This window comes from Aegilops tauschii, chromosome 3 (assembly GCF_002575655.3).
Source record: "Aegilops tauschii subsp. strangulata cultivar AL8/78 chromosome 3, Aet v6.0, whole genome shotgun sequence".
Lineage (NCBI taxonomy): Eukaryota > Viridiplantae > Streptophyta > Magnoliopsida > Poales > Poaceae > Aegilops > Aegilops tauschii.
The window spans coordinates 384001935-384074023 of NC_053037.3; the positions used below are offsets into that span (position 1 = coordinate 384001935).

At 46.5% G+C, this 72089-nt stretch overlaps 3 protein-coding genes across 3 annotated transcripts; 2 read left to right on the top strand and 1 right to left on the bottom strand.

Moving 5' to 3' along the window:
• The first annotated feature begins 1294 nt into the window (after positions 1-1294).
• Positions 1295-3286, top strand: LOC109745337 (protein SPEAR3). The gene is made up of 5 exons (XM_020304453.4): positions 1295-1667; positions 1806-1907; positions 2455-2513; positions 2652-2730; positions 2859-3286. Exons 1-5 carry the CDS (start codon positions 1428-1430, stop codon positions 2961-2963), a joined length of 585 nt encoding a protein of 194 aa, XP_020160042.1. The 5' UTR covers positions 1295-1427; the 3' UTR covers positions 2964-3286.
• Positions 3287-46686: 43400 nt separating this feature from the next.
• LOC109745340 (aldehyde oxidase GLOX-like) lies at positions 46687-50609 on the top strand. Its single transcript, XM_020304455.3, has 3 exons — positions 46687-48663; positions 48742-48902; positions 49085-50609. The coding sequence occupies exons 1-3, from the start codon at positions 48235-48237 to the stop codon at positions 50250-50252; spliced, it is 1758 nt and encodes a 585-aa protein (XP_020160044.2). The 5' UTR covers positions 46687-48234; the 3' UTR covers positions 50253-50609.
• Positions 50610-57458: 6849 nt separating this feature from the next.
• Positions 57459-58512, bottom strand: LOC109745341 (protein CHLORORESPIRATORY REDUCTION 41, chloroplastic). Its single transcript, XM_020304456.4, has one exon. The coding sequence runs from the start codon at positions 58376-58378 to the stop codon at positions 57677-57679; it is 702 nt and encodes a 233-aa protein (XP_020160045.1). The 5' UTR covers positions 58379-58512; the 3' UTR covers positions 57459-57676.
• Between the last annotated feature and the right edge of the window lie 13577 nt (positions 58513-72089).

Sequence of the window (72089 nt, forward strand, 5' to 3'; positions counted from 1 at the left end):
CCAAGTTTGATGTTATTGTATTCTCATAGTAGTGATGTATTTTATGCTAGCTCCTCGTTGCTTTTTTTCCTTTGCAGGGAAAACTTTCGGTATAGAGGAGCTCTCGCCAGTAGATTGTAATCCTATTACCTAAGGAATAAAACTTTCATTTTTTCCGCAGAAAAAAGATAGTACAAAGAAATATAGAAGTAAAAAATACATCCAGTTTCGTAGACCACCTAGCGACGGCTACAAGCATTGGAGTAAGCCGAATGCGCGCCGCCGTCATTGCCCCTCCCTCATCAGAGCCGAACAAACCTTATTATAGTAGACAGTCGAAAAGTCGTCGTGCTAAAGCCACATATAAGACCAGCGCAACAGAACAGCAATCGGCGCCGATGAAGAGAAGCTTAGATCGTAAGGATCAAACCTGTAGTTACACGAACACAGATGAACGAAGACAGGATCCACCGAAGACAAACGCCAATTGAATCCTGTGAGATCCATTGGAGACAAACCTCCACACGCCCTCCGAAGATGCTAGAATCACCACCGGGACGGGACTAAGAGGGAAGAATTTATTCCATCTTCAAAGAGCTGTCGTCGCCTCTACTAATTTTGTTGTTGATTCCAAATGATATCGAGAGAACGAAAAGTCAACAAAAAACTGCCTCTACTTGTGTTCACGCCAGAACACGTACGTAGCAAAATTTATGAAGAACCAATGCTTTATTTATCGGAAATCATAAAATTTTATGTTAGATTTTTAAGCACGACAAATCTGATGTTTTGGATGACAAATTATGTTGTCGCGTGCATAGCAATTTCCTTCAGCAAAGGTGGACAATCCCGACAAAAAACGAGTATGAAAAATTTACCATGCTTGCTAAAGAAAATTTTCATGCTTGCGAAAACATAATTTACCATCCAAAACATCAGATTTTCCATGCTTAAAAATCTGACATTTGTAGGGAATTATTTATTAGCAGATTTCCTGCTATATTTGTTGTGGTGGTATTGAATAGTGACTTAAAGAAGAGTATCTAAGTGCAAATTACTCTCCTAAGTAACCAAGGAGACAATTGATGGCAAAGATCCTAGGAGATCAGCACCTAACTAATTAAAATGCATTGCCCGCTTTTAAAATTCCTGGATTTTTATTTCAAGCGATAGGGTTTTGGGGCACATGGTGTTCACTATATTCAAAAGATGGCCATGCCACTAGAATACTAGATGAAATTTTAAAATTTGAGGCAAGAAAAGCTTGGGAGAGCAAGTCTCCCTTTTAATAAAGAGTAGGGATATATTGGCCTGCAAGAGATCTCTCCCTTTCATTTTAAAAGAGGTTGTGTGCATCATCCAATCAACCCTCTCTCTCTCTCCTCCTAGCTAGCTAGCTTGTTCATCTTGTTCTTCCAAGTCTTCCTGCTAGGTCTCTCTTCGGGGATATGAGTGGGAACAACTTTGGGGACAGCATGGGGTGGGGCAGATCGTCCGGCTCCAGGAAGGGCAAGAGAGGCGGCAGCAGCAGCGGCGGCAGTGGCGCCGACAAGCCGAAGCAGCCGCAGCGGGGGCTCGGCGTGGCGCAGCTCGAGAAGATTAGGTTACAGAGCGAAATGGCTGAGTACTTCCATCCTCTTGGTGGTCAGCCACCCAGCTTGATCCACAGAACGGCCAGCCTCAATTTGGTGAGTGAAGACACATCTTGCAAAGCTGAAGCGAACATATGTGTATATGCGTATTTTGTGTGTATGGATTTGCTTGCGATTTTCGTAAGATTGGGCGTTTCTGATTCCTTGCGTCTTTGGAATGGATCTATCGAGCAGGAGGATACGCGGGCGTCAACGTCCTCGCTCTCATCGTCCCCATCGTCCCCCTTCCATGCTACCGCCGTCTCGTCGGCCTTCCCGGTCCATCCGAATTTTGGGGTAGGCTGTCATCTTTTCCCCTTCATGTTGTTTTAGGAACAAATTAATTGGTATACGAAAAACTGGATATAGGTATATATATGTGGAAGCAGTAGAAACAACTGTTGATCTTCTTTTTTTTGCGAGTGAAAAAAAAACTATGGAAATGAGATTTTGAGCTTCTTTGTGATAAACAGTGAAGAAACTAGTTGTCTTTGAATTGTTTCAAAGAAAAACGAGCAATCATTCTTGAATTAATTTGAGATTTGTTTCCAGTTAGGTGTGCTAGCTCTACCCGTTCTCTTGCTTCTTCCCTCGTTATTAATTTGTACTTATTTTCTCCTTGATCATAGATATCGTCATTATCGCGTTATCTAAGCAGTTATTCTGACAAGGATCTCGTCCGTACTGTTTTCATGATACGAAAAATCTACATGAGATCAAACTTTCTCTGACATCATCTTATTATCATCAGCTTTCGTGCTGTATGTATCTTGTTTGTTCTTCCATATGCACGTGAGCTATATATCAAGATCTCTTACGATATCTCCGGCCTTATCATGTACAGATGGCATATGGGGAGAGAGGAGACGCTCGATATGGTGAATTCCAGACTCCCATCGTAAGGTACTGCACACAACTTCATTAATCCTTGAATTTACCCGGAATAACAAGCTACAACTCCATTACTCCTTGAATTTACCCGGAATAACAAGCTATAGCTCCAACTAACAACTGCAACATCTGCATATGCCTGCCAACCAGATCACCAAGCAGCAGCACTATCTACGGGCCACCACATTACGCACATCCTGGTGTCACATTGCCACTGTTTGCACCAGAGGTATGTCTCTCTACATGCAGATCATGGAGACAGATGGACGAGTGTTGAATGGCTGATCAAAAAGCATTATACACTGCGAAGTTATCTTTTTAACTCATGTGGTTCTTAACCATTTTTATTTTCTGTAGGAATCTACCCGTCTGAGAAGGCACCATGACCGGAGCCGGTCAGCTGATTCGACGAGTATGAATTCCGATGATCCAGAAGACGTGGATCTCGAGCTCAAGCTATGATCCTCAAGTGTTCTTCTCCTTACGTTCATCTCTCCTCTGATCTTATACGACAGTTCCTTTCTTTAGCCTGCATGGGGTTTTCCTTCCTTGTGGTGCAATAAGTTTCTGAATTGGTGCCACTAGCTAGAACCAAGGATTTGCCAGCTTGTGTAATGCGCAAAAGATAAAAAGAGAGGAATAGCAATTCACATTATTTTTTACGTCAAGACATGATGTTGTATGGGTATGGCCATATGGATGCAAGTCGTTTTGATTGTACTACTATACAAACATAGATGTGTTGACTCTTGCCCTGAAACTGCATGCTAGCATACACTGACACAGTTTCGTACATGATTGCTATTAATTTATGCTATGCAATTTTCATCACTGCTGAGCTCAGAGAGAATGTTCATATGCGCATGAGCACTTGCATCGCAGACCTTTTTTTATCCAGAGGCACAAGATGGAAATAGAATAATAACCCACTTTATCGATGCACTATCTCATGCACAGCTGTATTTTGTACTACTACATGTAATGCAGCCTGTGTAAGCTGTTCCATTATTAGTTGTTTGGTGTCCTTATAATCAACAGAAGATCTATGATCTCTCTGTGAGTGTGTATGTCAGTGTCTGGTGACTCTGGTCATGTGTCGATCTGGCTATGGATCTAGTGGATGATAATACATATGCATATCTATTAATTTTAATTAATTACAGGTAGTATTTTGTCGTGCTTTCAGTTATACCAGGTGGATATATCCATGAGATTTGATCCTTGGCGACGTCTCTGTATAGTGTACATTTAATCTGCTAAAGAGTTTTGAAACATATATATTACTACCTCTGTACCAAAATATAAGACGTTTTGGTAGGCCATTTTATAGCCTACCAAAGTGTCTTATATTTTTTATACGGAGGTAATACTTTGGAAAAAGCAAACTGATAAAGGGTCATGGTTTCAAACGGTTAATTAAGATATTGTTATATGTCTGGCATGTAACATAATTATAACAAATTCATGGATAATGTGTATGTGTTATAGACATCTTAGAAATGCAGATCCACACAATGCAGGTGGGAGTGTGCCTCGGTTAACTTTTCCAGGGGATATCAACAGACTAGAGCAAGCTAGCTCATCCATGGATCACAAATGATAACACATATAAACTTGCTTGCCTTTGAAATCTACTTTTCCATGTGTATGTATCAACTTAACTGCATCCACATATGCTATAGCACAATCTATAGATCATTCGCACAATGGGAAATAGATAACAACTTTTTTCGCCTTTGAAACCTACTTTGCCCTACCTGTTCATCAGCTTAACTGCATCCATAATGCACATCTAAATTTATGAATTATATATGTCTGAATCTATAACACCTATCGATGAAATGGTGAGACTATTAATTTCCCTTACTTTAAATACCATGTATATATGCAGATATTATTGTAGCTTTTGCATGCTGACCAAAAAACCATCCATAATATTAAAGCTCATCCACACAAAAAATGCCATGTACAACCTTGAAAAACTGTCAGTTTGGCAATTTAATCCTATAGAATTGGACAAAGTAGTACATAAAAAAGATTTGCATTTTTTATGGGTGCCGGGGCACCCACGGCACCCCCACTGGTTTGGTTATACAGCGTTTTCATCTTGATTCTACTTTCCTCAGTGCATATGCGTTAAACCTATTAGAAACTAATACTTCCTCTGTAAACTAATATAAGACGTCTACCATTTAATAGAAAAGGAGTTCTTCACTTTTTTTCACTTACACCTCTCTGAAAATGATTATGCGACTAGGTGATCCAACAGACAACCAACAAAAATTGTGGCTACCATTTTATAAAATAAAATAAAAAATAGTCATGCTCCTAAATATGTGATGCTCTTTTGCAGTTTGTCAGATTACTATCTAGCAGCAGTATGCTAGCTATTATAGTTTCCCGAGCAATTTTAACATGATCCCTCTTATCTCCTCTTTTAATGTAAGAGGTCAGAGTATATAATAGATCTGGGTCATTGATTTCATTTAGTGGATTTGTTTAACTCTTTTTTTGGAACGTAGACGCTGGGAGCGTCCGGCTTTAAATTAATAAAGCCACTAGGCAGGGTCCACACAGATAAAGTCTTACAAACCAAATAGAAACAGTCATCGAGCCCATGGCTCAGGATAAAGCTAAGAAGGTCGCAGCCACAAGTTCAATAGCGCAAAAGCGGAGCATCAAGGCAAAAGCTAGCTAAAAGTAGAGGTCTCGAGATCAAGCCGACACCCCTTGCCGCGCCTTCACCATGGTCGCCTTGATCAGCTCCATAGTCTCGTTCATGCGGTCGACGTCACGCTTCTTCCCCAGCGGTGCCCATACCTGAAGGAAAATATGACATTTGAAGATTATATCAGCGGGGTGTGCCGGGAACTTGTGTTCAATCATAATTTTGTTCCGAACCATCCAGAGGGACCAAAGTAGCGCCCCAACGCATCTCCAAACAATCCTAGCATTGGCCCCTCTTTGCGACGTTAAGATAGCAAGCACGTCGTGACTAGACTGTGGATTCCAATTTTGTTTGAAGGCGTCTCTAACCGCACTCCACGCAAATCTAGCGAGCACACAGCCAAAGAACACATGGTTCGCGTTTTCCCCGGTTCGCGTTTTCCCCTAAACCGCAGGTGGTGCACGTTCCGTCCGCCGGCCCATTGCGCTTGGCCACGTTATCCGACGTAGGTAAGCGGTTGCGAAACATTTGCCATAGGAAAATCTTGATTTTGAGAGGAATGCCAGCCTTCCATAGCCCCCTAGCTATATCCAGCGTAGTACCCTCGGAGAGCTTGTCGTATAGGGACTTGACCGTGAATCTATTGGAGGCGGTCAACTTCCACGTTATCGTATCCGCCCCATTACTACGAGTCAGCCCTCCCAAGTTAGCCGTCAAAGCGTCCCAGCTAGCGGCCTCCGTAGTCTCTAGAGTCCTAATGAAAGAAATGGCTGGAGGTTGGACTCGCATAGCATCGGCCACCATAATGTTGGTGTCCGTTGCCAATTGGTACAGTTCCGGGTGTGATTGCCACAACGGTTCCTGACCCCACCAATGGTCAAGCCAGAAGCGTGTGGACTTGCCATCGTTTACCCGGAACTGCGCACCCACTGTAAAAGCCGGTCGGACCGCTTGGACCCCGTTCCAAAAGGCCGAACCGTTGCTTTTAGCCTTGAACAAATTCCCGTCTGGGAAATATTTAGCCCGGAGGATGTCTGCCCAGAGTCCCGACTCGTTTTGGGCGAGACGCCACCACCACTTAGTAAGCATGGCCACGTTCATGAGTTTAGAGTTCGTAATACCTAGGCCGCCAAATTTTTTTGGCCTACACACCGCTGCCCATTTCACTAAGTGGTACTTGCGCTTGGTCCCAGCTCCTTCCCAAAAGAACCGGGAACGCGGAGTATCGAGTCTAGCGTGAACCCCATCCGCAAGTAGGAACATTCCCATTGTGAATATAGGAAGGGAAGATAAGCTCGAGTTGGTGAGGATAAGCCTCGCCGCCGAGGACATAAACCTGCCCCTCCAAGGGCTCACTCTGTTAGCGACTTTCCCATACAGCGGTTCCCATTCCGCTATGGTAAGTTTCTTGGTCGAGATCGGGAGGCCCAAGTATTTAATCGGGAAGCTCCCTAGCTTGCAATTAAGTAGATTCGCAATCCGAGTGCTTGCTAGATCATCCATCCCAATGGTGATCACTTCGCTCTTCAGAAAGTTGATCTTAAGCCCCGATAAAATCTCGAACGCAAGTAGTAGTAACTTGATGGTAGCAATGCTGTGGTCGTCGGGTTCGAATAAGAGCATCGTATCATCTGCGTATTGCAGATGCGTGACCCCACCAGGAATAAGGTGGGATACCAGCCCTTTAATGTGCCCCTCTGCCCGTGCTTTATTAATCATGGCCGCCAGGGCATCCGCAACAAAATTAAAAATGAGCGGCGAGCTTGGTCTCCCTGACGGAGACCTCGTTTGTTACGGAAGAACTTGCCCATTGTGCTATTGACATTGACCGCCGTGTGCCCACTACACACGAGGTGCATGATGCGATGCACGAATCCTGCCTCAAAACCCTTTTTGAGGAAGACCTCTCGCACGAACTCCCAGTTCACGCGATCGTACGCTTTCTCGAAGTCTAATTTAAGCAGCACTCCCTGTGCCTTGGTCCGTTTTAACTCGTGCACGATCTCTTGTAACGCAATTGGTCCCTCGAGGATGTTACGATGTTTGAGGAAACCCGTTTGACTAGAGCTAATAACTCGTTGAGCGACCGGAGCCAAGCGCGAGGCATAAGCTTTCGCACAGATTTTGAACGAGACGTTAATGAAGGTAATGGGTCTAAAAAGCTTAATGTTATCCGCCCCAATCACCTTAGGAATAAGGCTAATGGCACCATAGTTCAAACGGGATAGGTCCACCGTGCCTAAAGCGAAGCCGTTGACAATATCATAGAATAAGTGTTTAAGGCAGGGCCAAAACTTCTTAAAGAACTCGACAGGCCATCCGTCCGGCCCAGGCGCCGTGCTCGTTTTCATGCCGTGTAAGGCCTGGTCTATTTCCTCAGGAAGGAAAGCAAGGGCAAGCCTATCGTTCTCCTCCTGCGATACACGTTCCGCGGTATCCCACAGATCACTGCGCAAACGTAACGGTTTTTCGTCGGCCGTCCCCAAAAGACCTATGAAAAACTCGTAGATATGAGTCATAATTTGTTCCTGCGTCAACAGGATACCGTGATCTGTTTGGAGACGCAGAATGGAGCACTTCCTTTTCCGCCCGTTCGCGTAGGCATGGAAGTATCCAGTGTTTGTGTCTCCTTTCGTGACCCATTTGACTCCGCCCCTGCGTCGCCAATATTCCTCTTCCGCGCGCAAAATCGCCGTTACTTGATTTTCTAATGCGTACCTATGAGCCCACTCGGCCTCCGAGAAGGGGCGGCGATCTGCCTCAGCATCTAACAGCGCAATAGTCTCTACAATGCGCGCGCGCTCTTTCTTGGACTCGCTACCGTGGTTAGCGCCCCACCCACGAAGGAAGGCACGAAGCTTGCCGGCAGCCGCGTTCCAGCTCTCTGCTGGCCCGCGTTGAGGCCCCAGATGAGTGCAAATCTCGCCCCAACGCTCTACCACCAACTCGGCAAATCCCTCCGCTTCGAACCAAGCCGTTTCGAAGTAAAACCTAGGACTACGTCGGATGAGATCCTCCCCTGAGGAAAGAATCAGCGGAACATGGTCTGATCCAATGCGCGTCTCCGCCACGAGAGAGCACATGGGAAACAGCACCTCCCATTCAGGCGTAAAAAAGACCCTGTCCAGCACGCTACGGACCGGCTGCGTTTGTTTGTTAGTCCAGGTATATCTGGCACCAGTCCGTGCTGCTTCCCGCAATGCTGCTGCCGCAATGGCATTATTGAATAAGGACACCCTAGCCCAATCAATATTAGCATTATTCTTATCCGCCCCCGAGCGAATCAAGTTAAAATCACCCCCCACCAGTACTGGGAGGTTGATTGCCCTTTTGGCCCCAACTAGGTTGGTCAGTTCTAGTAGGAACGCCGGCGATCTGGCGTGGTCAGCAGGTCCGTATACACAGACGACCACCCACGACAAACCTGATACACGATGTTTAATAGTAGCGGATAAAAGGAAAACGCCAACATCCCACTGCAGAACATCACATACATCTTTATTACAACCCAACAAAATGCCACCAGAATGCCCAACAGAGGAAACCCAATGCCAATCAAAACGTTGTAGGGGGTCATAAGCAAGCAATTCTCTGAAGGTAAAATCAGTTTTAATCGTCTCTTGGAGCGCAACCACGTCAATACGTTCTTTGGCCATGTATTCTTTAAGTTGCGTGCGTCGACCACCGTGGCCACAGCCACGGGTATTCCAGAACATGTACCTCATCTAAATAACCCGGTTACGTAGGCGCACACCCTGAGAGGTCACCGCCTTCGCCACTCTCTTCCTAGTCGTCACTCGGCCATTAGAAGGAAGGACACCAGCTTCCCTAGCTTGTGTCACCTCGTCGGGCACTCTCTCGTCACCAGCCTCTACTGGCACAATAGCTAACTCGTTGTTGTTAGCGCAGCGCACGGCGGCGGCCGTCAGCGCAGCCTGCGCCTCTTCCCTAGCACGCACGAGCGATATAATATCGGACTCAGACCCTCGGGTCTCCACACCGCAATCGTGTAAAATGCTCGCCAGGTGCTCATCCGAGAAGGCATTTAGAATGCGGAAAGATGGCAAGGGGTTACCTGCGGCGTCCATGTTCTTGTCGGCGATGCGGAGTTTGGCGCTCTCCAAGGAAGAGAGATCACCGAGCTTGGCCTTGGCCCGAACGCTAGGAGCGCGCTGCACCACCGGGATCGCCTTGGTGCGCCTGGCCTTGTTGTTAGTACCCGTCACCCCCAGCGCCGCCCCCAACTCGCCACCAAGGTCAGAAGTCTCCACCTCCGCCACCATCATCGCCTGCTTGTTAGCCAGTTTCCTCCCCGCCGTTTTCTTTGGTTGCCTACCACCGCTGTTGGAGCCCCGACACGGAGCAGGCGTAAGGTCGCCACCCTCGATCACCACACAACCAGAGTCCGCCCCCACGGCCACTGGAGAGGATGAGGCAGGAAGAGAAATAGCCGAGGAGACCCCGCCCGCGCCACTCGTAGTCGCCGCCACCTGGATCGGAGCAGGGTTGGTCCCGAACTCGTTGAAGGAAAGCTCCAGCGACCGGGCTAGCGGAGGCACGCTCACCGCGGTGTCCTGGGTCGCCACCCCCATGGCACCAGTCTCAGCCGACAACGCACCCAACTTATCCCAAGTTTCCGTGTCAATGGATGTATCCTGTATGTTGTCATCTTGTTCCTCCCCCCTGTCTTGCATCTTGGCATCCTGGTTCGCCGCATCACTAGGGCCGCCCTCGCACCCATGCAGCTCATTGCCTAGTTCAGCCCTACCTTGTTTGTCATTGCCCAGCGGCCGTGCGCCTGGATTCGCGTCCTTGGTAGGAGGATTGGAGGGGCCAGATCCAAGCCCAGCCCGCTCACCACCCCTTTTGGGCAGGGTCTCACGCTCCACCTTGATTTGATATCCCTCGTGGTTGAACCACACCTCGACGACACCATTCAGCTTCTCCGGAGCTTTGCAAGCGAGCTTCATCCGAACAGGCCCCAACATGATCAGAGACAGTTCATCGACCACGATTGGCCGGCCCAGCATCCGGAACCCCTCCCTGATGCGGTCTTCACGTCTGTGCTTCTTTGGAATGCCATGGAGTCGCACCCAAGTCTCCGGCATCACCATGGGTTGGACCTCCTTGTGAAGCATGTCGCGCACATGCGCAGTAATGTCATTGATAGACAAAAACAACTTACCACTTGATTTCGCCATGTGTAACAGATCTGCAGAAGGAAAGACCACCACGAAATCGTCGTCGCCCACTTGTGTTACCTGCCAATCCCAATCTCCGGTCACCATGTGCTTCAGTTCTTGCTTGAGAATCCGAAGATTAAGCTTCCCCGGCTCCGCAGAGAGGATGGCAGCGTTCTTGATGCGAGCATCGATGGGGGCTTCGGTCTCGTCCGCATCCTCGAACTCTAGGCAGAAGAACCCTTCCCCAGATATGGCACTTCCCATGATTTGAAGGTGAAGCTGCCGGCCCCTCGTCGGACAGTGAGCGGACGCGTGCCCTTCTTCCTTGCAGAGCACACAGAGGGGCAAGAACTTGCACTTGGATTGGAAGTGACCGAGGCGCCCGCACTTGAAGCACTCCACGTCCGGTGCCTCCTCCACTGGGATGGGCTCCTCCGTCGTCCCCTTAGATGCAGAGGGCAGCGCCACCGCCAGTGGATCTGCAGGTGCACGCGGCTTCTTGGCCATTGGATCCCCGTGGGCCCCACCACAGTAGGGGTGAGTCTCATGCTTCCTCTCAAGCTCGCGCCGTCGCTGCTAAACCTTCTTTTTCTTCTTGCGCTCCTGCTGCTGGATCCACCACGGGGGAGGAGGACCCCAATCCCCCTCACGCCCGCCATGGTCATGAGATCCGCCACGTTCTTCTCTGGCCTCGCGGCCACCCGAATGCTCGCGCATCACACGCTTCGCCTTGTCGCGCAGCTCCCGCTCCCTGCGCCGCTCCGCCTCCGGATCTGACACCTCCATCGGTCTCTTGTCTGCACGCCGATCTCCCATCACCACCGCCGCGAAGGATTGGAGGAGGGGGGGAGGGGGTAGATCTTGATCGTGCGGGCGGAGTGAGCGAGGCGCCGCACCTCGCGAGTGGTAGCTGGAAACCCTAAAAGGGGATCCAGGCAACCCCTCCTCACCCATTTATAGCCAGTGGTCGAGCGAGTACCGGGCCAAGGCGCGTTGGGCCGCTGGGGCACTTGGGGCCGTGTGTCCGAGGCCATCTCCAGGCCCAGCCCCACTGGAGGGTCAGATAAGGGCCCAGACTGTCCCCCCAGCCCAGGCCCAGAACCCTCAGCCAGCCCCACACCCGACGTCAGCCCAGGAAGACCCCCCGCAGTCGGCCCATCCGGCCCAACCCTAGGGCACGGTGCCGAGTGCATCGTCTCCAGACCGCACGGCGCCCCCGCCGCCTCCGCCGCCGCCACCACAGGGGGTGCCGGCAGGCACGGCCAGTCCTCCCTGGACAACTCCGACTGCGCCACCATCAGGCTCGCCGCCGCCTTGGCTCTAATAAGCGTCGCCGCCCCCGACGAACCGCCAGCTCCCGGGCCCGAGCTGCACGACCTCGACGGCAGCCAGATGTGCGAGGCCATGGATCTGGAGCCACGGCCGCCCGGCGCGAAGCGCCTTCCACGCCCCGAGCCCGAGCCCACACCACTCTTCTGCGTCGCAAAGGCCACGAAATCTCCAATCGACGGCCCTGCAGGCACCGCGCACAGGCCCCGCTCCGACTCCAGCTCCCCGTCCTCGGCCTCCTCCTCCGAGTCCTCCGCCGCCAGCGCCCAGAAGCGGTTGTGTCGACCGTCGTCCACCGCTGCTGGTGAGCCGGCGCGGCCCTCCCCGCCGCTCACCTGGTGGCTGCTCGCGCTGCGCCGGACCACAGACCAGTCCGCCGTCACCGCCGTGGTTGGCTGCCCCACCGTAGCAGCCGCGTCGCCCGCGCTGTCGCCTAACCCCATTGTCTCACTCATCTCCACTTGCCTAGCTAGCTAGCCAGTTTCGTAGTAGTCTGCTAAGTAATCTCTTTGTTTAACTCTTACCTTTCTATCTCCCATGCGAAAAGAGGAGGTAAGAGGGATGCAATGTAGGAGGCCTGAATTTATATAGATATATGTATTATCCTCGATGATGAACATATATAGTTGTGTAGTATCTTTTGTGAACAAAGAGTTGACGCGTGAGGAACATGCTTTTACAATGGTTAAAAAATGCGCTGATACTTTTCGCTCCCCCAGTTGATACGGTCTGATCCTCTCTATAGAAAAGCCTGATTCGTTCTGATCACGAATTATTTGGTACCTGCAGACTAATGATGCACCCTTCGTGCTAGCTTTGCATTGAACCTGTCATACCCGAGCCATGGCTCCGGAGTACAGCTAGTGTATAAGTATTATATAATCAAACCAGATCATCCTCCCAATCTCCATCCAATTAAGCGCGTAGGTATCTTCACGGACAGATCCGACTCATGCTTGGCATGCATGATCGATGAGGCTTTGCTGTCCCCCCAGGGCCGGATCGGCTTTCATGGTCGGATCGACTCAAATTGCACAAATCCCAAATGGTACTTTTCAATCAAATCTTTTCGGTCATCATCGCATGCATGTGTTGCGCGCTGCATGCATGGATTATATAAAGAGAAAAAGAAAGCTCTACTAATTTGCAACTCGATCGATCCCTAACTAACATGATAGTTCCTCCTCATGTGAAAAGCACTATGTGCCTCTTCTCCCTCCCCCACCCCATATATATACGTACTACACAACTGACAGGAACAGGATGATATTTTATATACGTGCGTTTCACCCGCTGGGCGTGCATGCATGCACGTTACCTGCAGCAAGTTGCATGCCAATGGACTAGACCGCGTCCATCGCCTAGCAAAAGGGTTTAGGGCTTCTCCAATGCAAACCCCTAAAACGTACACGGTATCCGTCCACGGACATGTCCGCCAACAGTGATATGGGAGCCGGCCATTTAATCATATCCGCATACATTTTAAAACAAAGTTAAATAAAACAGACGGATTTTATTAAACATGATGAATTCACTAAAGTTCGGTCATAATTTACGCCGTCGTCTGTGTGTCGCCTTCGTCGCCGGAGTGGTCCCCCTAGCGGTGGAATGGCGTGGGGGCGCAGCAGCCCTACCCGGCCGCCTCCTGGCGCTTGTGCCGGAGCCGCTCCACTTCCTCTTGTGTCATGCAAAGGGCCGCCACAGCTAACACCGACAAAGGCCGAGGAGCCTTGCCCATGCCCATACCGGCGGCGGCGGCCGTCTCACCGGGAGACCACTGCTCGCCGGTCTTGGCGAGCTCGCCATGCGGCCGTCACGGCGGTGGTGAGCCACTCCTGCGCGCGCTGCCTGCCTCGCAGTCCTCTTATCTGCTTTGACGGTGCTCTTCGACGACGAAGATCCACCGCCACCACGGCCACCAACGTCGTGGAGGAGCCCACAAACCTTGCCGATCGCCGGCGGCACCTCCTCCTTCACGGCGTTGTCGTGCCAGTGCGGCGACGATGTCGGCTCCTCTGTCACACAGTGCCTGATTTGGACGCCTCGGTTGTGTGAGTGGGACGCCAGCTCAGCCTTCATGCGACAGAGAGGAGGAGAGGCCGGCTCATGCTTCACGCGGTAGCACAGTGGCGACGAGGGCTCCTATTTCACGGACCACGGTCATGGAGAGTCCCATGCGTTATGAGCTCGATCTGTCGCACAAACGCATCGTCCGTGATCGCGGCTTCCGAGAGGAGGCACGACTGCTGCAGCAGCTGCTCCTCCTCGTCACTGGAGGAGATTGTCATCTCCTCCTTCTTGAAGGAGCTGATATAGTGGAGGATGAGGGCCCCGGAAAGTGAGGGCGACGACTCTAAGATCTGGAGCCGCCACCGCCTGTCGACATGGAGATACGGTACTTGGCATGGTGGAGACGGTGGTCTGGTGCCGGAGGGGAGGGGAGAGGGTGGGTGCATAGAGGTGGGCGCAATGCGGACGATGTCGGAGTGGAACTTTATAAATAGGCCTGGTTAGGCAAAGTGACGCAAAAACGGCTTCAATGTGGCGCACCGGCCGGAGTAGGCTTCTTGTCCGCCATGTCAGTATTGAAGCGGAGCCGCCCGCTAGATCAGTCGCGTCGCTCTGACCAGAATCAATGTCGTGGAGTCGTGACCGCTCTAGAGTGTCGATGATTAGCATGAATGTGTGGCAACCGCTTCGTGCGGGAGAGGGTTTTGGGTGGAACCGGGGTGTTAGATGCGGGCATCACAGCATTCCAGACACCCGCAAAGGCCCCCGATTTGCAGGAAAATGGATGTCTGGACCTGTCCGTGGACCAATGGGTACCGCGTTGGATTGCAAAACCTGTCCAGACCGCTCGGTCCAGCCGAGAGCGTAGGGTGGTGCAGCCTTGGTCGAGGAAACTGTGCAAGGTACGCCATGGTCGAGGTTGAGTCCTGGGTGGCCGATGTTGAGGTAGTCATTGGGGAGCCGCGGGTGCAAGGAAGTGTCGTGTAGTCAGGAGTGCAGCGATGCGCCAGAAAGAAGACAGTGTTGACGAGGCACTGCATCGGGTTTGCTAAGACTGGACACATCGTGGACGAACACACGCGTCGGTATTCAGCACCGGACATCCGTAGATGAGGATAAGTAAATATTGGCGAGGGGTCGCACCGGATTTGCCAAGCCCGGGGACACGTCATGGAAGAAGGCACGTGTCGGTGTTGCCAGCACCGAGCATGCGTAGACAGGGACCAACATAAACTGTAGACCATGTTGGAGGGACCAGCAAAGGAAGACTCGACGATGGTTGTGGCGCAAATGCGGGGGGGGGGGGGGGGGGGGGGGGACAAGGTGTCAATGTTGCCACGGTTGCCAGAGTAGATGAAGTGGTCAAAAAGAAGATGACGGCGGCGCTGGTGATGAGCTGGTGCTAGACGAAGGCGAAGATATGGTCGGCGATGTGGTCGGCGGAACCAAAGGTAGCCCGTGATGGGCCACGTCGATCGCCTATAGAAGCGTGGCGGCGGTCCTCGAAGTAGGCGAGGAAGAACCCAACATATTTACGAAGACTGTGCACGGACTGCACCTAGGGAGGTGGCACCACACGCACCACGTAGACATCGACGCATGAGGACGGCGTACCACGACGCTACGGCCCAAAGGGGCGACACAGCAACAACGCATATGTCGGTGCAACGACGGGGAAGACCTCTGGGCGGTGGCGTGGACCCCATGCCATGGTGTTACGACCTGAAGGGGCGACCTAGCGGCAGCGCGCAGGGTCGGTGCATCCGCGGGGAGAATCACGGGGTAGCGGCGCGGCGGTCTGTTGCTCAATCGGTGTAGAGCCGCGCAAACTCGAGGAAGATCTCCACGGGAATCTGCGGAGACGTGCGCAAACGACTGATCAGGTCGGTCCCGCAGCGTCGATGGAGCAGATCGCGGGTGGGCGAGTGCTCAACCGATAGCTCCCGAGGTCGGAGTGTCCGCTGGATCAGATGAGGTGGCCGGTCCAAGCGTCGTGGATTGGTGGTTGGCGTGATCGGCCGACCATGGCTGCGCCAACTACCCTCGTGAGGGGCGTGTGAGTTGGCCCCGTGCAGACATAGAATGACCGACGATCAACGTCGACGGAGACGGGGTTGATGGAGGAGCCCTAAGCGGAGCAGGACGATGACGAGCGACGCAGAACGACGGGCGGACGGACGCGTTGACGATGGCCGTTACGGGCCGACGTTGTCGCGCGAGGCGCCGTGTCAAAGAAGAGGTTGGGTAGTCGTGCCGGTGTCAGAGTAGAGGCGCACGAGGGTCGACGGGCGGCGGACGATGCAAACTGATCTTAGATCGGAAAACCAAAAAGAACCGCCGATCAAAACGACCAGTGTGAGAGAAAAACCCGGATCAAATGATTGGAAAAAAGACTCTCCAAGGCAGTCGATCAACACGATCGTAGACGAACTCTAAGTACAGGCGACGCGGCCCTCGGTGAAGATCATGGAGATCGACTTCCTGGGGCGCACAGTGCGGAAGCGGCGACTGCTCGGGTTTAGGATCGGGGTTACGCTGATACCATATAAGAGCAATAGAGATGGATTGGTGGAATCGACGATGTATTGCTTGAGCCGCATGAATGTATATAAGAGTACATGATCTTTTTAGAGTACAAGACAAGTTAGAATAATTTCTAGTCTACTCCCTCCATCCCATAATATAAGAGCGTTTTTTAAATGGAATTAAAAGATTTGCCTCTTCAATTAAATAAGGGAAAGTAGAGTTTAGAGTTTTACGACGCACTCACAAATAAGCGGCATGACAATTACTCATACAATATGATGTTTCCTAGTTTTCTTACGTCGGCAGTAACCCAAAGTTTAACATCTCCTAAAATGTTGGTTAGGAGGACCGACGGGGGTGCGCTTTTCCAACGGAATACGCGGACGTTTCTCTCATTCTAAATGGTCCAAAAAACAAGCATAATGAGGAAAATCATTGTATGGAGGTGAGGGTTGCGGTCGTCGGTTCTCTTTTGCCACCACTCAGTGACAATTTCATCTAACTGTCATTGGAAGCTGTCCATGTGCGCGAGCCCAAGCTTCTCTATGATTGATCTTCAGAGCCTAAGAGCGTTTATGACATTAATAAGTGTCAAAAATAATTTTATATTATGAGATGGAGGGAGCATAATACTCAAGAATTTGCGCAAATTGCACTCCTTCTGTATTATTTATATACTACGTACCAACTTAAAAGTGCGTACTTTGAGTAGTTGGAGGCGCCGGCCATTTGGTCTTGCAACTGGGAGCTGTCAGTTGATTTCTATATTGCCCAAAGCAGGCCGCAGCGCCAGCCTTCTCGACTTTAGTTTCGTAGTTCGTACATCCATGTGTATGGCTGTGCAGGGCCGGTCCTGGGATTTCGGGGGCCTGGGGCGAAATTAGAACCAGGGGCCCCTTAATATAAACATTTAACCTCTCCTGCCACATTTACATACCTCACTACAATTCTTTGTTGATATGTGGCTATCTAAAAGATCTACATGTTTTACATAATAAAGCAAAAAAAGTCACTTTGAAAGCATACCTCGGCCATCAGCAACACATCGGCTGCCTCCTTGTACATGTTCTTTGATAAGAACTTTGCTTTTTCGTGAAATATTAGAACCTTCTGATAAGCTTTAGAGATAAGTTGGATAATTAGGTAAATGTCATATGCTATATTAGAAAATCATTGAACAGAAAATTGATCAATATATTACTTGATATGTCACATGCAAATCCAAGAACATTTTATCTCTACTTTGATCCTGGAGACCTAAGATGAAATCTTCTACACGGAAGGAGCCATTTGAATGCCTTTCAGATTATGCTTCTGCATCATCCCCAAAATTGACCGTCTGAGTTAAACAGATGAGTTCATAAAAAACTTGATGCAACTTAGTGGTTAATCCTGCTTCAAAGACATCGTCCCATACTTCTAATTTGTAATCGAACAATCACAGCATGGCTCTTAATTTTCGGATACGAAGCAAATAATGCTCGTGGTGACTTCTTTTTTACGGTGGAAAAAAGGAAGGGCAGAAATCTAAAAAATCTGTACTACTCCACAGGATTGGATCAAAAAGTAGCAGAGAGATCCTCACCGGAGTGTGACAAGAAGCCTACTTGCGCGCCCTTCCTCCGTTGCTGCTGCTGTAGAGGCGGCGGCGGCGAAGGCGGCGGCGGCGGCGATTGGGGAGGGTTTGGCGTGCGCGGTGGGCGTAGAAGACGGGGAAAACGCGACATGGGTGTTGAACGCTACTACATGGGGCCTTCCGTAGCGATCAACATGCCACCGGTGCGCTAGGTCATGCCTAGTATCTCCGTGTGGGAATTGTACGGGGCCTACGCTTGGAAACAGTACGTGGTGGGCTATCTACTTCGTGGCTGAGTGTCCGCGTTAGGCTTCCTGTGCATCCCTTGCCGTGGGCTATTTGCGTACCTGGAGGGGGGCCCTGGGATATTGGAGGCCTGGGGCGGTCGCCCCCCCTGCCCCTCCCCAGGGCCGGCCCTGGGCTGTGCTTAGTGGGTAAACTAATTTAACCTGATAAAAATTCATATTAAACGCTGTGTATGCTACAATGCGCACATTACTTGCTTCGTTTTCTTTCATAGCGGAATATTACCTGGTTCTCCTGATAGTTGTGATCGTCTAGGGCTACATCGACCATGTGTACGTTCATGATTAGCATATTCAGCTTCAGTAAGTGTTGGAATTCAGAAAGTTCAGGAATTCAGACTTTTGTTTCAGTGTTTTTTTCTGGAAGAAAGTTACAAAAGGAACCTCTCGACAGTTTCTACAGTTCTACGTGGAGCGTTTATCCTCTGTGATTTTTCATTTGACTTGTTGCAAGTTTAAGCTCTATCTTCCCTGTTTGTTCAGATGGGACGTGTTAGAAGTAATCTCGGTGCACTGAGAGTAGTCACGTAGATGTTATTTCTGTTTCTGAATATGCTGAATAATAGCCAGAAGTGCGCTTTGTTCGTGCTGCGGTTTAATAGCTTCAATTGTTAGTTTTCTTCTGTTATCTTCTCCTCTGTAATAGGAAGAGCGATGACCACGATCTGGCCGTGGGATGGCGCGGGTATAACGGATTGTGGGCTTCCAGTTTGTTACCATGGAATAAAAGGAAAGAAGAGAAAAGGACGCAGGGTTGAAGCGTCGCAAAACTGCTCCGTTGTAGAGTCTCCTCTTTTCTTTGTTCGTCTAAACTTTGCAAGGTTCAGGTGTGTATGTGTGTGTCCACCTTGCGTGTGTTGATCCAGGACTTGATCCAACAATTGGTATTCAGAGCGTTGGTTCACGGGAGGCGGTGCACGGCGGCGGAGTGAGGAGTTGCGGCGGCGGTGATCGGCAATGGGAGATACGTCACCGAAGAAGGATCAGATCAGCGGCGGCGTCAGCGGTGGCGAAAAGTACATGCCGCCAGCAAGAGGCCCGGAGATAACGGTGCCGTGGTCGTGCAGCGCGCGCCGACGAGGACCGGCGGCGTCTCGATCCAATATCCGATGCTCAACGACTCCAACTACGGTCTCTGGGCCGTGAAGATGAGAGTGTTGCTCCGCCCGTTCGGTGTTTGGTCGGCGTTGGAGGGCACTGCGGAGTTTGACCAGGGAAAGGATGATGAGGCGTTCGCCGCTCTCTCCCAGTCCGTCCCAGACGCGGTGATGATGGTGGTGGCCAACTACGAGACTGCTCACGACGCCTGGGAGGCCATCCGACGCATGCGCGTCAGCGAAGATCGCGTCCAGAAGGCGCGAGTGAAGCAGCTCAAGCGCCAGCTCGATCTTATGGAGATGGCGGACAGCGAGTCAGTAAGCGTGTTTGCACAGAAGCTCATGACGCTCGTCGGACAAATTCGTCGCTGGGCGAGATGGTGTCGGATGAGTCGATCATTGAGGTCCTCTTCAACGTCGTGCCGAGCCGGTTTGGGGATATCGTGAACACCATTGAGCAGTGGGGTGACCTTACTACCATGACCGTGTCGGAGGCAGTCGGTCGCCTCGCCGCGTTTGAAAAGAGCCAACTGATGCTGATGACGGCACCATGATGGGGCGGCACCGTCACTCTGGTGGGAAGGAGGACCAACTGATGCTGACGACGCAGGCCCTTGAGCAGTTGATGAAGGGCAAGAAAGGCGCCCCAGGTGCGAGCAGCAGTGGTGGTGGACGTGGCCGTGGTGGCGGCCGCGGGCATGGCCGTGGCCGTGGTGATCATGCCAACGGTGGGCAAGCTGGGCGCGGCAAGCAGAAAAAACACAGGAAATTCGACATAACCAAGGTGAGATGTTTCAACTGCAATGAAATGGGTCCTTTCAAGTCTGACTGCCCGGAGCCAAATAAGGAAAATGCAAATTTTGCTCAAGCAGAAGAAGATGATGACCCTGGTTTGCTCATGCTGGAGACATGTGAGCTCATGGTTTCAGAGACGGTGCCGACATAACAGGTGCTGCTCAATGAGGAAAAGGTTGTCCCAAAGCTGTCAGGTGACCGTGACATTGCCTGGTACTTGGATACAGGGGCAAGCAATCATATGACAGGAAACTCAGACAAGTTTGCTGAATTGGATCAAACAGTGAGAGGCAAAGTACGTTTCGGTGATGGCTCGGCTGTAGAAATCTGTGGACAGGGTTCGGTTTTGTTGCAGTGCCTCACCGGAGAACACAGGGTCCTATCTGATGTCTGCTATATACCGCGGTTCAAGAATAACATAATAAGCCTCGGGTAGCTGGTTGAAAATGGGTGCAAATATTCAAGCAAGAATGGAGTCATGACAGTGTGGGACAGGCGGCGGAATGTGCTGGCTCAGGTGCCTCGCACACGCAACCATATGTACATTCTGAACATACAACCGTCAGTGCCAGTGTGCTTGCTCACACACGCAAAGGAAGATGCATGGTTGTGGCATATGCGCTTTGGGCATGTCAACTTCAGATCTTGGCGAGCACTAGCAGCTGGTTGCATGGTCGATGGATTGCCATTGATAGACCAAGTTGAACAGATATGCGACGGCTGCATGATCGCGAAGCAGCGTCGTCTGCCTTTCCCTATGCAAGCTGCATATCGCGCAACTGAACATTTACAGCTAGTGCATGGTGACTTGTGTGGCCCAATCACACCAGAGACCCCCGGCGGTAAGAAGTATTTTTTGCTCCTTGTCGATGACTACTCCTGGTATATGTGGGTAGTCCTACTGCGCAGCAAGGATGAAGCGCTCGGGGCCTTGAAAAAGATTCAGAAAGCAGCCGAGACCGAACGGAATCTAAAAATGAAGGCACTAAGGACTGACACAGGTGGAGAGTTCATGTCAAAGGAATTTGTTGAACACTGTGATGAACACGACATCAAGCATTTTCTCACAACGCCATACACCCCGCAGCACAATGGTGTCATTGAGGGAAGAAATCAGACTGTAGTTAGGATGGCCAGGAGTCTTCTCAAGAGTTTGGGTGTGCCTGCAAAGTTTTGGGGAGAAGCTGTGTGCACTGCAGTGTATCTCCTCAACAGATACCCTACAAAAAGTGTGAAGAACATGACGCCATATGAAGCATGGCATGAGAAAAAACCAAAGGTGCAGCACTTGCGTACGTTTGGTTGCGTCGCTCATGTAAAATTAGTTGGACCTGGACAAAATAAACTCCCTGACAGAAGCAAGAAAATGGTGTTTATTGGATACGAACCTGGCTCAAAGGCATACCAGATGTATGATCCGGAAGGGAAGAAGTCGGTGGTGTCTAGAGATGTTGCGTTTGAAGAGGGTAGGTGTTGGGACTGGGACCCACAGTCAAGTTCAGGTGAAGAAGAACGAAGCACTTTCACTGTCGTGTTTTCAGATCAGGGCAGAGTCCAAGAGGAAGCAAGCTCAGCCGAAACGGCCACCGTGGCAGAGAAAAGTGCTGCTGGAGAAGGTGATTTCAGAACTCCTACCGTGGCAGCATAAATTTCCACGACAGTGAACTCCACGACCATGGAAGCACCACGGCTGGGTGTGAAGACGCGGCCTTTCGGTGTTGGGGTAGCAATTCCTTGCGACCTCGGCTCCTCACCCATGACTCCTGCACCTGCATCACCCTCACTGGAGTCACCATGGACAGAACCGTCACAGGGGCCGCAAGGTAAACATCCTCTTGAAGATATTTATTAGGAGACAGTGGAGATAAAGCAAGCTGATTCCGGCTTATGCCTGTTTGGTCTGGGAGAGCCAGCTAGTCATATTGATGCAAAGAAAGAAAAATGTTGGGAGAAAGCCATGAGAGAGGAGCTGACCTCGATTGAGTCTAATGGGACATGGGTATTGTGTGATCTCCCAAAAGGGCATAAACCCATAGGTCTGAAATGGGTGTGCAAGTTCAAGAAGGACCCGGATGGTGCCATAGTGAAACACAAGGCAAGACTAGTTGCGAAGGGGTATGTGCAACGTCAGTGGGTGGATTTTGATGAAGTGTTTGCACCAATGGCTCGTATGGAGCCAGTCAGATTGCTGGTGGCGTTGGCAGCTGAATTTCAATGGAAAATGCATCATATGGATGTTAAGTCGGCATTTTTAAATGGTGATTTGAACGAAGAGGTGTATGTTTGTCAGCCCCCAGGATTTGAGGTAATACGTGAAGATAGCAAAGTCTATCGATTGAAGAAAGCATTGTATGGCCTCAAACAAGGCGCCAAGGGCCTGGAATTCAAAACTAGATGCAACCTTGAGAAATCTTGGTTTTGAAAGATGCTCTTCTGAATCTGGACTCTACAAAAAACAAGTGGATCAATCAGGTCTGATTGTCGGTGTGTATGTAGATGATCTCATCATAACAGGAGGTAGTGATCGAGCCATAGAAGATTTCAAAAAGCAAATGAAGTCTAAGTTCAGTATGAGTGATTTGGGACTGTTGAGCTACTACTTGGGGACAGAAGTGAAGCAAACAGAGGATGCAATCACTCTATGTCAATCAGCATATGCAGCTCGAATCCTTGAGAGGATGGGAATGTCGAGATGTAATCCTATACATACACCGATGGAAGCCAGGCTGAAGATGAGCAAAACCGGCCAAGCAGAGGCTGTTGATGCAACCCAATACAGATGTGTAGTGGGAAGTTTGAGGTACCTGATTCATACTCGCCCCGATTTGAGTTACTCTGTTGGTTTTGTCAGTCGCTTCATGGAGAAACCTACAGCAGAACACATGAGTGTTGTGAAGCACATTCTAAGGTATCTGAAAGGAACATTGAATCTTGGATGCTGATACAGTAAAGGTGAGAGGAGCAAATTTCAGCTCATTGGGTATTGCGACAGTGATCTAGGTGGTGACATTGATGATCGCAAGAGCACTACAGGGGTGTTGTTCTACCTCGGAAAGAATCCAGTTACTTGGGCATCTCAAAAACCGAAAGTCGTGGCTATGTCATCATGTGAAGCTGAGTATGTGGCAGCTGCATGTGCAGCTTGTCAACGAATTTGGTTGGCCCGGCTCCTAGGTGAATTACTTGATCGTGAGCCGGAAAAATGGACACTAAAGATCGACAACCAATCAGCAATAGCCCTGTGCCAAAATCCTGTGTTTCATGAGAGAAGCAAGCACATCGACATACGTTATCATTTTGTGAGAGATTGTGTCAAAGAAGGAAAAGTTACAGTGGAGCATGTTAGGTCTGAAGAACAACATGCAGACATCCTGACTAAACCTCTCCCAAGGTCTCTATTTCAGGAAATGAAGAAGAAGATCGGCATGCAGGATTTGAAGCCAGTGCACCAAGTTTAACGGGGTGAAATGTTACAAGTAATCTCGGTGCACTGAGAGTAGTCACGTAGATGTTATTTCCGTTTCTGAATATGCTGAATAATAGCCAGAAGTGCGCTCTGTTCGTGTTGCGCTTTAATAGCTTCAGGTGCTAGTTTTCTTCAGTTATCTTCTCCTCTGTAATAGGTAGAGCGATGACCATGATCTGGCTGTGGGATGGCGCAGGTATAACGGATCGTGGGCTTCCAGTTTGTTACCATGGAATAAAAGGAAAGAAGCGAAAAGGACACAAGGTTGAGGCGTCGCAAAACTGTCCCGTTGTAGAGTCTCCTCTTCTCTCTATTAGTCTGAACTTTGCAAGGTTCAGGTGTGTATGTGTGTGTCCACCTCACGTGTGTTGGTCCAGGACTTGATCCAAGTCAGGATGCCTCTGAACAGTACCCCCAATTCTTGTTTTCAGTTTCAGCTTTGTTTGTTTAAAACAATTTTGGTTTCAGCTGTACATACTAGATATGGACACAAATCTCTACATACATTCATGGCCACCGAATTAAACTTATTAGGAAACTTGCTGGCCAAGAGTCAAGATGTTTCACTTGAGAAGTCACATGAAGCTAGCTCGGTAATAAACAGTTGATTAAATGACCTCACAGTCGATGCGCATTGTTATAACATAGACTAAACGAGTGACCGGGCGTGTCCGTTTTGAGCTCATATTTGTCTATCCGCACAGCCACAATCCTCATTTTCTTCCTTATATGTCCGGTCATTTGCACGTGATTGGTGAAGACGAAGAGAGAGAGAAGAGAATGAATAAAGAAAGAAAAATGTGGTCCGGTGTGGGACCGCGTCCTATGTGGCGGGCTGACCGAGCACGCCCAGACGAGTCCGTGAACCCTCATATCCTCCCTGCATTTGTGATGGATATGAGGGTTCGCCGACAACCCGGACGTATAGGGATGATATGAGGGGTCTGGTTGGATCTTTTTTTATCTTCTCTCTCCTGTCCGATCACTGACGGGGCGCGTCCACGGGTGTATGAGAAATGGTTTGAGGCGTTTGGTTGTAGATGCTCTTAGGGTCGATCTCCCTATGGCGACACGGGCGGCCACCGAAAACACTAGCCTCTTAATCCTTGCCATCATCCGGAGAAGCCCCACACATGGAGGGCGGAGGCGGGGTCCTTCCCGCCCCTTTTGCATCAGAGGATAATGGCAGGCTTGCACACGGTGGATTGACTGCTGGGCACCATCGCCAAGTGGCATGTATGGTGGCATACCCTGCCTTGTGTGTGCGGTCTAGCGGTGCTCACCGGGTGCGAGGGTCGCCAGAATGTCAAATCGGTGCACCGCACTCCAACTCGGCGGCGGTGGCCGATTGACAATGGTGTCGAGGCATACACCGCAACGATCCTTTTTGATGGAAAAGTTATAGTTGTGTGACTACATAGCTGCATCTCTTATCTACACCATCCATTTTGCACTAAAATTCGTGCATACGAATTTCTCTTTTTTTCCCAAATAATAAATTATTTGAACTTGAAACTTTGTAGCTCAACATCACACAAGTACTACCATGTACAGATTTTTTTTAGTTTATTTTGGCACAACAGAAATATATAAGATAATAAAATTCATTTTAAATTTATAGGTTGACAAATTTTTGTTGCATCAAGAAAATCGGAAACATTTTACTCCTAGAATAGTACTTGTATGGTGTTTACCTTTTTTGCGAAAAGGATCCATATCTATTATGAAAATTCAGCAGAAGTACAAAGGATCTCGAACATAATAAAAATTACGTTGAGACTCCAAGAACCCCAAACAATCACTACTGCCACCAAAATGAGCGGCCGATGCGCCGTTGTCGCCGCTCCCCTACCAGAGCCGCCTTAACCTTGTCGATGACAGTTGGGAAGTCTTCATGCACGTGCCCCTAAGGGCCAGCGCCCTGGAGCCGCAGTGGTCGCCGTTGAACCCTTGCATAGATCTGAAACTCCTGGCACCAAATCTCGCCACAAGACGAAAAACCCTAACCTCACCGCCCCAAAGAGACGGCAGAAATCTTGGCCGGAGCTCCGTCGATTCCGTCCAGATGGACTAACTCGAGGAGGATCAGAGTCCGGAAGACAAACTCAAAGAAGTAGCACTACCATCCACCCGAGCACCGCACCTGCAAGGACTAAAACCCCTAACCTAAATTACTAACTGGAGCGAAGGCACCAACATTCCCATCCCCGCCATCGGCCGCCAGAGCGGCAGGTAGAGGGGAGGCGAATCCATGGGCTCGCCCGCGAAGTTTGGAGGGGAGAGTTTGCCCTAGCCACTTAGGGTTAGGGAAGGAAAACAAAGAGAGATCCCAACAAAGCAAATTCTTGTATGGTGTTTACCTGCAAAACTTCAAGGTAAGATGTTCTCTTTTTTGGAAGAAATGAAAAAGATAAATTTATATATGAAGACATCACGGATCTTGATGCAAGTTGGATGGCCTAGATAGAAGGTGTAGCTACATGGTATGATACAAAATCCACCACTCCTTTTCTACCTCTCAGGCGCCCAGATTTTGTTAGGTAAGTCGGCCCATTGCGGGGCGGCGACGGATTGTGGCATTCTACAGTGGCAGTGTGGCGTGGCGGAGGTGGTGCTCGATAGCAGTGTCGGTGATGCTGGCCAGCACTGCGAATGGCTGGAACATGGATTTAGAAACTTGATACATCGAATCCCATGGCATGGTAGTTGTTCTTATGAAAACCCTAGTATCTATTATAAAGACTTGTCAAAAGTATAAAGGACCCCAAACATAATAAAAATTACATCAAGGTCCTTAGAGCTCCGAACGACCACTGTCGTCTCTAGAATGAGCCGCTGACGTGTCGCTGTCGCCGCTCTATTACCAGGGGATGGACTGACCTTGTCGGTGGCATACATGTAGTCTTCGCGCATGTGCCCCTAAGGATCAACAACATAGATCCATAGTCGTCGTTGTTGGACCCTCGAATCGAATTGAAGCACCTGACACCAAATCTCGCCATCGCGCATGCACAGAAAAAATCTAACCTTTCGGCCCAAGGAGATGACAAGAATCTATGCCAAAGCTCCCTCGATTCCGTCCAGATAGAAGAACTCGAGGAGGATCGAAGCTGGGAAGACCAACTCAAAGAAGGAGCCTGCCATCCACCCGAATGACACATCTGCAAGGACTAAATAAAACCCTAAGCTAAACCACTAGCCAGAGCCATGGCACCAGGATTCTTCTTCTCGCCACTGGCTGCCGAAGCAACAGACAGAGGGGACACATATCCACGAGCTCATCGGCTAAGCCTAGAGGGGATGAGTGTGCCCTAGCTGCCCAGGGGAATGGGAAGGAAACTCTTCACATATTCATATACCATGATATGTCGGTTCTTGTCTTTAAAGGAATTTCTAGGACTTGATCCTCAGGGCGAAAGCCCATGGTGTGGTTTTTTACTGGTCGGATGCGGCAACAACAGTGTTGGCGTGTCATTCCCTTCCTGGAAGCGTTGCTTTTGGATAACCATTATTGCGGTCTTGGTGCTGTCAAGGGTGGTCGGTCGGCTGCTTGGTGTGGATCATCGTTGCTTTTCTTCTTTCTGTTTTGTACTAATTTGGTTTTGTGTATCCTTAGTGTCTTTAATTGCTCTTGGTTTCATGTTTGCAGAGGCATAGCGTAATTGATATAGTGTTGATATTGATATACTCCCTTTACAAAAAAGTGCCTAAGACTCGGACTAGATTAAACATAAGCTCAATATCTTGTGAATACTAGAAGAGCAAGCCGTCAGAAATATAGGTAGAAACTATGTGGATAGAATTGTTAGCTATCATGCTATGTATGAAATTGTGATATCTTTTGGATAAAATTTAAACTTGCCCTTACAACATCAAATGATAATAATGCCTCAAAAACTAAGAAATGAACATTCAAATATCCTTTGAGTTGCATATATTATGTGTATAACACTAATTCTAATGACCAACTATAAAATTATGATCACTCGCCTACCGATGACTAGTTAGCAAACAAGGCCAATGGCAAACATCGGACAACCCTGAAATGCATGTCTTCCCCACAACAAATGCATGTGGTGAAGACATGACATATATTAGGACTTGACTTGGGGCTGAACTAACCAGCAAGTTGGCGTGCTTTTCGAATTTCTCAATAGAAATTAGCACTTATATTATCTTAGAAGATTTAGTTACCACTGGCACTAGATGCGCAATCCGTGAAAATGTATAATCAGGATTGCCTATATATGTTTAGGTTATAAACATATTAATAGAAAACATCAACAAACAAACTGTGAAATGCTATCCCTTCCTCACAATGCCTTCGTTGATTCAACAATGGCATCTAGTGAAGGGGTAAATTTGTTATGACATGGTGTTTCTCCTTGGTGTGGTATGGAACCCATCAATGTGTAAACAAGCTTTTGCTAGTCTTTTTTGTCATTTAGCTAGTTTTGCAACAAAATATTTGGCTAGAAATGACATTCTTTTTTTAGAAAAAGGAGGATGACCCCCGGCCTCTGCATCTGGGCGATGCATGCAACCATTTTATTAAATTTACAAAGACCTTACAAAGTAATACATCAGGTAGTCTGAAGCAATCATCTTGGCAACATTTGCCGCTACCACTATCCACTTGATGAAGGGGTGCCCATAGTCTGAGCCTAATACCAAACATACACCACACCAAAGCCTAACATCTAAACCGAGAGGCCCCAACCAAGCCGCGTTGCTAGGGCACACACCGGTCCGGCAGACTCACAGAGGTCGTCGCTGCCGTCTTCCACCGATCCATCTCCAGAACAGACACTGATGCATCACCCTTGCCAGGCCTGCCGTCGATGCCACCATGGCGCCAGACAACACCACCATCCTGCATGTATCCATCCATTCACACCCGTGGCCAAAACTCCGCAATGCCATGCCACCGAGATCCGCCATCAGCCTTGCGGTAGATGTAACACCGCTCCTCCTCTAGTCCCCTCCAACCAGTATTTGCTCCAAAACGATGCCCCCAGGAGGGAGAACACACCAAAGGCGCCGCCATCGTCCGATCTAGGAGACCCAGATCTAGGGTTTCCCCAGGAGCATCCCGAGCATGCTGACGCAAAGTGCAATGACGATGCCTCAACAAGGAAACGACATCGGAGAGGCCACCATCGTTTGCCATGATCATAGTCGGCGTGATTTTCATCGGCAGTCGCACCATCAGGCTGTGCGCCGCCGGCGCCACTGGTCCCTTCAACCGGAGCAAACTCCAGAAACGGTGCCCTCAAGAGGGACGGCGACGCCAAAGCACCGCCATCGCTCGATCCCAATGACATCTAGGGTTTCCCTCAGAGTTGCCAGCGGTGTCAAGCACCCAGACAAGGGTCAAATCCCGGCGTGATCAGAAGAACCCGTCAAGATCCGCCTAGTTGCCGACATGCCGCACCCGCCACCGCGCCGGCTGCAACCCGGTGCCAGCCGCCGGACATCATAGACACGTCCAACCACTAGCCACGGCCAGATCTGGCCGAGGCCAGCGACACCATCCTTGTCCTGGTCGCAAGCACCAAATCTCCCCGATCTGGCTGGAGAGCACCACCATGAGATGAACCTTGACCTCCACCGCCGACCACCGCTCGCTGAGTCCCACCGTTGTATGCCTAGATGTGCATCGGACTGGGATGCCACCGGCCGCCACCAGGTCATGTCTCCCACAGAGCAAGGGGAGGCTGTGAGAGATGTGCCACGCCGCCGCCATCAGCCACACGAGCTTCGCCCGACAGCGTCTTCTAGCGGTGGCAGGTGGGGAGAGAGGATTGGCAGCGGCGGTTGCTGGTGGGGAAGCCACCCTCGCGTCACCCTGGGTAGGGGCGATCGAAGGGTGCGGGTTCAGATCTGTTCCTACCAAAGTTTACATCCTAGAAAACTCAAGGAAAAAGCAGTAAGTACTCTTTCTCTTGTTGGATCATGTAATTACGAACTATGCCAACTTAGATAGTTAGTCATGCTAGCAAATCAGATAGGAGACATACACGCTTATGAACGAGGGGATTACATCATTGGTCTAAGCTATTCTTTAGAAAACCAAGTAAACTAAGAATCAAATATACTCCCTCCATTCCCTTATACAAGGCCACTTCATATTTTTATATCTATCTTTGACCATTAATTTCACCAACACAAAGTGAGTTATATGACAAAAAAATGTGTCACTATGTAACATGTGATTCATCAAGATTTTAGTAGTTCCAATTTCTTTAGCTTTAGCAAGTTGAGCATCCAAAACTCCAAGTGGAACAGATTCACTAAGCACAGTAGAAGCATCATCAAAAGTATTAGCAGAAGTAGAAGCAGTGACTACTTTATGTGACATAACAGTGTGTCGAGCATGTGATGGTGGGGGTCACAAGTTCACTCAAAATAGTAGGTGAATCAAGAGTAGAGCTAGTAGGCCAGTATGCACCTTGGCTTGTCTTAGAAGGCTTGATCTTGGTCTTAGTATCCTTGAATTTTCCCATAGTGAAATATAAATTTCAAAAAATAAATAAATCCCAAGTGAACTTAATAAATAGACCTATGCTTCCCGACAACGGCACCAGAAAATAGTCTTGAGGACCCACAATTGTAGGGGAATACAACAGTCTTCGAGGGAAGTACTTCAACCAAAATTTATTGAATCGACACAAGGGGAGCCAAAGAAGAATATTTAAAAGTCTTAGTGTTAGGGCATATTTCTCCCTTAGTGGTTTTGGTGCTTGATGACAATGCATTTGTTGACTAATCGTGTGCATTGAGCATTTTAGATATTAAAGACGATTCGAGCCCCTCAGAGTTATAGAGTGAAGTCTGTTTTTTCCTGCATTTCTTTTTCGATGCACTTGAGTCGTGCGAAATCATACTATCAAGATGGGGTCCGCATCGGAAAGGTTTGGGTGGAATCATCACATACACGTCTTCATTTGCACCCACTTCCATTCCCGCAACTTTGGAGTTCATCCCCTGTTTCTCAGTTGTCCTATCATGAGGCAGCGGTAGTACCGCTCTGGGCAGCGGTAGTTCCGCTCTGGGCAGCGAAAGTACCGCTTGTGCGTACTGTCGTCGTTCAGTGCCATGGCTACTACCATTTATATGATGCGCTCTGTTGCTCCTATGCACTCAGCGGCAGCTGAGCGAAGGTAGAGCAGTAGTACCGCTTGCGGTACTTCCGGCCCTACTATCGCCCCACTTCCCCCGGTCTCCCCATAGCTTCAGAACATAAGCGGAAGTGGCGCTGTAGTAAAGCGATAGTACCGCTTTCGTGCGGCACTACCGCCCTTTCACTACTGTTGTGACTACCGCTTATTCGAGGCCTCCTGGACTGGTTTGCATCAGTGTGGCAGTAGGGCGGTAGTACGACTGCCGTTGTACTCCACCTACTACCATGAGTTCCTATCTAATGCACCCTAAGCGGTAGTACCGCTCGGGCGAGCGGTAGTACCACTCCGGTGGCACTACCGCCTTCGGGCACTCTACCCATGCATTTGGCTTACGAACTACCGCCCTAGCAGTAGTACCCCTCATCTGAGCGGTAGTACCCCTCATCTGAGCGGTAGTACCGCTTGTGTTCTAGCTAAGTGCAAGAAAACGGTTGGCTTTCTTCCCACTATAAATAGGGGGTGTTCTTCCCCAAGAAGACTTACCTCTTTCTTCCTCAAACTTCATTGTTTCTCAAAGCTGCATTTTCACTCGATCTCTCTCCCTAGCCAACCAATCTTGTTCATTTTCTAGGGTTTGGTTGAGAGGGCCCCGGTCAACACTTCCACCAATAGATATTTGATGGCTCGTGTCCGCGCCAATATTTTCCCTGAAGAGGAAGGGATGATGTAGCACAGCTGCGGTAGGTATTTCCCTTAGTGATGAGACCAAGGTTATCGAACCAGTAGGAGAACCATGCAACACTATGTAAACAGTACCTGCACACAAAGAACAAATACTTGCAACCCCATGCGTAAGAGGGGTTGTCAATCCCTCCCGGGTAAAAGATAGATTGGTTTGTAGTAGAGTGGATAAGTAGATCTCGCGGAAACGCGAAATAAAACAAATGACAAAAAATGCAGCAAGGTATTTTTGTGTTTTTTGAATAATATATCTGAAAATAAAAGTGGCAAATAATAGATCGGAGAGCAAATATGATAGAGAAAAGACCCCGGGGCCGTAGATTTCACTAGTGGCTTCTCTCGAGAAAAATAGCATATGGTGGGTAAACAAATTACTGTTGTGCAATTGATAGAACTTCAAATAATTATGACGATATCCAGGGAATGATCATTATATAAGCATCACGTCCAAGATTAGTAGACCGACTCCTGCCTGTATCTACTACTGTTACTCCACACATCGACTGCTATCCAGCATGCATCTAATGTATTAAGTTCATGTAGAAACGGAGTAATGCAATAAGAACGATGACATGATGTAGACAAGATCTATTCATGTAGGAATAGACCCCATCTTGGTATCCTTAATAGCAACGATACATACGTGTCATGTCCCCTTCTTTCATGGGGATCAAGCACCGTAAGATCGAACCCATCACAAAGCACCTCTTCCCATGGCAAGAAAAATCGATCTAGTTGGCCTAACTAAACCAAAGATTCGAAGAAGAAATACGAGGCTATAAGCAATCATGCATATAAGAGATCAAAACTCAAATAACTTGCATGGATAAAATAGATCTGATCATAAACTCAAAGTTCATCGGATCCCAGCAAACACACTGCAAAAAGAGTTACATCAAATAGATCTCCAAGAGACCATTGTATTGAGAATCAAAAGAGAGAGAGAGGAAGCCATCTAGCTACTGCCTACAGACCCGTAGGTCTACAATGAACTACTCACGCATCATCGGAGATGCACCAATGAGGATGATGAACCCCTCTATGATGGTGTCTAGATTGGATCTGGTGGTTCTGGAACTTGCAGCGTCTGGAATTGTGTTTCGTCGACTCCCCTAGGGTTTTTGGATTTTCGGGGTATTTATAGAGCGGAGAGGTGGTGTGGGAGGTGGCCGAGGTGGGCACAACCCACCAGGGTGCGCCTGGGCCCTCAGGTGTGCCCAGGTGGGTTGTGCTCCCCTCGGAGCCCCCCTCTGGTACTTGTTTGGACCAATGGGTGTCTTTTGATCCAGAAAAATTCTCCAAAAATTTTCACTGCGTTTGGACTCCGTTTGGTACGGATTTCCTGCAAAGTAAAAAACAAGCAAAAACAGGAACTGGCACTGGGCACTATGTCAATAGGTTAGTCCCAAAAATGATATAAAGTTGCTATAAAATGATTGTAAAACATCCCATAATGATAATGTAACAGCATGGAACAAGCAAAAATTATAGATGCGTTGGAGACGTATCAATATTCGATTCACCCCACTAATCCCTTGAGGATCTTGTTACTCTTGGGTGTTTGAGCACTCTAGACGGAAGAGGTCACCCTGGAGCCAAATCCAATGTGGTGAAGTTTCGTGGTTGTGTTGGGAATGGGAGCCTCCAATTAAATTGTGGAGATTTCCCCAACCTTGTTTGTAAAGGTTCGGTTGCGGCCTTCAAGGGCACCATGAGTGGAACCACGACATCTTGCATTGTGTGATGGTGTGAGTAGAATACGGTAGCCCTAGTGGCTTCTTGGGGAGCATTGTTCCTTCGCACTATTCCAACGGAGATGTACTCCCCCCTTAAGGGAAGGAACTTCGGTAATACATCCTCGTCTTCATCGGCTCCACTTATGGTTATCTCTTACCTTTACTTTGTGCAAGCTCGTATTGTGTTGTATCCCTCGATTTTGCTTGTGTTGTTGTTGTTGTTGTTGTTGTTGTTGTTGTTGTTGCGAGAGATACAACACAATACGAGTTGTTGTTGTTGTTGTTAGCGTCATATAGGTTCACCTATCTGCATATCTAGACAACCTATTTGTTGCTAAACCTAATTTGTTAAGAAAAGCTAAAAATTGGTAGTTGCCTATTCACCACCCCTCCTCTAGTAAAGCATAATGATCCTTTCAATTGGTATCAGAGCCTCGTCTCTTTTTAAGAGCTTAACTGCCTAAAGAGTATGGTTGACGACGGGTCTAGTGGGGAAGGTCTTCCCACAGCTGATGCGGTGGCCACGGTCACTCAAGAAGACCTAAATGAGGCTATGGCCTCACTTAGGACTTCTATGACGACCGAGGTCAAATCCTTGTTTAAGGAATTACTTGAGGGTCTTAAACTTTCTACCGGTTCGTTGCAAGTGGTTAATCTTGATAACCCACAAGTATAGGGGATCGCAACAGTTTTTGAGGGTAGAGTATTCAACCCAAATTTATTGATTCGACACAAGGGGAGCCAAAGAATATTCTCAAGTATTAGTAGCTGAGTTATCAATTCAACGACACCTGAAAGACTTAATATCTGCAGCAAAGTATTTAGTAGCAAAGTAGTATGGAAGTAACGGTAATGGTGGCAAAAGTAACAGTAGCAGTTTTGTAGCAATCGTAACAGTGGCAACGGAAAAGTAACAAAGCAAAGATCAATATGAAACGAGCTCGTAGGCAATGGATCAATGATGGATAATTATGTCAGATGGCATTCATCTTGCAATAGTTATAACATAGGCTGACACAAAACTAGCTCCAATTCTTCAATATAATGTAGGCATGTATTCCGGATATAGTCATACGTGCTTATGGAAAAGAACTTGCATGACATCTTTTGTCCCACCCTCCCATGGCAGCGGGGTCCTATTGGAAACTAGGGATATTAAGGCCTCCTTTTAATAGAGTACCAGACCAAAGCATTAGCACTTAGTGAATACATTAACTCCTCAAACTACGGTCATCACCGGGAAGTGTCCCGACTATTGTCACTCTGGGGTTGCCGGATCATAACACGTAGTAGGTGACTATAACTTGCAAGATAGGATCAAGAACACAAATATATTCAAGAAAACATAATAGGTTCAGATCTGAAATCATGGCACTCGGGCCCTAGTGACAAGCATTAGGCATAGCAAAGTCATAGCAACATCAATCTTAGAACATAGTGGATACTAGGGATCAAACCCTAACAAAACTAACTTGATTACATGGTAAATATCATCCAACCCATCACCGTCCAGCAAACCTACGATGAGATTACTCACGCACGGCGGTGAGCATCATGAAATTGGTGATGGAGGATGGTTGATGATGACGATGGCGACGATTTCCCCTCTCCGGAGCCCAGAACGGACTCCAGATCTTCCCTTCCGAGGAAGAATAAGAGATGGCGGCGGCTCTGTATCGTAAAACGCGATGAATCCTTCTCTCTGGGTTTTTTCTCCCTGAACGTGAATATATGGAGTTGGAGTTGAGGTCGGTGGAGCCTCACGGAACCCACAAGGACAGAGGGCGTGCCCCAGGGGGTGGGTGCGCCCTCCACCCTTGTGGACAGGGTATGCGTCCCCTTTGGTTAATTCTTTCGCCAATATTTCTTATTTATTCCAAAAATGATCTCCGTGAAGTTTCAGGTCATTCCGAGAAAAAAAAATTCTGCACAAAAATAACACCATGGCAATTCTGCTGAAAACAGCGCCAGTCCGTGTTAGTTCCATTCAAATCATGCAAATTAGAGTCAACAAGGGCAAAAGAGTTTGGAAAAGTAGATACGATGGAGACGTATCAACTCCCCAAGCTTAACTCATTGTTTTTCCTCAAGAAATTCAGTTGACAAACTGAAACTGATAAAGAAAAACTTTTACAACTCTGTTTGATCTTGTTGTTGCAAATATGTAAAGCCAGCATGCAAGTTTTCAACAAAAATCATGAACTTACCATATTCACAATAACATTTAGGTCCCACATTTACTCATATCAATGGCATAATCAACTAGCGAGCAATAATAATAAATCTTGGATGACAACACTTTTTCAAAACAATCATGGTATGATATAACAAGATGGTATCTCGCTAGCCCTTTCTAAGGCTGAAAAACATAAATGCAGAGCACCCCTGAAGATCAAAGACTGACTAGACATTGTAAATCATGGTAAAAGAGATCCAGTCACAGTCATACTCAATATAAATTAATAAAAATTCATACAAATGACAGTGGTGCTCTCTAACTGCGGCTTTCTATAAGAAGATGATGACACAGCGATAAAAGTAAATAGATAGGCCCTTCGTAGAGGGAAGCAGGGATTTGCTGCGGTGCCAGAGCTCGAGTTTTTAAAGCAGAGATAAATAATATTTTGAGCGGCATGCTTTCATTGTCAACTTAACAACCAAGAGATCTTGGTATCTTCCATACTAGATACATTATAGGCGGTTCCCAAACAGAATGATAAAGTTTATACTCCCCCACCACCAACAAGCACACTCCACAGCTGGTCCAAAACAACGGGTACCGTCCAACTAACAACACTCCTGCGGGGGTTTTGTTTGCAATTATATTTTGATTTGATTTGAGCATGGGACTGGGCATCCCGGTTACTAGCCATTTTCTCGTGACTGATGAGCAGAGTCCACTCATCGTGAGAATAACCCACCTAGCATGGAAGATATTGACATCCCTAGTTGGTACATGAGCGATTCGAGCATACAAAACAGATTATCATTTGAAGGTTTAGAGTTTGGCACATGCAAATTTACTTGGAACGGCAGGTAAATACCGCATATAGGTAGGTATGGTGGACTCATATGGAACAACTTTGGGTTTATGGAAGTGGATGCACAAGCAGTATTCCCGCTTAGTACAAGTGAAGGCTAGAAAAAGACTGGGAAGCGACCAACTAGAGAGCGACAACAGTCATAAACATGCATTGATATTAACCAACATTGAGTGCAAGCATGAGTAGGATATAAATCACCATGAAAATAAATATCGTAGAGGCTATGTTGATGTTGTTTCAACTACATGCGTGAACATGTGCCAAGTGAAGCCACTCGAATCATTCAAAGGAGGATACCCTCCTATCATACTACATCACAACCATTTTAAAAGCATGTTGGCACGCAAGGTAAACCATTATAAACTCCTAGATAATTAAGCATGGCATGACTAACTATAATCTCTATTTGTCATTGCAAACATGTTTCATTCATAATAGGCTGAATCAGGAACGATGAACTAACCATATTTACAAAAACAAGATAGGTCGAGTTCATACTAGCTTTTCCTCATCTCAATCATTTCATCATATATCGTCATTATTTCCTTTCACTTGCACGACCGAACAGTGTGGATAGTAATAATAGTGCACGTGCATTGGACTAAGCTGGAATCTGCAAACATTTATTCAAAGGAGAAGACTAGGTAATATGGGCTCTTTGTTAGATCAACAATAATGCAAATGAGAGCCACTCAACATTTTCATCGTGGTCTTATCCTCTCGACCCCCAAAGGAAGGAAAATAATTTCAAAGAAACACACTGGGATGTTTTTGGAGTTTTTGTTTTTCTGAAGAAAGTAAAACAAGAACGAGACAAACTATTTACACGGGAAAGCTCCCAACAAGCAAAAGAAGAACGAGAAATCTTTTTGGGTTTTATTCTTAATACTACAACTAAGCATGCAAAGAATACTAAACTACAACTATTTTTTTGGTTTTTCTTAAAGTTTTTCAAACACACAAGAAGAAAGCGGGAAAAAGGAAAATAAAATAACATGGATAATACAATGAAAAAGTGTGAACACGGACAACTGAAATGAGTGTGTGAACATGAATGTAATGTCGGTGAGAAATACGTACTCCCCCAAGCTTAGGCTTTTGGCGTAAGTTGGTCTAGGGCCACCACTGGCCCGGATGATATCCGAAATCATAGTTGGGGTCGTATTGTGCTGCGGTAGCTACCGCTTGGCGAGCTGCCTCCTGGAGGTGAGCGGCCTCCGCTACTTTCTCATACTTGTTTGCCTCCTCTCTAGTTATAAATTATCTCCCATTTACCTGAAAGTTAAAGAAGGCAGGAGCAGGAAGGGTAATATGGACGACACACCATCTGTCAAAGATTAATCGGTACTGGAGGGACTGTTTGTTCCTCTCAAGAAACTGGTAGCGTACCATAGCATTATAATCTATAAAAGCGGGTGGCGACTCTTTGTCATTACCTCTAATGGGTACTCTAAGATAATTAGCTAAACGAGTTGCATAAATCCCACCAAATAAATCTCCCTCTTTAGCATTAAGATGTAACCTCCTCGCAATAATGGCCCCCAAGTTATATCGCTTGTCACCTAACACCGCACACTTGAGGATAATAAGATCTGGAACGCAAAGGTGGCAGTGATCATGTTTACCGTTAATGTATCTACCTAAAAAGAGAGCAGAATAATGTATGGAAGGAAAGTGAATGCTCCCTATGGTGGCTTGTGTGGTATTTCTAGTTCTCCCATGGTGATGCTAGCAAGGAAATCATTGTATTCAGATTTGTGAGGCTCACTAAGAATAGCCCACTTTGGAATTTTGCATGCATCACTAAAATCTTCTAAGTCCATGGTATAAGATTTATCTTAGAGATCAAACATGATAGTATGGGTATTGCGCTTAGATGAAAACTCAAACCTCCGCACAAAGGAATCGGTGAGGTAATAGTATTGTTGGCACTTGTCTGACACGAAGTCCTCAAGGTCGGCATTTTGTACGTATGCCTAAAACTCATCCTTGAAACCTGCATGAACCATGAATTCATCCGATGGCCATTCACAAGGCTGCACTTGAGCTTCCCTTGGTGGTTCTAGGTCCGGCTCACGTATCGCGAGCCTCGGTGCTTGCTTCCTCGAAGAACCACCTTGGTACATTTTCCTGGACATTTTTCTTCCTCTGAAAAAATTCTAAAAAATTTAGTGACTCAAAATAAAAGTGAACCAAACTCAACAAAATTGATAGCAACTACTCCTACAAGTGCCTAGAGGCTAAATCATGCATCAAAACTACTTTGGACCATTTAAATTTGACATGCAAGCTCGAGAACAAGGTCACCACAGCAGCAAAAATTTGCAATAAATAAAGCACTAGAACAAAAACTAATTGGACCATTGGAAGAGGCACAAACCGAAGAACAATCCCCGAAAGCAGTTTTGCGAAAGGAGCTTTGAGCAAGGAGATCGAAAATGGCAGCAAAATGAGCAAGAACACGAGTTTGAGCTACGGGATGATTTTTTCTAGAGGAAGACGAAGTGGATGGGTGCTGGAATAAGTGGAGGGGACCCACGTGGGACCCACAAGGTAGGGGCGCGCCCTAGGGGGTGGACGCGCCCTCCACCCTTGTGGCCCACTGGTGAGGCCCCCTGGTGTGTTCTCAGTACCAGAAATTCTCAAATATTTTATAAAAAATCATACTAGATTTTCAGGGCATTTGGAGAACTTTTATTTTCGAGACATTTTTTGTTGCATGGATAATCAAAAAACAGACAGAAAATACTATTTTTCCTTTATTTAATCTAAATAACAGAAAGTAAAAGATGGGTACAGAGATTTGTGCTTTCTAAATTCATCCATCTCATGCTGATCAAAAGGAATCCATTAACAAGGTTGATCAAGTCTTAATAACAAACTTCTTCCGAATGACATGAAACCGGAGAATTTTCAAATGACAGTAAGTTATCTCAACGGGGATATGCATGTCCAGAACAATAAGAATATCATATTTCTTTTTGACAGTAGGAAGAGGGAATTCAAAACCTCCAATAGTAATAGTTGAAATTTTTCCAATAGAATTGATACTATGAACTTGAGGTTGTTTCTTCGGAAAGTGTACCATATGATCATTACCATTAACATGAAAAGTGGCATTGCCTTTGTTGCAATCAATAACATCCCCTACAGTGTTCAAAAAGGGCCTGCCAAGGATGATGGACATACTGTCGTCCTCGAGGATATCAAGAATAACAAAGTCCGTTAAGATAGTAACGTTTGCAACCATAACAAGCACATCCTCACAAATACCGATGGGTATAGCAGTTGATTTATCAGCCATTTGCAAAGAAATTTCAATAGGTGTCAACTTATTCAATTCAAATCTACGATATAAACAGAAAGGCATAACACTAACACCGGCTCCAAGATCACATAAAGCAGTTTTAACATAGTTTCTTTTAATGGAGCATGGTATAGTTGGTACTCCTGGATCTCCAAGTTTCTTTGGTCTTCCAACCTTAAAAGTATAATTAGCAAGCACGTTGGAAATTTTAGCTTCTGGTATCTTTCTTTTATTTGTAAAAATATCTTTCATATACTTAGAATAAGGAGGCATTTTAAGCATATCAGTCAAACACATACGCAAAAAGATAGGTCTAATCATTTCAGCAAAGCGCTCAAAATCCTCATCATCCTTTTTCTTAGATGGTTTAGGAGGAAAGGGCATGGGTTTCTGAACCCATGGTTCTCTCTCTTTACCATGTTTTCTAGCAACGAAGTCTCTCTTATCATAACATTGATTCTTTGATTGTGGGTTATCAAGATCAACATCAGATTCAATCTCTACATCATTATCATTACTAGGTTGGCCATCAACATGAACATAATTATTAACATTATCACTAGGTTCATGTTCATCGCCAGATTGTGTCTCTGCATCAGAAATACAAATATCATTGGGATTCTCAGGTGTGTCTATAACAGGTTCACTAGAAGCATGCAAAGTCCTATCAGTTTTCTTTTTCTTTTTATTAGAACGACTAGGTGCATCAGTATTAGTTCTCTGAGAATCTTACCCAACTCTCTTAGGATGGCCCTCAGGATACAAAGGTTCCTGGGTCATTTTACCACCTCTAGTCATAACCCTAACAGCATTATCATTATTCTTACTATTTTACTCATTAAGAAATTCATCATGTGCCTTAAGTACTTCTTCTACTTGAGTTGTAACCATGGAAGCATGCTTACTAATAAGCTTAAGATCGTTAACTGCTCTACTCATATAATCACCCAAGTGGTCAAGCATTTGTGCATTATGTTTCAGTTGTCTACTGACATGAGCATTGAAATTTTCTTGTCTAACAATAAAATTATCAAACTCATCCAAGCATTGACTAGCAGACTTATTATGAGGAATATCACCTTCATCAAATCTATGGAGAGAGTTTACCTCTACTACCTGTGTCGGGTTATCAAGACCATGTATTTCTTCAATAGGTGGTAGATTCTTGACATATTCAGCTTTAATTCCTTTTTCTTTCATAGATTTCTTTGCCTCTTGCATACCTTCAGGACTGAGAAATAGAATACCCCTTTTCTTCGGAGTTGACTTAGGAGTTGGTTCAGGAAGTGTCCAATCATTATCATTACTCAATATATTATTCAATAGCAATTCAGCTTGCTCAACAGTTCTTTCCCTGAAAACACAACCAGCACAACTATCCAGGTGGTCTTTGGAAGCATCGGTTAGTCCATTATAAAAGATATCAAGTATTTCATTTTTCTTGAGAGGATGATCAGGCAAGCATTAAGTAATTGGAGAAGCCTCCCCAAGCTTGCGGGAGACTATCTTCTTTAATTTGTACAAAGTTAAATATTTCCCCTAAGGCAGCTTGTTTCTTATGAGCGGGGAAATATTTTGCAGAGAAGTGGTAAATCATATCCTGGGGACTACGCACACAACTAGGAGCAAGAGAATTAAACCATAACTTAGAAACACCCTTTAATGAGAAAGGAAACAACTTAAGAATATAGTAATAGCAAAAAATTTCCTCATGAGCAAATATGGTGGCTATATCATTTAATTTAGTAAGATGTGCCACAACAGTTTCAGATTCATAACCATAGAAAGGATCAGATTCAACCAAAGTAATTAACTCAGGATCGACAGAGAATTCATAATCCTTATCAGTAACAAAGATAGGTGAAGTAGCAAAAGTGGGATCATATTTCATTCTAGCATTCAAAGACTTTTCTTTCAGCTAAGCTAGCGGTTTTTTAAGATCGTCTCTATCATTGCAAGCAAACAAGTCTCTAGCAGTTTATTTATCTATAACATAACCCTCAGGTACAATAGGCAATTCATATCTAGGGGGAGAATCATAATCTTCAGTTTCAATAATATCCTCAGTTTCAGTAATTTCGTTCTCTCTAACCCTAGCAAGTTGTTCATCAAGAAATTCACCTAGTGGCACAGTATTATCGAGCAGAGAAGTAGTATCATCATAAGAATCATGCATAGCAGAAATGGAATCATCAATAACATGTGACATATCAGAATCAATAGCAGGTGTAAGTGTCGCAAGTTTACTCAAAACAGAAGGAGAATCAAGTGCAGAACTAGATGGCAGTTCCGTACCTCCCCTCGTAGTTGAGGGAAAAATCTTGGTTCTTTGATCTTTCAAACTCCTCATTGTGATCAAAAGATATAAATCCTAAGTGACTCGGAGAAAGGATCTATGCTCCCCGGCAATGGTGCCACAAAAAGGTCTTGATAACCCACAAGTATAGGGGATCGCAACAGTTTTCGAGGGTAGAGTATTCAACCCAAATTTATTGATTCGACACAAGGGGAGCCAAATAATATTCTCAAGTATTAGCAGCTGAGTTGTCAATTCAACCACACCTGAAAGACTTAATATCTGCAGCAAAGTATTTAGTAGCAAAGTAGTAGGGAAGTAACGGTAACGGTGGCAAAAGTAACACTATCAGTTTTATAGCAATCGTAACAGTGGTAACGGAAAAGTAACGAAGCAAAGATCAATATGAAACGAGCTCGTAGGCAATGGATCAATGATGGATAATTATGTCGGATGGCATTCATCTTGCAACAGTTATAACATAGGGTGACACAGAACTAGCTCCAATTCATCAATATAATGTAGGCATGTATTCCGGATATAGTCATACGTGCTTATGGAAAAGAACTTGCATGACATCTTTTGTCCTACCCTCCCGTGGCAGCGGGGTCCTATTGGAAACTAAGGTATATTAAGGCCTCCTTTTAATAGAGTGTCGGACCGAAGCATTAGCACTTAGTGAATACATGAACTCCTCAAACTACGGTCATCACCGGGAAGTGTCCCGACTATTGTCACTCCGGGGTTGCCGGATCATAACACGTAGTAGGTTACTATAACTTGCAAGATAGGATCAAGAACACAAATATATTCAAGAAAACATAATAGGTTCAGATCTGAAATCATGGCGGGCCCTAGTGACAAGCATTAGGCATAGCAAAGTCATAGCAACATCAATCTTAGAACATAGTGGATACTAGGGATCAAACGCTAACAAAACTAACTCGATTACATGGTAAATCTCATCCAACCCATCACCGTCCAGCAAGCCTACGATGAGATTACTCACGCACAGCGGTGAGCATCATGAAATTGGTGATGGAGGATGGTTGATGATGACAATGGCGACGATTTCCCCTCTCCGGAGCCCCGAACGGACTCCAGATCTGCCCTCCTGAGGAAGAAGAGGAGGTGGCGGTGGCTCCATATCGTAAAACCCAATGAATCCTTCTCTCTAGTTTTTTTCTCCCTGAACGTGAATATATGGAGTTGGAGTTGAGGTCGGTGGAGCCTCGTGGGACCCACAAGGACGGAGGGCGCGCCCTCCACCCTTGTGGACATGGTGTGGGTCCCCTTTGGTTAATTCTTTCGCCAATATTTTTATTTATTCCAAAAATGATCTCTGTGTAGTTTCAGGTCATTCCGAGAACTTTTATTTCTGCACAAAATTAACACCATGGCAATTCTACTGAAAACAACGTTAGTCCAGGTTAGTTCCATTCAAATCATGCAAATTAGAGTCCAAAACAAGGGCAAAAGAGTTTGGAAAAGTAGATACGATGGAGACGTATCAGTTAATCTCACCGTCTCGGATTCGCATGCCAAGTCCAGTAAGGAGGGAACTAGTCGTGAAAAAGATAAGATGCCTCAAGGAAAGAATGGGACGGGCATCCATGCCGCAGTTGCCCCTCCCCGGGTCTATGGAGGACCGGTCCCCTCACCTCATATTAACAACCTTGGTTCTCCTCCTAAGCTTGTGAAGAATGATTTTCCTAATTGGGTTTTTCGTATCAAGTCTCATTTGAATCAGAGCTCAATACATCTTTGGAGAATCATTGAACAAGGCTTCTACCCGCATGATCCAAACAACCTCACCCCAAGAGAAGAGGTGGACAATCAATTCAACCACTTCGCCTTGTTCATCCTTCAAGTCGCAGTGCCTCCCGAAGAGCTAGCTTACTTGTGTCCATTCACTCGTACAAAAGATGCATGGGAACACATTGTTTCTTTGTACAAGGGGAGCTCGAGCATTCAACGCTCCAACTTTGAGGTGATACTTGATGAGGCTGAAGAGTTTGTGATGAATGAAGATGAGGATCCTCGTGAGCTCTACTGGAGGTTCACAAATCTCGCGATCTCACTCCTAGATCATGGGAGTAAGGATACATATGATAGTTGGATCAAGCGGAAGTTCCTCAAGGCCATCATGCCATTCAACAAGGCCATGTCCTCCGTGATCCGTGATGTCTACTACACAACTTATTCTTGTAGACTCGTGTTGGGCCTCCAAGCGCAGAGTTTTGTAGGACAGTAGCAATTTTCCCTCAAGTGGATGACCTAAAGTTTATCAATTCGTGGGAGGCGTAGGATGAAGATGGTCTCTCTCAAGCAATCCTGCAACCAAATACAAGAAATATCGTGTGTCCCCAACACACCCGATACAATGGCAAATTGTATAGGTGCACTAGTTTGGAGAAGAGATGGTGATACAGGTGTAGTATGGATAGTAGATATTGGTTTTTGTAATCTGGAAATATAAAAACAACAAGGTGGCAAAGTGAGCACAAACAGTATTGCAATGCTTGAAAACAAGGCATAGGGTTCATACTTCCACTAGTGCAATCTCTCAGCAGTGCTGACATAATTGAATCATATAACAATCCCTCAACGCATGACAAAGAATTACTCCAAAGTTCTTATCTAGCGGAGAACATAAGATGAAATTGTTTGTAGGGTACGATACCACCTCAAAGTTACCCTTTCTGATCAATCTATTGAGCTATTCTTATAAGTGTCACAAACAGTACTAGAGTTCGTACTAAAATAACACCATATGATATGCATCAACTAACTCTAATGTCATCTAGATACTCACATGTCACCACAAGTATCCGTGAGTCAATTATACGGTACGCATCAAACAACTTCAGATTCATAACATTCAATCCAACACAAAGAATTTCAAAGAGTGCCCCAAGATTTCTATCGGAGAAACTAGGACGAAAACATGCATCAACCCCTATGCATAGATTACCCCAATGTCACCTCGGAAATCCGCAAGTTGAGTGCCAAAACATACATCAAGTGAATTATTATAATACCCCATTGTCACCACGTGTATTCAGATGCAAGACATACATCAAGTGTTCTCAAATCCAACAAAGTATTCAATCCGAAAATAGTGAAACCTCAAAGGTAAAAACTCAATTCATCACAACCAGATAGAGAGGGAGAAACACCATATGATCAAACTATATTAACAAAGCTCGCGGTACATCAAGATTGTGCCAAATCAAGAACACGAGAGAGAGAGAGAGAGAGAGAGAGAGAGAGAGAGAGATCAAACACATAGCTACTAGTACATACCCTCAGCCCCGAGGGTGAACTACTCCCTCCTCATCATGGTGGCTGCCGGGATGATGAAGATGGCCTCCGGTGATGATTTCCCCCTCCGGCAGGGTGCCAAAACAGGGTCCCGATTGAGTTTTCATGGATATAGAGGCTTGCGGCGGCGGAACTTCTCATCTAGGGTTCTTTCTGGGATCTTGGGTATTTATATGAATTTTTGGCGTAGGTCTCATGTCAAGGGGACCCACGAGGGAGCGACAAGCCTGTCCGGCGCGCCCTGGAGGGAGGGCGCGCCCCCCAGGCTTGCCGCTTCCTCGTGAGGCTTCCGGTCCTTCCTAGAAGCTTTAGGGGTCTAGTTTTGTCCATAAAAAATCACCATAAATTTTCAGCCCATTCCGAGAACTTTTATTTCTGCACAAAAAACAACATTTTTGCTGAAAACAGTGTCAGTCCGGGTTAGTTCTAATCAAACCATACCAAAACCATATGAAATTATTGCACACATGGCATGAATACTTCATAAATTATAGATACATTGGAGACGTATAAGCATCCCCAAGCTTAATTCCTGCTCATCCTCGAGTAGGTAAATGATAAAAGAAATAATTTATGAAGTATGAATGCTAGCATAGTGTATAAGTTTGATCTATGATAATTTCAATCACTTTTCCTAGCATTATAACACCAAATTTTTCTCATAAAACTCATCATAATAAAGTAGCAATCAATTCATATGTTATGGTTCAAACAATGCATTCTTTTGAAACTTAACAACATATGTTCTTAGTCACCAAACAATTGAAATTCAACTTATTTTCAACAAAGTCTAAGTAAGAGCTCCACATACTCAATTATCATATAGTCTTCTATGATTGCTAGTAATCAAAGCATATTTTTAGAACAAAAGGCATCCGTCGAACACAGAGAAAGATAGGGGCTTAATGTTTTGCCTCTCAACTTATTTATCAAGAGATGGCAATAAAATCATGCCTACGATGGGTTATCTCTTAGTCTTATCTTCAATAACTAGAAATTTCTAAAAACATGATGAGACATAATTGTGCTAAGAGATCATCTCTTAAATAAGAGAAGATAATCATTTTCTTATGATTTCTCTCTCCTCCACCTCATTGTTTATCTTATGTGGCACTCCGAAGATAGCACCATTGTAGATGCTCTTAACATGTTAGTCAATTCCGGCCTTTCAAGGGATGATTAATCTCTAACGTTCTTATCTAGTTGTTTGATCAGTGAGTACAATATGAGCATATACATGCAATTTAAGTGCAAATTATAATATTCTCAAAGTTACACAACCATAATCATGTCCTAGTTTTTGAGGACCAGACTTTCCTGGTACTCACACATTTATTGAGGACTAGGCTCGGTGCGTAACCGAGATTAAAAATCCTAGTACTCATACTTAAAAGGTCGTATGCATCCCTAGTTGGTGCAGAGGCCGGGGAAGTGAAATTCTCCCCCAATTTTAGACACATCTCGTAGCTGAGCTCCTCCTCCCCCCCCCAACCCGTGGGCAGCGCCACCCCGCACCGGGGAAACCCCGTCGGCCGCCTCCAGTAGGCGCCAGCGGCCCCCACCTCCCGCCGCCGTCGCTAGGGGTGTCGCAGGCTAAGCCTACGCCCGTAGCGGCGGCGACGACAATCCTCCTAGGCCCGCAATTGGATCTAGGTGGCGGTGTTCTACTCCGGTCGAATCAAGGGCGGTGGCGCAGGCCGACGACGACCAGGGTCGGCATGCTGGAGCCGGCGATGGTGAGATCTCTGCGACGGCAGCTAGGGCGCCCGATCTGGGCCCAGATGGGCTTCAACGAGCCGCTCCACACGCAATCGTGCATCTTCGCTAATCCGGCTACGTCAAGCGGCGTCTTGGTTGGACCTGCAACACGAGGGCGTCGGGGGCTCTGGCCCTAGACGCGGCAGTGGTGGCCATCTCCTTCGCCGGAGGTGGTCGGCCTGACGCTAGATGGGCAGATCTCGAGATCCATCATCTAACTACGGTTGCGAGTCGGGAAGACATAGTTGCCGGTGAAAACTGAGCCGATGGCAGGTAATGGCGGCGTTCTGTGTCGTTACCTTGATGAAGGCATCGTCGTGTAACTATTGTCGATGCATTCGTGCTGCTCCGGGGGAAACCCTAGAATCTGGTTTTCCAGATCCGACGATGGCGGCACTGCAGTGTCGTTTCTTGCTTGGAGTCATCGTTTGTGGAGCAGCGCTGGAAGTCAGAGGCAGGAGGTGGAGTGGCTTCATCTTGCATGGAGCTTCGGTGGAGATGTCAAGTCATGCCTGGCCGACAGGTGTTACGCCGTGTCATGCCTGGTCGGCAGGTGCTACGCACGACAGATCTTTCAAAGACTTGAAGTTGTGTCGGCTGGTGGTACTTGGCGACATGCTGCTGAGGTGTACCGGTAGCGACCGCGACGTGCTCAGTAGTTCGCGCGCAGGGAGGTGGTGCTATTGGGCGCCGTGGTGGCGTCGACGGCAACTAGACCGGGCAAGGATGATGCGTCAGTACAGCTCTAAAGATGGAATGGTGGCAGTTGGCGGCGGCGGCCTCTAAGAGGGCGCCGGACCGGTGTGTGCCCCGTACCTGGTAAGTGGCTTGGTTGGGGTCTCAGGTCTTAGATGTTAGGCTTGATTGCGAGGTATGTGGTATTAGGCCCGGACTATGAGCATCCTTCCATCAACTGGATAGGAGTAGCGACAGATGTTGTCTAGATGGTGGCTTCAGACTTACTGCTGTATTTTTTTGTAAGATCTTTTGTGAATATCAATAAAGTGGCTGCATGCATTGCCCAGATGCAGAGGCCGGAGGTCTTCCTCCTTTTCTAAAATAAACAAATATGGAGAAAATATCTCTTTCTCGAACAATTGCGATAATCTTATAGTTGAACAAACAAATTACCACGTGCATATGAAAACATACTCTATCCATGATCTTAATCATGTCCCAGGCTCCCAGAATAAACCAAGCACGTGCAGTGCTGTATAGGTTCACCTGCGTAAAAGAGAAGCCCTCTGTTCTTTCCTGGTTTTGGCGCGAACCACGGCCACCGTTCAGAAATTTCTATATTTGAACGAGCGCTCCTCGTGCTTCTCCAATCTCCCAACCCAAACAAGGCACACCCGCTGTATAGAATTATAAGCTCGCGACGACACAATGGGCACAAAGGGAAGGGAGGGTGCACCATTCCATTCTCCACAAGATCGTAAGAAGGAAGAATGAGGGGCATCTTCTCTCTGACAATGGCGCCGCTCCTCCGCCCTGGCGCCCTCGCCGCGGCGCTACTCGCCCTCGCCGTCGTCGGGGTGGCGCAGGGCCAGCAGGTGGGACTCTTGAGGGTGCCGAACAGGTCCCCGCCCACCAAGGCAAACATGGACAGGGTGGTGCTCCCCGTGGACAATGCCGGGGGATTCGCCGGTTTGTGGAACATCCTGAGCGAGAACGCGGGCGTGTCCGCGATGCACCTGGCGGTGATGCGGCACGGCAAGGCCGTCATGTTCGACACGACCACGACGGGGCCGTCGCTCATGCAGCTGCCGGCAGGGAACTGCCGCGTCGACCCCCGGAGCGACCCGCCGGGCGGCATGGACTGCTCGGCGCACGCCGTGGAGTTCGATTACAACACTGGCGCGGTCCGGCCTCTCAAGGTTGGTTTGCTTGGCTGATTGTTCGCCGCGCCGATTTGCTTCTCGCGTGCATGCTGTTCATCGGGAGCGTGCCTGCAGATCTTAACCGATACGTGGTGCTCGTCGGGAGCGTTCGACGTGGACGGCATGCTGGTGCAAACGGGCGGCTACTTCGAAGGGGTGAAGGTTGTGAGACGCCTGAACCCACAAGGAAATGCCGACTGGGTCGAGTTCCCCAATACCTTGGCCGAAGGAAGATGGTACTCCTACGTACATAGTCTAGCTAGCTAATGAGTAGAGTCGTGCTTCATGATTTAGCTAGCTATATTAATCAACCAATTTTCATATGTGGAATTAAGTAATACTCTACTAATTGACAGTAGTATAACAGATATGATCAAGAAGGAATTTACAACTGGTTCTTGCATGCATGAGCTCGCAGGTACGCAACGCAGCAGGTGCTCCCGGACGGCCGCTTCATCGTGGTCGGCGGGCGGCGATCGTTCAGCTACGAGTTCGTCCCGGCCGCCGGCCAGTTGAACACCCAATTCACTCCCCTCCCGCTTCTTCAACAAACGACAGATGACGTGGAGAACAACCTGTACCCCTTCGTCCACCTCCTCCCGGAGGGGACCGTCTTCCTCTTCGCCAACGACCGCTCCATCGTTTTCGACCCCCAGAACGGGCAGGTCCTCCGCGAGCTCCCGAAGCTCAACGGCGGTGCACGGAACTACCCTGCCTCCGGCATGTCCGCTCTGCTTCCCCTCGATCTCCGCCGCGGTGAGAGGCTGAGCGCGGAGGTGATAGTGTGCGGCGGCGCCCCCAAAGAAGCCTTCAAGCTCGGCGAGGCCAACAAGTTCCCGCACGCGCTCCGGGACTGCGGGCGCATCAACCCGTCTAAGCCCGGGGCGCGGTGGGCGATCGACTTCATGCCAGTGGGCCGCGTGATGGGCGACATGCTCATACTGCCCACCGGAGACCTCCTGCTGCTCAACGGCGCCGCCCAGGGCTGCTCGGGGTGGGTTTTCGCCCGGGAACCGGTGCTGACCCCGCTTCTCTACTCTCCGCGGAAACGACGGGGCGCGCGGTTCCGCGCCCTGGCCGCGTCCAACATCCCACGCATGTACCACTCCAGCAGCGCCGTGCTGCCCGACGCCACCGTGCTCGTGGCCGGCGGCAACACCAACTCGGCCTACAACTTCTCTGGCGTCGACTTCCCGACGGAGGTGCGCGTCGAGCGGTACACCCCGCCGTACCTCGCCCCGGAGCTTGTCGCCACCAGGCCGGAGATCGACCTGGCGTCGGTCCCAGCGAACGGGGTGAAGTACGGGGACAAGCTCACGCTCAGGTTCACGTCGCGCGGGCCAGCCGTGACCGAGGCCGACATGAAGGTGACCATGTACGCGCCGCCGTTCACCACACACGGCTTCTCGCAGAATCAGCGGCTGCTGGTACTGCAGGTCACCGCGTTCAAGCCAGAAGGGAACAAGTACAAGATCACGGCCCAGACGCCGTCCAAGCCGACGCTCGCGCCGCCAGGCTACTACTTGGTGTTCGTTCTGGTCAAGGGGGTGCCGAGCAAAGCCGCTTGGGTGAAGATACACCCCTGATGAGCTGACTCTCCGGGTGCATGCATGCTGTTCAGATGGCGACTGGCACGACGATATGCCATAGAGTAACAGCATGCCCGCGGCCCGCCAAGCAAAAGATTTCCATGGGGCGTAGGCAGTCCACACCGCCCATATGGTCTCTCCAAATGTACTTTACTAGTGCACAAATATATATTTACACTAGAGACTTGGGTCGAAAAGGTTAATCGATCCAAACTGCAACTTTGTAGTGTGCTTAGTCTTGTAAAGCGGAAGAACGCAGAGTAAAAGTGTACGTGAAATCAATTCTTTTTGTTTTTGATTTCGTAACTCTTGTATTGGTTGTGGAGAGCAATATGAACAATTCTCCACTTATAACAGACATGGTGTCACTAGCATTCAAGTTCCATTTGTTTCTTTACTATACTCAGATTTTTCTTGCGCACATGCAGTACATAAACCCAAAACCTCAGAGATACCAGGCGGGGAATAAAAACACAACTTGACTTCTCCAACGAATGGGAACATTAGTCGGAATGGATTTTTAGGCCTTCGATTTGATTGGTGAAAAATGTGCCGTGCCGTACTATATCATAAAATATTCACAGTCGAATGAATTTTCTTGGCATATATTTTTGTGGCATATTGTACACATGTCAGTGCTTACATTGATGACCTAAGTTTCTCTGCCAAGCTTATATTCCCATGCGAGTGAGTAGCATTTCCAACATTCCTTTTGTCCTTTTTAATCTTTATCGATGGAATGCTTATATGCCCTATCCTCTATTACTAAATAGTTGTATAGAAATGCTAACTGGCAAACGTTCGCTAGGAAGGAACTCCCAGCGAACGCCCTCACAACGTTTGATTGAGATCTTTTGGTAGTTTTTTAAAAATAATGTCTTCCACGAAGGAATTCCCATGCTAGTCTAAAGAAACTGCCACCCCCTATAGCTAAAATTGCCATAGAAATCATTCGCAAATGCCATCTTCCCCAGCGAATATTCGCCAGCTATTGAAGTCCATAGATGTAACATATTAAACTACATCTTAAGATGAATCTAATTGCATATTTTTCTCCAAATACTAAAATAAGTTGTGACTTAAACACTCTCCAATGGCTAGGTTTATATGTCCCCTCTCTTCTGCCGATCCTCTACGAGAGTACAAAGTATCTAAACTATCAAAAATCCGACGCTAAGTAATCCGTGAAGACAACCCCCCCCCCCCCCCCCCCCAACATATCTTAATGGGACCGACCCATCTGGATCTTTTCACTTTGGTTTTCCGCTTTTTGGTTGTTTCATTTTCCAGATTTTTTTATTACCTTTCCCATTTTTATATTTTTGGTACCTTACTTTTTTATGTTTTCTTTAATCTTTTTCCCTTTTTAATTTACTTTTCCTGTGTTTATTTTTCACATTCCCCATTCTGTGTTTTACTTTTATTATTATTTTCACAGATCCATGCATATTTTTACTATTACTTTGAAATTTGTATTTCTTCATATATCCAAGATTGAATAATACATTAAGTTTCTTTTGATATATATGAACATTGACTCTTATGCTAATGAACAGTACTTTTATTATACATAAAAAATTCTTTTGAATATAAGAATATTTATATTTTCATACCAGGAACAATTTATGTGAATAAACAAATGTATCTTGTTTAATGGGCCATGATAAACACCGTCCATCTAAAGCTATCTTCGTGCGGCGCTGCATGGCCCATTAAACAACCTTAAATGCGTACTTTTCCTATCTGGCACCATAATATACAAAAGTAAGTGTGAATATATTTAAAATATGTTGTGAACTTTTTTTCAAATGCGTACTTTGCCGATAGCAAAATCAGTACTCCCTTCGTTTCAAAATATAGCGCTTCCTCTATTCCCGTGCTTCAATTTTGACCATAAATTTAACCAACGAGACCGACTGCGTCGGGAGAAAAAATTATATAATTGAAAACTTCTTTTGAATACGAATTCATTGGTATAACTTTTGCTCCCTTCACAGTCGGTCTTGTTGGTTAAATTTATGGTCAAAGTTGAACCTCGGAAGCGCGGGCGCACTATATTTTGGAATGGACGGAGTAGATGTTACCACGGGATATGATATTCAGTAGATTTTTATATGCGTGAACATTAATATTTTTTTCCTCTTCCTAAACCCAATAAATTTTTAAAACTTGTCAAATAGAAAATTCCATAACAATTGGCCCAACATGGGGCATTGCCTAGACCTTTAGCGATGTTACTCCTCATGTCTTGCGTCATCAGCTCCAAACAAGAGAGCGAGACACCTCAAATGCTCCCTGATGAATAGTAAAAACACAAAAAAGTGTAAAATGAATTTTTTTTAATGGCAACAAACATTGAAGATTTTTTACATGCGTGCATTTTTTTGAAGAAAAAACATGTCCAAATATTCTGGCCCAAAAAAGAATCGATGTCAAAAATACTATTTTGGAATGCATTTTCAAGCACTGATATTTTTTGTCCAGAGCATTGCGAACTCGTTTTCTCCTCATGAAACTATGTATGTATGTAAAACATTCAACAATGTTTAATTCGGAAAATTTCAGAATTTCTATTGTTATTCATTTTTCTTTTTCATGGGTCAAAGTGCATTTATGCTCAGGAGAAGAATGGTACTTTCACAATGAGAGCTCCTATTCAACCCATTATTTTTAGAATATCCCCTCTAACACGTGCTGGGTCGACAGCCCATGTTGCGCTTCTTTTTTCAGTTCCGGTATGTTCAGCCATTTCTTTATTTCGGTCGGATTTTCAATCGACTTTTTTATTTCAACCATTTTTTTACCATTCACAAATTTTTTCAAACATGAATTTAAAAAAATGTAATATAAAATGTTCATGAGTTAGAGCATAGCTCATGATTTGATTTAAAAATATATGAGTCTTATAGAGGTGTTCATGGATTTAAGAAAAAGTTTCATGCATTTTTTAAATGATAAAGAAAATTTATAAAATATTCATAAAAGTTGGAAAGTATTCTTTTATTAAAAATGGAAAATATAAGAAAAAGGTCAAAATGAATGGCATTTTTTTAGGAGCCGAAATAAATGGCAGAAACTTATTTACTCACTCGCTCGTGTCGCTCCCCGGGGCACGGCTCGGGCGATAACCTAGCTGCCACCCCCGTTCCTCCCCCTCCCTCGCTCTAGCTGTCGCCGCCGGAGGATGCCGACGGGCATAGCCCGCCCGACGGACGATGGCGGCGGGGCCCCTTCATCGCGCTTCGTGCGGCTTCAGCCCAGAATCGAGGCTTGCATCTGGTGGCGACTGCGTCTTGGCGACACAGGCAAGCTGGGGCGACGTCCTCGGGCTCAGCGGCGGCATTGTTCCTGCCTTTCCCCGGCTAGGGCGTGTGGGGCGGCGCTAAGGCCAGCCGTCGTCGATCTGGCGCCCGACGCCCGGATCTGGCGATAGAGGCGCTCCGGTGTGCTGTGATGGCGATGCTCTGGTGGTGCGGCTATGGGGGCGCGGGGAGTTCCTAGGGTCCCCTCCCTCAATCGGGGGAGTTGTGCTGGCGGCGGCAAGCTACAGCTCTTGGATGGCGGCGCAGCGGCGCCGCAATGGTGGAAGTCTTTGCTAGTGCCCGTGGATGTGTGGTGTGACAGCGAGCCATGGATCGAGGACGGCAGTGGGGCGGTGCCGCTCTGGGTGGCCCCAGTGTGTTCATTTCTGGCGCCGGGTTGTGGGCATCGGCTCGGCGACGCGAGGTGTCATCCTGCGGCTGGCTGCTATGGTTGGCGTGGTGGACGGCGGCCAGGAGCTTTGGCCCGGCGGGATTGGCTTGGCTTGGACGTGGGGACTACTTGGATGTTCGGGTGTGAGCGCGGCTGCTGTTCGTTGGCTCGTTCCGGGTAAAAACCTTGGGTTAGACCATGGTCGTGTTGGAATTATGCCCTAGAGGCTATAATATTTGTATTATTATATTTTCATATTCATAATTAAAGAGTTTATATTTTATGTTTTAACTGTTATGATTTTAGAATATGCGATTCAGTGGAAAACTCATATACACGCGTGGAACGGTTAAATAAAAAGATTCCTAGTCTTGCCTCTAGGACTAGCTCAAGTGTTGTTGGTGATCATGTTTTCCGGATATTAAGATATCCTTGAGTGTAAACGATAGTCCTAAAACAACATTGAGATTATGACGTTGGAAGAACGATCATATTGAATCGACCCAAACTTGTCTCTTATGAATTGAGTTTATATCGTTTGTAATCAATTGTAATAACATGGAGTGTTAATATATGATTTTTCTCCTTAAACCATGAGAGTATCATAGTCACTTCTTACTATATGTTGGACTATGGGGTTTCTCACTTGTAACACGGTGATCATAACGACAACTTACGGGCTCATCGAAAAGTGTTGACAAGGGACTAGATAGCTCGAGAGTGATATTTGCTCCTCCGACGATGCAGAGATATTCTTAGGGGCCTCTCAGTGTGAGGGCATCCATCATTGTCCGTCCTGACATAGGTGACTACGTCACGAGGATGCCAGAACACGACAACGAGAAAGAAGAACAAAACAGGTAACGAGGATAACGGTATAGTGAGCATGTGATGACTCGGGAGGATACCGATGCATCCCGGGTTTTGTGAAGTATCACGAAGCAAAGGGAACATCACATGATAACCAAAGTTTCAATAGAATGTCATTCTTGTGCTCATAAGGATAGATACAGACGTCCACGGTTCCGCTATCGGTCATTGAACAAACGGTTTCGTTCATGTCTATGAGTAACCTACGGGGTCACAAGCTTAAGGCAATCATGATCTGTAGAGTGTTAGTAGGACGGGAGTGATAATAATATATTTGTGGAATTGTTTCATAAATATTCGAAATAGTTTCGAGAGGATCTGGAAACGTTTCAGGGTCACCGAAAGGGTTTCGGAGAGTATCGGGTAATACCGATAAATAATATATAGGTGGAAAATGTTTTTGGGAAGGGTCTAATATTGACTAGAGGGCTTTTATATTAAATTTAATATCAACGGACCTTAAAAGGTTAAACCGGAGAAGGTAACTTGGGCCACAAGGGCCCAAGTGGAGGTGGTGCGGCCCCTTTCCAGAAGGGGAGGCCGAATCTACTAGGGGAGGACTCCAACTCCTCCCCCTAGGCCGGCGCACCAAGGTGGGGCCTTCCCTCCTTGGTGGCTTCCCTCTCCCTCCCCTCCAACTTATATATACTAGGGTTTTTTGCTCTATGGAGATACACAAGTTTTGGAGCCTCCTCTAGTTTTCTCTAGTTCTAGTTCTAGTTCTAGTTGATCCTAGTTGATCTAATTTGAGCTAGATATAGATCTTCTAATCCTCATAATTAGAAGCCAAGTGTGGTTCTAATGTCCTCCCTCTAATTCTCGGTGATGATTAGTTCCGGGCGGCGAAGCGTTGCCAGATCGTGAAGGCTGCACGCTTGCAACCAAGTAGAGAGGTCGTGCATTCGGTCTTAGATTTGAGGGACTGTTCGTGGACGGTTAGCGGGATCGTCCATCGACGGTTCAAGGGACTCCAAGTACGATCTACACCGACACGTTCTTCTTCCACCACAACTCAGTGACGATAACTATCGTGATACCAACTCGTAATGCATCTTCATATTGATCTTCGGTGTGCGTAGATGCAAATTTTTTGTTATCAAATACGTTTCCCAACAGGTCGATGCTGGCAGCGGCAGCGTCTTTGGACCTCGTCCCCCCCTGGAGTCGCCACTGTGGAACTCTGACCTCTCCCTTGCCCCAAATCCCTAGGTTCTCCAGGTGAAAATCTAGCTCCCGTTTGTCTGAAGCGTGCGATGGCGGTGTCTTCGTCGCCCCCCCCCCTCCCTTGGGGGCGTCTCTTTTGGAGAATGAGCCTGCGTGTGTTGCCTTTGCTTTTGTCGTGTTGTTAATTTGGTCTCATCGGCAACTTGGAGAACGTCGAGATGGTGCTCTTTAGTTTGCAGGTTGGATGTCGGGGTGGCAGCCCGGGGCTTCAGTGCAGCGGTGGCCCTATGTGATGGCGTTGCGGCTTTGCTCCGCGTTGGTGGCATTCCGGCGCTTCAAGGGTGGTGAGGTCTGTCATGGCTGTGGGTTTTTGTATGATTGTCCCTTCATCAATCATGTGGCCGGGGTTTCTTCATGCTTGTCCTTAATCAATGTGGTCGGCGTTTTCGCACAATTGACCCTTATTAATCGCGTGTGTGTGTCGGGTTTTTGCTCGATTATCCCCGATTAACTGGTCAATTCTCTTCTTCTTAATGAAATGCATGAGTCCCTGCCCCTCTCAAGGTGTTTTTAAAAAAATGGCAGAGCCACGCAGCAGGCGCTACTGCTCATCCCTCCAGAGTTCGGCCCGAGGCACCCTGTCTGCTATTGGCTGAACCCAATTACTAAGCCGGATAGGCCTAAGCTGCACACCCTTGGCGACACGCGCTTAATTATTGAATGTAATATAGCCAGGTCCGTATGGGCGCTATCTCAAGAGGAGTTGATTGAGCATATGTGCTAAAAGGGATCCTAACATCAAGAACTGGATTTTCTCAATGATCGAGATTACTCTCTCATGAGTAGTTCATTCGTTTGGTGGTGACTATTTGGGCTATTTGGATCGCTACGCGAAAAGCAATCCACAAGGAGATTTTCCAGAGTCCCTTGTCTACTCCTTGCTTTATTTCCTCTTATTAACTAAGCTATAGATCCTCGACAAGCCGGCGAGAGAGGACATCAGGACAGCTCGAACCAGACGAATGTACCGGGTGGCATCTCCTGACAATCTTACCCAGGTCAATGTTGATGCGGCCATGTCGAGGAACGATGATTTCAGTGCAGTGGGAGCCGTGTGCAGAGACCTTCTCGGCGCTTTTTGGGCGCCTTTGTTGTGTATTTCGAGGTATTACGGATCCAACAATTTTAGAGGCAATGGCAGTGAGAGAAGCACTAGCGCAGCCCGAGGATGTTTATGTTCATAGAATTCTCATGGCCTCTGATTGCAATATTGTGGTGGACGGCATCAAACGAGGAAGTGCAATAGTCTTTCCCTCTGTGATGTCGTTCATGAATATAGGAGCTTGAATGTCGAGGCAAAGTACAGCTAGCCTCAGAAAAGATGGTGCCACCTGCCACGTCTCGTCATCTGTAACACAAATCTTCTGCAGAGGGATCGTGGACCCGATCAGGCCATGACACTACTACCATAGACTGCTCGAGTCTGTGACCGTGTTGTCTGCCTTCTCACAGAATGACACACAACGGCGTACAGTTGACCGGTGCAGAACATTCAGATTTGCTGCAGCTTGAGTAGACTGACCTCATTGCACCACTTGATAACAAAATTTCTACGTGTTGGATGGATGCACCGCATTAAGTGCTAGCAGTATACTTAGACGTGATTACACCCGTCCCTAAGCGCGCGTGCACGGTCACAGCGAGAGCGCGACGAGGATGGCCTGGCGGCACCGCGCGCGCGCCGTCTCGACGCGCTCCTTGACGGTCTCCTCCTTGACGGCGGCTTTGACCATCTCCACGTCCATCTCCACCAGCCGCAGCACGCGGAAGAGCTCCGTCGCCACGCGCTCGTCCACGCCGCCCTCGGCCATCAGGATCTCCGCCTCCTCCCGGGCGCGCTCCGTCACCACGCCCGCCACCGTGCCCAGCAGCGCGCCCGACCCGTACCGCCCGCGCTCCATCAGCCCCTCCAGCTTCTCCAGAAAGTCGGCGATGGCCCACCCCTTGGGCTTCTCCAGGGGGAGATTCTTGGTGCGCTTCCACCCGATCTCGTAGTTGGGCGGCTCCTCCTGCGTCAGCGCCGTCCGGCGGAGGCGGCCGTCCGTCGAGATGGCCGACGGCACGCGCCGGACCACCGAGAAGGAGGTGGTCGCAGTCGCCGACGGCGGGGTCTCGTCGTCGGGGATGCGGTGGGGGTTGGCGTCGGCCTCGTCGGGAGTGGGTTCTTGCTCCTGGTTGTCCTCTACCTCTTGCTGGGCAGGCTTAGGGGTGGAGGTGGTCGGTTTGGGCGCCGCGGTGCAGCGTACGGCGGTGATGGGGGCGATAGGGACTTGTGGTTTGGGGGTGGAGAGGAAAGGTTTGGGAGGGAGGAGAGGGCGGAGGAAGGAGGCGGCCATGGCGGATGAGGCGTGGTGGGAAATGGTGAAGCGAATGGCTGTGCCGTTTTTACGTGATAGATAGGTTTGGAGATAAGCTTACAAATGCGCTCTGTCGCCGCGCGAGAACAGAGAAGAGACATCAGACTCGAGCTGGATCGAATCGATATTTGTGGGAACAGGATTAAATCAGGAAAAAGTCTTCCAATCTACGCTGCGCCACATAGTGTGCATTTCGTAGGAAGAGCAAAGCCCCAGCGACACAGTGAGCCGGCCCATCTGAGCCAAGCGTACAGTAGACCTCTAATCTGGTTTTGTGAACATTCTAGAAGATTCCGCCTGCGTTTGTTTGGTTTTCTTCATCTTTGTCTTTCTCTTTATTCTCTTTCAGGTTTTTTCTTGGTTTCATATATTTTTTCTTTTTTTCAGATTCTTTTTCTTTTCTCCTTTATTTCCAAATTGTGAACTTTTTTAAAATTCATGAATATTTTTCAAATTCATGAAGTTTTTTCAAATCCATGAACATTTTTAAAATTTGCCTTTTTTTCAAATTCATGAACTTTCTATAAATTGTTGAAAATTTTCAACTTCCCAAACATTTTTAAATTTTGTGAACATTTGTTAAATCCACAAACATTTTTCAGATTCATGAACTTTTTCAAATTTACAAAAAAAAAAATCAAATTTGTGAAATTTCCAAATTCATGATTTTGTTTTTGAATTTTCCAAATTTGTGAACGCTTTTCAAATTCATTTTTTTTCAAATTTGTGATTTTTTCCAAATTCATGATTTTTTCTCAAATCCACGAATTTCCTTTTTCAAATTTGTGAACTTTTTTGGAATTCAGAAACTTTTTCCAAATCTGCAAACCTTTTTATTAATCCATGAGCATTTTTAAAGTATGTGTTTTTCAGTCTGTAAACAACGGGAAGCCTGTTTTCCCCCTCAAACCATCACTAGTTTTTTCTGAACTAACAACAAGCGAGCGAGCGAGCAGATCGGTCTAGCAATCAAGCGAGCCCGAGCCGATCTAGCGTTCAAATGACCGTGGTCTAGCAATCAAGAGAGCGAGCGGTCAAGGGGTGCTTAATGGGCGCCCAACCGAGCGTTCGCATGAGCGCTCACGCGCAAAACCAGCAATGTAGGAGTTGAGGAGGAGGTCTCTCTAATCTACCGACTAATCACAAGCCTTGTTCGACCGTCTTGTGCAGGCGATAGGTGCCCCATGGGCCAACACACTACTTTTCCTTTTGCGTTAGGGTGGTCACAATGGAAGCTAGTATCATACTCTAGTATCATGCATATGATATTAGTGTATGATACTACCTCCAGAGTGTATAGTATCACAGTTTGATATCATAGTGACCTCATTTGTTGTTATGCATGACACATACTAATACATCATTTCATATGATGCACTATCATATTATGATACTCAATTTCCTCATTTAATTGTATGTCATCTCAGCAAAATGTCTAGTTGATATGCATGATACTACCTATGGTACTCTCATTGTACTTCCTTGCCCGCATTTGCTCCTCCATTGTGACACATTGCAAATGTTGTTGTCTCATGCCTGTTGATGCAAAGCTGCACCCTACCGTTGCAACCTAGCCAGTGCTTGTAACCGGTGCTCGGTGTTGCAGGGCCCACCACAAGCCTCACGCTCCTCGCTACTGATGCTTCATGCCCTTCGGTGCCTAGACACACCACACTATTGCAAAGGAGGCCCAGTGTTGCAAGGGCGTAAGGCCGAGCCCCACTTGTCGGCAGCGCTCAACGCTGCATGGTCGATCCAGGAGCAATTGTGGGGTTGGCCATGAGGTTTCGGGGATCCACTGTGAAACTAAAACATGGGGCCCTTTAACACAAAAATCAACATATGTATATAGATGATATTCCAAAAAATCAAGTGCATACACCGACTCGTTCGAGGGATCGTTGACCGACAATTCGAGGAACTTCAAGTACGAACTACAGCGACTCATCTTCTTCCACTGCAACTCGGAGTTGGTAACGATCTGACCCAAACCATTTTTTGCATCTTCATAGTGTTTGGTTGATCGTAGGGCAAAAAAAATATTTACTACTATGTTTCCCAACCGTATGTATTCCACTGTACTAGCCACTGTGGTAGCCCCTTTGCACGTATAAAAGGAGGTCCATTACTATGTAGAAAAGGGTGCCAACCTTCAGCATTTGAGCACATGATACGTCTCCAACGTATTTATAATTTTTTATTATTTCATGCTATTATATTATCATTTTTGTATACTTTGTATGCCATTTTATATTATTTTTCTGGACTAACGTATTAATTTAGTGCCCATCGTCAGTTCCTATTTTTTGCATGTTGTTAGTTTCGTAGAAAAACTATACCTACAGAAGTCCAAACACGATGAAATTTTACGATGATTTTTCTGGACAATAAGATAAACTAGAAGTTTCGGGGGAGGATGAGAAGACCCATGAGGGCCCCACAAGCCAGGGTGGCGCGCCCCCCTAACTTGTGGGCTCCACGTAGCTCCATTTCCCCTAATATTTGGCCTATAAATTCACATATATTCTGAGACCCTCAGAGCGAGACCCAAAACAATTCTTCCACCGCCGCAAGCTTCTGTTCTTCGGCGATCCCATCTAGAGCCATGTTCCAGTACTCTGCCAGAGGGGGGAATCATTGGGGAGGCTATCTTCATCAACATTGTTACCTTCATGATGATGTGTGAGTAGTTCCTTCAGGACCTACGGGTCCATAGTAGTAGCTAGATGGCTCTCTCTCTCTCTCTCTCTCTCTCTCTCTCTCTCTCTCTCTCGATCTTCAATACAATGATCTTCTCTCAGATCAATCTAATGTAATTTTTTTGTGGTGTGTTTGTTGGGATCTGATGAATTGTGGGTTTATGATCATATTATCCATTGAAGCTATTTGAGTCTCTTGAGATTTTTTTGCTGTGTAACTTTATAGCTTCGTATTTCTCTTTGATCTATCCGTCTACTTTGGCCAAGTTAGATTGATTTATCTTTAGCCGGCGAGGTTCAATCTTGGAGTGATCTTGTTGGGTAACGTAGTAGAAAATAAAACAATTTGCACTTACACACACCCAAGATCAATATGAAGATGCATAACGGGTTGTGATCACGATCGTTACTGTCACTGAGTTGCAGTGGAAAGAAGATTGTGTCAGTGTAGATCGTACTTGGTGTCCGTCAAACCATCGATGAATGATCCCACGAACAGTCCCTCGAACCGAAGACCGAAAGCACGACCTCTCTACTTGGTTGCAAGCGTGCAACCTTCATGATCCGGTAGCGCTTCGCCATCCAGAGCTAATCGTCGCTAGAAGGGGGAGATTAGATCCACACTAGGCTTATAATTATGAGGATTATAGGATTAGTCTAGCTCTAATTAGTTAAAAAGGACTAACTAGAACTAGAACTATTCGTAGTTCATAATTAATTTGCACTAGTGATTAAATTAAACTAATACATAATTGTGCTCCTACTCAAATCAATATCTCTCATAATTGATTGTAAGTGATTCAAGATCCTGATCTCATTGACACCCATGGATGGTAGCATCTCATATGATGTGAATTTCAATTGGTAGTCTATCTTTTACTGATCATATCACCATATGACTCTTGTTCATCTTTCGATGCTTCGTGCTCCGAGCTCAGAACTTTTCTGCTAGAACTTCAAGGCAACCGAGTGTTTCTATTGTGAATTCCTACCTCACCCGCCTTACACTTCAATCCTTGTTTGTACTCATGGTAGCCTGTAGTACTCCGAAGGCCACATGTTATAGATGGTTGCAACACTGGGAAGGGCACCTTTTAACTTGATAATTACTGTGAGAGATCACCCTAATAATGGACTAATGCACAATCAAAGGGTGCAAACAACAAAGGGATAAACATCTCAGGCAATTCATAAAAGTATGATATGGTATAGCCCTGGGCGCCGGGAATACTTCATGATCATCTCCAATATCCAGTTGAAGCATCGTGATGGCCAATATTTCGTTGTCGTGGCGGCAATTTCAAAAAACGTTGTCGCTACCTCTTGAGCTTGCGTTGGTTTTTCCCTTGAAGAGGAAACAGTGATGCAGCAAAGTAGCTTACGTATTTCCCTTAGTTTTGAGAACCAAGGTATCAATCCAGTAGGAGACAACGCAACAAGCCACCAAATACATGCACAAACAAACACCAACTTGCAACCAACGCGACAAAGGGGTTGTCAATCCCTTCACGGTTATTCGCAAAGTGAGATTTGATAGAGATGGATAAACGGTAAAGTAATATTTTTGGTATTTTTGGTTTGTGGAACGGAAAGTAAAGATTGCGAAATAAGGGAACGGCGACAAAAATTGGCAAGTTGACGGGAAACTAATATGTTGTAAAATAGACCCGGGGCCATAGGTTTCACTAGAGGCTTCTCTCAAGATAGAAATTATTACGGTGGGTGAACAAATTACTGCTGAGCAATTGATAGAAAAGCACAAAGTTATGACGATATCTAAGGCAATGATCATGAATATAGGCATCACGTCCGTGTCAAGTAGAACGAAACGATTCTGCATCTACTACTATTACTCCACACATCGACCGCTATCCAGCATGCATCTAGAGTATTAAGCTCATAAAGAACGGAGTAACGCATTAAGCAAGATGACATGATGTAGAGGAATTAACTCAAGCAATATGATGAAAACCCCATCTTTTTATCCTCGATGGCAACAATACAATACGTGCCTTGCTGCCCCTGTTGTCACTGGGAAAGGACACCGCAAGACTGAATCCAAAGCTAAGCACTTCTCCCATTGCAAGAAAAACCAATCTAGTTGGCCAAACCAAATTGATAGTTCGAAGAGACTTGCAAAGATATCAAATCATGCATATAAGAATTCAGAGGAGATTCAAATAATATTCATAGATAAGCTGATCATAAATCCACAATTCATCGGATCTCGGCAAACACACTGCAAAAAAGTATTACATCGAATAGATCACCAAGAACATCGAGGTGAACTTTGTATTGAGAATCAAAGAGAGAGAAGAAGCCATCTAGCTACTAGCTATGGACCCATAGGTCTGAATTAAACTACTCACGCTTCATCGAAGAGGCAATAGTGTTGATGTAGAAGCCCTCCGTGATCGAATCCCCCTCCGTCAGGATGTCGGAAAAGGCCCCAAGATGGGATCTCACGGGTATAGAAGGTTGCGGCGGTGGAAAAGTGGTTTCGTGGCTCCCCTGGATGTTTTTGGGGTATAAGAGTATATATAGGAGGAAGATCTAGGCCAGGGGGTCTACAAGGGGCCCACAAGGTCGGGGAGGGGCGCACCCTATCCCCCTAGGCGCGCCCTCCACCCTTGTGGCCGCCTCGTGGCTCTTCTGACTTGCACTCCAAGTCTCCTGGGTGTCTTTTGGTCCAAGAAAAATCATCGCGAAAGTTTTATTCCGTTTGGACTCCGTTTGGTATTCTTTTTCTGCGAAACTCTAAAACAAGGAAAAACAGAAACTGGCACTGGCACTGGGCTCTAGGTTAATATGTTAGTCCCAAAAATCATATAAAATAGCATATTAATGCATATAAAACATCCAAAACACGTAATATAATAGCATGGAACAAACAAAAATTATAGATACGTTGGAGACGTATCAGTTGTCTTGGCGACCATTTCGGAAAACCTTGTCGTGGCACCAAATTCAGAAATTCTGTCGTGGCACAAACTTATAGTTCCTGTCCCGCACCTTAGTACACCTTCTCCACGTCGGGGTCCTCCATGTACATTTGCCATCGTCACCTGTAACCTATAGGCTATCTCTATGATATTTACATTAACGTGGCAATCTCGTGGCTCTAGCCATCATGCTGTGACGTGCAGGCCACTTAACATTACAAGATATAACCATCTCATACATAAACTCATTATCATGACGAAGGCTATACCACATCATATGCATACCCTACAAAACCAACTTAGATGTCCTCTAATCGTTTTTAGCAAGTTTTAGTTACATGGTTAACCAGTTTTAACAAATAACACTATCTACCTACGTCCACAACAAAGGTGATAAATCTTGATGATAGATTAAGTTTTGGGGTGTGTGAAAGAAGAGACTTTTACAAAAAAATCACGTCCCCGACACTAAACTTCGTCAAATACGCGTGAACCCCTAGAAGATCGATCATATTCATCACCCTTTTGTGTATGGAACTATTCACTATTCTTGACTATGGTGAAGCCCAAGAAACTATTAGAAGATCGTCGACAGCCAAAGCCGAGCGATTGTCAGAAGCTTTTGAAAAGTGACACCACGCCATCAATGAACTGAACCGAAGCAACACTCGAGGGAAGCATAGCAAGAACATAAAACCCTCACATCCGCATGTGATCTATATTGCAACCTCCACCTACTCATATAACTGCTCATGATGCCACTATTGGGTAACGTAGTAGAAAACAAAAAAATCACACCTACGCACACCCAAGATCAATATGAATATACATAATGGGTTGTGATCACAATCGTTACCATCACCGAGTTGCAGCGGAAGAAGATTGTGTCGGTGTAGATGGTACTTGGAGTCCCTTGAACCGTCGATGAACGATCCCACGAACATTCCCTCGAACCAAAGACCGAAAGCACGGCCTCTCTACTTGGTTGCAAGCGTGCTGCCTTCATGATCCGGCAGCGCTTTGCCGTCCAAGGCTAATCGTCACCGGAGAATTAGAGGGAGGAGATTAGAACCACACTAGGCTTCTAATTATGAGGATTAGAGGGTTAGTCTTGCTCTAATTAGTCAATTAGGACCAACTAGAACTAGAACTAGAAGAACTAGAGGAGGCTCAAAAACTTGTCTTATCAATATAACAAAAAAACCTAGTATATATAGGTTGGGAGAAGAGGGAGGGCTGCCACAAAAGAGGAAGGAGTCCTCCTTGGTGCGCCGGCCAGGGGGAGGAGTTGGACTCCTCCCCTACCCCAATTAGGTCTCCTTCCTTAGGGGAGGGAGGTGCCTCCTCACTTGGGACCTTGTGGCCCAAGTTGCCTTCCACCTCTTGGCCTTTTTAGGTCCATTGATACTAAATTAAATATAAAAGTGTTCTAAATATTTTTAGACCATTTTATATATAATTTAACATCCCCAGAAACATTTTCCACCAATATATATATATATCGGTAATACCCAGTATTACCTGATACTCTGTGAAACCCTTTCAGTGACCCAAAATGCTTTCGGATCCTCTCGAAACTATTCTGAATATTTATGAAAAAAATTCTGAAAATACGTTCTCATCACTCCGATCCTACTAACACTTAGCAGATCATGGTTGCCTTAAGCTTGTGACCTCGTAGGTTCGGTAACTCGTAGACATGAACGAAACCCCTCGTTTAATGACCGACAGCGGAACCTTGGACATCCATATCAATGCCTATGAGCACACAAATGATATTCAAGTGAACCTTTGGTTATCATGAGATGTTCCCTTTGCTTAGCGATACTTCACAAAACTCGGGATGCATCGGTATCCTCCTGAGTCATCACATGCTCACTATACCGTTATACCCATTACCAGTTTTGTTCTTCTTTCTCGTTATTGTGTTCGGGCATTCCCGTGACGTAGTCACCTGTGTCTGGCCAGACGATGATGGATGCCGTCACAATGAGAGGGCCTAAGAATGTATCTCCATCATCGGAGGAGCAAATGCCACTCTTGAGCTATCTAGTCCCTTGTCAAACTTTCCGGTGAACCTGTAAGTTGTTGTTATGATCACTATGTTACATGTCACGTTTGAGAAACCTCAAAGCCTACTGTATAGTAAGAAGTGACTATGATACTCTCATGGTCTAAGGAGCAAAATCACATGTTAAGACTCTATGTTATTCAAATTGATTACAAACGATATTAACTCAATTCATAACAGACAAGTTTGGGTCGACTCAATATGATCGTTCTTCCAATGTCATAATCTCAATGTTGTTTTAGGACTACCGTTACACTTAACGATATCCTAAGATCCAAAAGACGTGATCACCCACAACACTTGAGCTCGCCCTAGAGGCAAAACTAGGAACCTTCTATTTAACCTTTTATCATTCCACACGTGCACATGAGTTTTCCACTAAATCGCATATTCCAGGATCATAGTAGTTATAGCATAGAATATAAACTCTGTAATTATGAATATGCAAATATAATAATACAAATATTATTGCCTCTAGGGCATATTTCCAACACTTGCCCTGTGATAGGAGGTGCAAAGGCACGTATTTGTATTGTTGCTACTAAGAATAAAACGACGGGGTTTGGTCATAGTGATTGGTCTTACTTTGCATTATATCATCTTGCTTAGAGTGTTACTTTGTTTATCATGAACTTAATACTTTGAGATGCATACTTGATAGCAGTCTTGGGGTGGAGTAATAGTAGTAGGTGCGGTTGGATTAATGATCTACTTGTCATGGACGTAATGTGTTGGGGATATAACTATTGGGTATGACCTGCCCAGGAGGGGCCGGGTCATGCCACTGGCGGCTTAAGATGAAGAGGCCCAAGAAGATATGAAGATGGCGGTTCATAAAGCAAGCTTATTGAAGGCCCAAGACCCGGGGATGACTTAAGGCCCACGGGTGTGAGCCGCCATATGTTTAACTTGTATTGTAAGGCAAGCTTAATTAGATACCGAGCCGGACACGTCTCGTATGAGCCGGTCGGGACTCTGTAAGCCGCCGGGCATCCACCTGTGTATATAAAGGGGTGACCCGACGGCGGGTTAACTCAAGAAAAAACTCATCGAGAACTAGGTCAAGCGTATTCGCTCCCTGGTAATTGAATCCCAAGCAATACAACGTAAAGCATGAGTAGGCTTTTACCTAGTTGAGAGGGGCCGAACCTGGCTAAACTCTTTGTGTCCTTCGTCCCGTTTAACCCCTTCAAGCTAACCTAGTTGTGATGGCTCCACACCTAAGTCCTTTTGCTAGGGTATCTGCCGTGTTAAGTCCACGACAGTTGGCGCCCACCGTGGGGCCAGCACACGGTGGTTTCGAGTTCTTGAAGGGAAGCTTCGCAGGGATCGAGGGATACGCCGTGGGCCGGATGACCAAGAGTCGTCGCAGCAAGCTCTACATCGACGAGGCTGGCTGGGGCCCCGACGCTGGCTCAGTTGAGTACGGGTAACGGGTCCCCTTCGGCGGAATCCACGTCTTCATCGGCAAGATCGGCGAGTCGGGGCCTGAGCCGGACACCTGCACCGACATCGTCGAGACGGCTCAGCATGCACGACCTGCCAAGGTTCAACCCGCCGTAAAGCACGCTTTCGTGGGTTTTACTCAAGGAGTGAATCTTGAGGAAGGATCTGTGTCCGGCAGAGAGATGGCCATCTACTCTGGTGATGAGTCCTCAACCGGCGAGACCAATTCCATATATCAATTGCAAGACGATGGGCTTGGGGGATGTTCCGATGGCGACAGTATTCCGGACCCCCTATGGGCCGCCGAAACGGGTTGCGATCTTCATGGCTGGCACACAACCAATGCTCAATTCAACAACTGCTGCTGCTATGACTTCTAGTTCAAGGGCCGCGGCGACGGCCGGAGCAAGTGGCTCTGCGCGCCCGCCGGCTCAGGTTCTGACTGAGATTTTGGATGCTTTGGCTACTTTAATGGGGGCAGAGGTAACCCGAGAGACTCAGGAACAACATAAAGTGGATGTCGCGAAGCTGCGAGATGAGATAGGTCAAGCCAAGGAAGAACTTCACTACAAAAAAAATACACTTCCGTGATGGTACGTGTTTGTCACAGTAGGTCACGTTTTCTATCATGCATGTACATCCATGACAAATTTATGACAGAATCAAGATAGTCATACCTGTGCTGTCGTAGAAGTGTTCCATGACATTACCAAAATTATCATCACGGAAGTGTCCACTTCCATGACGATAAATCACGCGTCATATAAGTGCTTTCGTCAAGGGTGACCAACACGTGGCATCCACCGTAACGGAACGCCTTTAAGCTATCGGGTCCGGTTTGGGATCCGATAACCTGTTAACAGCCCCGACCAATGGGGATTTTCCACGTAAAATCATCATTGGCTGGAGGAAACACGTGTCGGCTCACCGTTGGGACAGATGTCATCCACTCATTGGACCCAAAGCGCCTATGATATGTCGACACGTGGCACGACCCAACAGAGGCCCATTCCTGTGAAAAGGCCGGTCCGTTTGACTTGGTCAAAAGGTGGCGGGCCGGCCCATGGCAAGCCTATTAACGGCCTGTTCGCATATAGCCCATTTACAGCCCGCTAACCCAGGGCCTGTTTACGACCTATCCGAATTAGGCCCAGTAGTGTCATCTGGGCCATCCAATATAATTCCAACCCATTTTAACTTCCGGCCCATGTATGGCCCATGACATCTTTTGGCCCATATGAGGCCCTTAGTAACCCTCGGCCCATTAACGGCCCGTGGTAAAACTGGCCCGTAATGAACATTGTATCACTTTATACCCATTATCGTCCCATTATTCCGTTGGGCCGTTAGCCCATGTTATCTTTCGGCCTTCTCAGGGCCCATTTATTCTTGGGCTCATTTCCAGCATTCGTTTACTTTCGGCCCGTTACTGTCATTTTCTGCTTGTGGGCCAAATACAGCCCGTGGTTACAGTCGGCCCGTTTGTGGCCCGTTAATACGTTGGGCCGTTTTCATAGCGTCATCAAATACAGCCTATTAACGACGACCCGTTATGGTCGGCCCATGAACGGACGATTTCAACTCTAGCCATTTACGGCCATAATGTGGTCTGTTATTGGCCCATGTTTGGCCAACCGATCATACGGCCCGTAGAAGGCCCATTGATGATATGGCCCGTAGAAGGCCCATTGTGTCTACGCCCCGTAGAAGGCCCATTGTTTCTACGGCCCTTAGAAGGCCCATTGTCTCTACGGCCCGTAGGAGGCGCATGTTAACTACAGTAAATATGTAGCCCATTGTTAATGTGGCCTAGTTTTAAAAAATAGGTTATTCCGACCACTAGCTAACCGCGGAAAAAGAACTGCACTGACTACAAGAAAACAAATAAACAAGACAATGGTTAAATAAGCAAGCAACTTACGCTAGGCTATCACGGCTATTACACATATTACATCCACTGGGCATCAAAGTTCGCCACAAGTGCAAATATAGGGAGCACAGCAGCATATAAACGCCGTAGCAAAACAAGTCCAGAACTGAAACCACTTCAGAAGAGCTCAAGAAACAATATCCTGGGTACCCATAATGCTGGCAAGATGCTTAGCAAGCTTATTAACTTTCTCTTGTTTGGCGCTTAAATCCTCCAGCACTTGCTGTTGCACCAGAAAGTATGCATCTGAATTCTGCAGGGACTTCCTCAGTCCTTCGGCTTCCTGTCGCATAACATCTGATCGATGTCTTTCAGCTTGAAGTTGAGACTCAAGAAGCCGAACTGATTCAGGCAGCGAGTACGAAGAGCTGGTGCCAGCAGTAGTAGAGAGTAACTCGAACACTACATCAAGACAGGACTTTGGGGTTGTCTCAGTGTCTTCAATATAGTTTTTATCAGCTTTCTTGGAGAACAACATGGATGTCTCACTATCTTGAACTTGATTTGCATTACTTCCTTTACCATTGCATAACGGGGTACTATTCTCCAATATTTTATCCGCGTTCTAAAGGAGAAACAAACAAACACATCATAGGTTTACAATGTAGTATATGAAACTCATTTTGGTAAACCATTTCAGTAGTAAGGTGGACAGGATAACAACATGAAACAAACATATATCTATGTAGTATGGTCACTGTATGGTCTATATCATTCTAGTTTATGTTGCCAAATCAAGATAGATACAGTTCGAATCATATCTATTTAAGACAAAGCAGCATAGACAGAATATAAGTGTGGGAAACTACACAGCAATAACAACACTTGTAATGTGCATGGCATGAGAACATAACTGTTTATTCAATTGAAACTGAAATCAACATAGAGCAAGTTACAACAGCAAACACGTTAAAGAAACAGGTTTAAAACATACCTGTTGCGCCATTGGAGTTTCAATTGCATCCTTCAAATTTGAAATTAGTTGGTATGAGTAAATACAGTGATGCAAGAGCAAAGTAGTATGAACCATAGCTACGGAACCTGGCCTGAGAACAATTGTTCTTCTGCTTTAAGCGTTGAGTTGGGGTTCGGAGTGGTGTTCCTCGTGCTTTGGGCACTGCAGTTGCCTTACTAACTGCTCGTGTTTTGGTGCTCTGTGGTGGAGACGGTGCTGTGTCAACGGGAACTGGGTTACTATCTGCTGGGGTTGGGGTTAGAAGGGGTGTAGTTGGTTCTCTGTCCAACTGGGTAGGGGTACAATCTGCGTGAGTCTGGGTTATGTGTGGTGGGGCTGGTTCTTGGGCAAGTACAACCGTGGTTCTATCTCCATCGACAGGTAGCACGATCTTTTCTGAAGACCGTGTTTTTACTCGCACAGATACTGCCATCACCCCCTCCAATTGAAATGGCTGATAAACAAGAAAAGTAATTGAATGCACAGACATTGTAAGATAGACAGGTGCAATGGATAGTAGGGAAGAAAACAGGGTATGAAATAATTCACATTTATGTTGTCTAACCAAACAGAATAGCAGGACATAATTTCAAATATATGATGGCTAATTAAACAGGATAGATGACACAATTTCACATGTATGATGGCTAACTAAACAGGATAGAATGACATACTTCAAAATATGATGACTATGTAAACAGGATGACATGATATAACTATACGATGTGTCTATTAAAGTGGTTGGCATGCCATAAATCACAAACATGCCGTCGATGGAAACATGATGGCATGATATAATTCACGGATAGAATGACATAATTCAAAATATGATGACTATGTGAATAGGATGAGATGATATAACTATATTATGTCTTTAGAAAATGGGTTGGCATGCCATAATTCAGATACATGCTGTCTATGTAAACATCATGGCATGATATAATTCAAATATATGATTTATATACTAAGGAAGTGAGCAGAGGGCAATTGCATATATGATGTGTCAACTAAGGAGATGGCATTCAATATCATGTATATGATGTAAAAACTAAGCATTGCAATACAACATATGCATGATATGAGTAATATAACCCTGCCAAGTTTGAGCATACACCTCAGGGGGATAATAGGACCGGTCATCTGCCTCTGAATCCTCCTCTAAAGAGCTATCTGTAACCAGCAACATATCTGCTTCACCAGGTAGCATTGTCTGCTCTGAAGACCTTGTTTTCACTCCAGATTTCTCCATCACCAATTCAAATGGCTGATGCACAGGAAGAGCAGTTGAATATACAAACATTGTCGACAAAAGCAATGAGAAATACAAAAAAAGGACGGCATGATATAATTCACATATATGACGCTTGGCTAAACAGCATGGCATTGCATAATTCACATATATAATGCCTTGCAACAAGATAGCATTGCATAATTCACATATATAATGTCTTGCAAAAAGATGGCATTGCATAGTTCACATATATGGTAATTAGACACTAAACAGGTGGCATTCACACAAATCATGTCTAAACTAAGCAAATGACATAGCAATGCAAGATACCATACGCACGATATGAGCAACATAACCCTGCCAAGTTAGAGCATGCACCTCGGGGGGGGGGGGGGAATAGGACTGGTCATCTGTCT

Bases quoted from the DNA above. Each gene is read 5' to 3' on its own strand.
- LOC109745337 (XM_020304453.4), top strand. From the start codon at position 1,428: ATGAGTGGGAACAACTTTGGGGACAGCATGGGGTGGGGCAGATCGTCC. The intron at 1,668-1,805 runs GTGAGTGAAGAC...TCTATCGAGCAG, and splicing joins GAACGGCCAGCCTCAATTTG to GAGGATACGCGGGCGTCAAC. The intron at 2,731-2,858 runs GTATGTCTCTCT...TATTTTCTGTAG, and splicing joins TGCCACTGTTTGCACCAGAG to GAATCTACCCGTCTGAGAAG.
- LOC109745340 (XM_020304455.3), top strand. From the start codon at position 48,235: ATGAGGGGCATCTTCTCTCTGACAATGGCGCCGCTCCTCCGCCCTGGC. The intron at 48,664-48,741 runs GTTGGTTTGCTT...GCGTGCCTGCAG, and splicing joins GCGCGGTCCGGCCTCTCAAG to ATCTTAACCGATACGTGGTG. The intron at 48,903-49,084 runs GTACTCCTACGT...ATGAGCTCGCAG, and splicing joins ACCTTGGCCGAAGGAAGATG to GTACGCAACGCAGCAGGTGC.
- LOC109745341 (XM_020304456.4), bottom strand. From the start codon at position 58,378: ATGGCCGCCTCCTTCCTCCGCCCTCTCCTCCCTCCCAAACCTTTCCTC.